General features: G+C 35.0%; 5 protein-coding genes and 1 long non-coding RNA gene across 7 annotated transcripts in view; 4 read left to right on the top strand and 2 right to left on the bottom strand.

Moving 5' to 3' along the window:
• Positions 1–22287: 22287 nt before the first annotated feature.
• LOC112732816 (bifunctional UDP-glucose 4-epimerase and UDP-xylose 4-epimerase 1) lies at positions 22288–26370 on the bottom strand. The gene is made up of 9 exons (XM_025781617.2): positions 25695–26370; positions 25542–25591; positions 25311–25446; positions 23756–23857; positions 23415–23642; positions 23132–23213; positions 22916–22998; positions 22718–22809; positions 22288–22525 (listed from the first exon to the last, which is right to left on the bottom strand). Exons 1-9 carry the CDS (start codon positions 25887–25889, stop codon positions 22441–22443), a joined length of 1053 nt encoding a protein of 350 aa, XP_025637402.1. The 5' UTR covers positions 25890–26370; the 3' UTR covers positions 22288–22440.
• A 10905-nt stretch (positions 26371–37275) lies between these two features.
• LOC112732815 (protein P21-like) lies at positions 37276–38246 on the top strand. The gene has a single exon (XM_025781616.3). It carries the CDS (start codon positions 37308–37310, stop codon positions 37983–37985), a length of 678 nt encoding a protein of 225 aa, XP_025637401.1. The 5' UTR covers positions 37276–37307; the 3' UTR covers positions 37986–38246.
• Positions 38247–40121: 1875 nt separating this feature from the next.
• Positions 40122–41316, top strand: LOC112732814 (16 kDa phloem protein 2-like). Its single transcript, XM_025781615.3, has 5 exons — positions 40122–40298; positions 40380–40445; positions 40521–40647; positions 40779–40893; positions 41024–41316. Exons 1-5 carry the CDS (start codon positions 40232–40234, stop codon positions 41087–41089), a joined length of 441 nt encoding a protein of 146 aa, XP_025637400.1. The 5' UTR covers positions 40122–40231; the 3' UTR covers positions 41090–41316.
• Positions 41317–41664: 348 nt separating this feature from the next.
• Positions 41665–47569, bottom strand: LOC112732813 (uncharacterized). Of its 2 annotated transcripts, none has more exons than XM_025781613.3 (9): positions 47232–47569; positions 46927–47007; positions 46707–46814; positions 46011–46145; positions 45037–45132; positions 44632–44751; positions 44161–44224; positions 43852–44034; positions 41665–43714 (listed from the first exon to the last, which is right to left on the bottom strand). In XM_025781613.3, the coding sequence occupies exons 2-9, from the start codon at positions 47005–47007 to the stop codon at positions 41937–41939; spliced, it is 2565 nt and encodes an 854-aa protein (XP_025637398.1). In that variant the 5' UTR covers positions 47232–47569; the 3' UTR covers positions 41665–41936. The 2 variants fall into 2 exon arrangements, with proteins under 2 accessions (XP_025637398.1, XP_025637399.1); XM_025781614.3 differs by having other exon boundaries at positions 46707–46808; positions 47232–47513.
• Positions 47570–55107: 7538 nt separating this feature from the next.
• Positions 55108–57389, top strand: LOC140177683 (protein FAR1-RELATED SEQUENCE 8-like). The gene is made up of 4 exons (XM_072210830.1): positions 55108–55649; positions 55887–56487; positions 56757–56955; positions 57208–57389. The coding sequence occupies exons 1-4, from the start codon at positions 55108–55110 to the stop codon at positions 57387–57389; spliced, it is 1524 nt and encodes a 507-aa protein (XP_072066931.1).
• A 14287-nt stretch (positions 57390–71676) lies between these two features.
• Positions 71677–72089, top strand: part of LOC112735995 (uncharacterized) — a 5043-nt gene continuing 4630 nt past the window's right edge. The window contains exons 1-2 of the long non-coding RNA XR_003812866.2: positions 71677–71817; positions 72031–72089. The exon at positions 72031–72089 is cut by the window's right edge and continues 75 nt beyond it. This is a non-coding gene — a long non-coding RNA (uncharacterized lncRNA). The remainder of the gene's footprint in view (positions 71818–72030) is intronic.

The following is a 72089-nucleotide window of genomic DNA, read 5'->3' as shown; positions in this document are numbered from 1 at the left end:
TTTTATTTTTGCTTGCTGAGTAAACGACAGAAGCAATATTTTTCCTATTGATCTTTCAAGCCTATTAACTATTTGACACATTGTGTCAACTAACCCTCTAACCACATTTTGGCATGAGTATATTCAATCTCCATTTGGACTGTTTGTGATTATGCAGATCATGGAGGAGAACCCAACAAATCCCAGTCATTGTGGGAGTAGTGTCCTCACCCCAGATGACAATGTAACCCATGAATTGAAGCATCCGCTCATCACCATGAACGAAGTTGCTCAATGGCTTGAAGCCTTCCCACAAGGAAGCATCACCAGATGGGAGGATCTAGTGAGTGAATTCCTGGCCAAGTTGAAACCACCCCAGGAAATTGGTAAGCTAAAGGCAGAAGTCAACCATCCACACAATTGAAGGGAGTGATGGAAATTGAATGTGTAAGTGCAATCATGGCCCAAAACAAGCAGATACACCAACAACTTCAGCAACAAATAGACTTGATGGTCAGAAAAATCAATGAGCTACGAACTGCTGTAGTAAATGCACACAACCTACCTCAACACTCACATGGTTGGAATCAATCTGAAAAAAAAATTTGGAGCAATTAACTATGAGCAACAAAGTCCTAAGCGATTACACTCTCCAAACAGTACCTCAAGCCTGTTCCAACACAAGTCTCAGGGTGGTGTGTACAACCTACCTTGGAGGACTCATTCCAACTCGAGGAGAAGTGAGCACCAAAATCAAGGACCAAGGGACCTCAATGACAACAACCCTAGCTTCACAAACCACTACACACCACCACAACACATATATTTCCAACCCCATTACACTTCACAATTCTCCCAAAATAACTTTCATCAACCATCCCATTTGACGCAACCACAACCAAATCCAAACTTCCAAAGAATCTCTAGTCTAGAGATAATGATGGAGAAACTCATAAAAATTCAAGAGATGGCAAGACAAGATCAGGAAGCAACAAGTAAAGATCAAGAAGCCTCAATCAGAAAACTTGAGAGGCAGATGGAACAAATAGCTAAACACATTGCAGAAATGGATGAGAAAAGGGCGAATACCATCCCCAGAGCCACTGAAGATGACCCAAAAGACAACGAAAAAGCTGCTAGGTGGGAGAAATGGAAAGCAATCATAGAGGAAAGTGAGAGGGCTATGGAAAAAGAAACAATCATCCAAGAAAAGCATCACAGAGAAGTTCCACAAGAAGAAACAGAAGAAAGGAAGCCCATAGTGAGAAGAGAAAATCAAAGGCAACATGATTTTCAACTTCCATGATCAAAGAATGGAGGATGTCAAGCTAATGACAATAAAGAAGCGCTTGTTGGGAGGCAACCCAATCTGAGGTAGTTTTCTTTCCATTCAATAAAAAGGCTAAGTAGCTTTCTCTATATTGCAAGGAGCTAAGTTTGGTGTTGCACACCAAAATAATTTAAGGGAGAATGAAGAATGCTAAGTTTGGTGTTCTACCAAAAATCTCATTTAAAAAACACATTCTCACCTTCTGCATAAAGGGTTGCTAGCTCCAAGCAATCAGAGAAACTACTTAACCAATGTCTATTTTCTAGTTTTTAGTCTTATTGCCTTTAGCAAAGAAAAAAAGTTTCACATATGGTTAATTTGATGCATGAGAACCATTGGCAAGGTACTAAGTTTGGTGTTCCCACACCAAAGTAAGTTCAAAAGCCCACAAATAATTCATGCATGCTAACCATTTCTTCTTTCAAGTGCTTGGGGAACAAGCAACTTTCAATATCATTACAGAGGTTTATCCAAGTTTTTGGGAGGACTAAGCATCATCAACTAAAGAGATAAAGAGGAATGTGAAGACCAGCGATGATGATGATGAGGAGTAAAGCACGAAAACTCCAAAAGGTTGTATTGTTAAGTGATTATTTTGCATCAGACACTGCTATGATTGGAAGTGATATTGTATTCCTGTCTGTCTGTCTGTCTAGTATAGTTTCTCTATAATTCAGTAATTGAGATGCTTGATTATTCACAACACTACACTCTTCAAACTTGCTTGCTCTCAATATTTAACAAGACATCAAAGGACAATTCTTTGAAAAGAAGGATTGAGGAATTAAAAAAAAATATTTTTTTGAGGCAAGCAAAAGATCAGGAGAAGTGGTGGTTCTAGTTGTATAATTATGCATTGAGGTTGCATGCTTATGAAAACTTGCATGGGAGCTCATAGGCAGGACATAGAGTTCAAAGAAGTATGGTGGAGATTCTCAAACATTTATTGATCCAAGAAGCAGCAAACAAAAGAAAGAAAACACAAAAAATGAAAGAACATGGCCCAAGGCTCTGAGCATCAATTACTAGGCAAAAAGAAGGAAGAAACAAAAACTTAAAGAGTTGTTATCCTAGTAAATGCTTGTGGTCAAATTGTGTCAAAGAGAGAGGCTTGAGCAAGTAAATCCTTAGGGGTGTTTTAACACCTAATACATTAAAACCAACTGGTTTAGGAGTATTGATTAAAAGCTTATCTAAAGAGCCGCTTTGAGACATGACACTTAGAGTCAAGGCCAAAACACAAAAATTATAAGCTGCTTCAAGGTGATTACCTATAGAGAGATCTCCATGATATTATTTGGATAAAAGTCCTAAGACCTAAGACTTCCAAGATGTAGGGACTAGTAAGCATTGAAGCCCTTGCATGAGCATATAATTTAGAGTTCACCCCACTGTCACTTAATCACTTCACTCACAGGACAGTACAAGTTATTCTTCAATCCACTTCTAATTGAAAGAACCTTTGAGCATAATTATTTTTTCTTGCTTGGGGACAAGCAAGGTTTAAGTTTGGTGTTGTGATGACAAGTCATCTTATCCTAGTTTTTCAAGCAATTTTTCACTTGTTTAATAGGTTTTATACACTTTCTTGAGTTACAAGTAAGCCATTTGGGTAGAAATTCATGTGTAATTGGATTCAATCAACCATGAGTAAATTGATGCATTTTCATGAGATTTTGTGCTATAATTGCTTATATGTCAAGGATGAGAAGAAGTCTCATGATTTTAGCATAGCTTTGATGCATTTTTTTATTGATGATAGGTGACCAAAAGGCTTGGAGGAAGGTTGAAGAAAGGGGATGGCAGGAATGGAAATGAAGGCAACATTAAGAAGATCACGTTTGAGTCAACGTTTGCCTCAAACATGAACTCAAACGTGGAATACAGCTACGAAGCACCTGGGAGGAAGCTAACATTTGTGCCAACGTTTGCCTCAAACATGAGGTCAAACGTTGGCTTAAAAGAACACCCTGGAGGAAGCCAACGTTTGTGCCAACGTTTGCCTCAAACGTGAGGTCAAACGTTGGCTCAATAATACACACAGGAGGAGCTAACGTTTGCGCCAACGTTTGCCTCAAAAGTGAGGTCAAACGTTGGCTCAATAACACACCCAGGAGGACTTAATGTTTGCGCCAACGTTTGCCTCAAACGTGAGGTCAAATGTTGGCTGCAAAATTGCCTTGGAGGGAGCACGTTTGAGCTCACGTTTGACCTCAAACGTGAAATCAAACATGAGTGACAGCAAAACTCCATTCTGCATAATGCTAATACAGGACATTTGAGTCAACGTTTGCCTCAAACGTTGACTCAAACGTGAATGATCCCAAAGTCCATAGTGCAAATGGATTTCTTCTCAAGACCAAGAGCAATCAACCGGGGCTATCTTCAACCCAATTCCATCAAGGCCAAGGCCCAAATTCAAGGCTTAATGATCAATAGAAGGAAGTGTATAAATAGAAGCTAGTTTGATTTAGAAAGAACTTTTACTTTGAACCTTTTACCTCTTTTAGAATTTTAACTTGTAATTTTGAGAGCTTTCATTTGGATCTTGGAGAATTGGGAGGAGAATTGAGTTCTCTTCCTCTGGGTTTTCTTATTTTCTTTTCTGCAAAGCTTTATTTGAGTCTTAAGTGTGAAGAATTGAGGAAATTCTATCTCACTCTCCTCTTAAGATCTCTTTGTTCAATTTACTGCACAATTCAAGAATTTGTGTTCTTCTTTACTGATTTTCATCTTCAATTCTCTTTAAATTGTCTTCTAGATTGGATCAAGGAAGATAGTGAGATCTAGACTTAGTTCTCTAGTCTCTTGACCCTTGAGATCTTGTATTTCCATTTAGTTCATCTGCTGAATGTTTATACAAGCAAATTTACCTTTCTGTTTGAGATCTACTTCAATTTAATTCGTCTTCTACTCGTCTGCTTGTTGCAATTTACTTGTGATTGTTTAATTTCTGCACTCCCAGTCCCCAAATCATTTTATTATTCAAGCCATTTACATTTTTTGCATTTTAAGTTTCGATTATTTACATTTCTTGCAATTTAAGTTTCTGCAATTTACATTACTTGCACTTTAAGCTTTAGCTCTTTTAATTCTTCTGCACTTTAATTTCTTGTCAATTACCCCTCTCCCTTTAAATTTCTTGCAATTTAGCTTCTGTTGGATACAAATCACTCAAATCAACTCTTGTTCGCTTGACTAAATCAACCACCTAACTAAAATTGCTCAATCCTTCAATCCCTGTGGGATCGACCTCACTCACGTGAGTTATTATTACTTGATGCGACCCAGTACACTTGCCGGTGAGTTTTGTGTTGGATCGTTTTTCACACATCACAATGTATCACAAATTTGCAGGAAACTGGCGATAAACAAGTTAGGATCTTCCTGCGAAAGTCCATGAAATTGACAATTTTGCTGCACCAGAGTGATGAGTTGAGGCTTCAACTCAAAGTTGTTGGCTCCTATAGTAGGTACAGCAATACTATTTCCATAGAAATTGGGATTAGGTGCAGTGTAGGATCCAAGTGTTCTCCTAGGTTGTGCATTGCCATTAGGAGGATTGTTGTTAGGGGGATCCATGGTGAGCTCTTCAATCTCTTCTTCAAAATTCTCCTTGAGATTTTCAGCAATTTTATAGAGTCTAGCTTGTTACAAACGCCATCTCAAGGTCCTCTCAGGCTTAGAATCAAAATCTATAAGAGGTTCCTTGTTCCTGTTCCTGCTCATAAACAAACAAAAAACAAGAAAAGTGGGAATCTCTACGTCAAAGTACAGAGAATTCCCAGTAAGGCAACCTAAGTACAAGAAATAATATAAAGTAAACTATATAAATAAAGCAATAAAAATTCAAAAATTATAAGCAAAAATTGGAACTGAATTTTGAAATTTTTAAGACAAATAAACAAGAAAATTAAGATAAAATAACTAAGGGACACTAAACTTAATTTTTGAAATTAAGTAAAAATAATTGAAGTAAAATTTGAAAATTAAATCCAAAAAATTAAATAAAATGAAATCTAAAATGCCTAATCTAAACAATCAAATAACTAGTAGTTGTCAATCACAGTTAATTCCCGTCAATGGCACCAAAAACTTGGTGTGAAATTTAAAGTCCACAAACTAACCGGCAAGTGCACCAGGTCGTACCAAGTAATACCTCTGGTGAGTGAGAGTCGATCCCATGAGGATTGATGGATCAAGCAACAATGATTGAGTAATTGGCTTAGTCAGGCAATCAGAAATTGGTGTTTTGAGAATTAATTGCATTAAATAGTAAATTTAGAGAATTCAGAAAACAAGCAGTAAACGGATTGTGAAATATATATGAGAAAACAGTTAAGGTTTCAGAGATGTTTATCTTCCGGATTAACTTTTCTTACCAACTATTTTAATCATGCAAGATTTAATTCATAGCAAACTGTATGTGACTAAACCCTAATTTTTTAGTAATTTAGTCTCATCTAACCTTTATTAACCGCCATCATCGTGGTCACTGAATTCAGATTAGAGGGTTAAGTTCAAAACTAGTTTATGGCCACAAAAATTCTAATTATCCAAAGTTAACAGAATTATATGTTACGTATCACAATTAGTTCATGTAATTAGAAATTTATAAGAAATTTACTTTTAAACTGTGTTCAGGTGAGAGACCTCTTCCAAGGGTCACAAGAATGCATCTAGAATAAGGGCCATAAAATGGAAGAATAATAGTATCAATCCATACAATAAACAGAGCTCCTAATCTTAACAATGGAGGTTTAGTTGCTCATGGAGAAAATAAACCCTAGCAGAGAAAACGTAAAAGTGCGGAAGAGAGAAGTCTCCAGAAGGGCTGAATCTTTTCCCTTTTATATCTAATCCTAATTAATGTAAAATATATTTTCTAAAACTAAATAATATCTTTTCCTATTTGTAAATAAAATAAAGTTTAATAAAAAAATATAAAAAGATCTCGTGCTGCTTGTAGAGACGTGGGGACCACTTCGAAACCTTGAACCTGGCGTCAAACTTGGCTAGTGCCACACCACCCATTTGTACACATAAAGGAGCTTCATCCTGGTGCCAAACTTGGAGAATCCCAAGTTTGGCGCCACCAAGGCAGTGTGTTTGGCGAGTTTGCAATGATCATAGCGCCAAACTTAGAGAATCCCAAGTTTGGCGCCACCAACGCCATATGCTTTGGAAAAAAAGTGTATACTATTATTATATATCGTTAGAAAGATCTTGAAGTTAGCTTTCCAATGCTACTGAAACCACATCAATAGAACCGTTGTAGCTCAAGTTATGCCCATTGGAGTGCAAGGAGGTCAGGGTTAACAACATAATCCACTTTCTTCCTTTTCTTCTACACCAAACCCTGTTAAATCCATTCGAATGCTACCTAAAATAAACCAAATTGCACACGACTCAAAGTAGCATTCATAGTGGCTCAAAAATACTTAAATCTTGGTTAAACTTAACAAATTCAAATGCAAATTCACTAGGAAAAGATAGGAAATATGCTCATACATCACAACACCAAACTTGAATTGTTGCTTGTCCTCAAGCAACCAAAACTAATATAAACTTAGGATGTGAATTTGCTAGGGGTGAGCACGGGTCGGTTTGGTTTGGATTTATGGTAAAATTAGAATCGAACCGATCAAATGTAATTGGTTCGGTCTGGTTCGGATTTGTATTTTTTTGTACATGTACCTGAACCAAACCAAACCGATTAAGAACGGATTGGTTCGGTTCGGGTAATTGGGTACCCGATGACTTTGAAATTCATAAAAAAAACCAAATTTTCATCTTAAAAATTCAACAAGTACAATAAACATGTAACATTAATAGAAATAATCCAAACATGTTAAACACCAAATACATTAAAAACTAAACTAATTAAAATCCAAACATATTAATAATGAATAATCATTGTCTAATGGAAAAACCATATATATTTTTTATTTTTTTATTTAATTAATATATGATCGGGTTCGCGGGTTGGTTCGGGTTCCGCACCCCCAAAACCGATACCCGAACCAATCACTAACAAAAGCCATCGGTTTGGTTCGGGTTGGACCCAATTACTCGTTAGTTTCAAAACCAATTTAATTGGTTTGGTTCGGATTCGGATGGGTAATCGAGTACCCGCTACCCGTGCTCACCGCTAGAATTTGCATGAGAGGTGAGTGCTCAATTAAGCTCCTGCCTATCTCAAAGTGGGGTTAACAATACTGAAGTTCTGAATAGTTTTGGCATCTCACTATCCTTTGAATCTTAGGAATGTCACTGTCATTTGGAATTAGAATTCGGATAATATTATGAATTTTCTGGCCTTTTAACTTCGGATTAATCCTTGAACACAGCAAATTTTTTAATATGTTTAGTTTAGGAGACAGAGACAAAATACATATTTTTGTACATGTCTCTTAGTCAAATTTCTGTATTAGTCTCTACTTGGGACATCTGGAGACACAGGATTTAGAGACCATTTTAATATTTTTTCCTTCTTTACCCCTAATATATTTCAAAAATACCAGAGCTTATCCTTCCTTTATCAAAACCCTAGCTTCATCTTCTCCTTCATTCTGTAACTGCGCAACCAACAAAGAAGAAGAGAAGCTCGTGCCTCTTCCTCTTCTTCTTCATTTCATTTCTAACCCTTTTCATTTCTCTCTTTTTTTTTATCTTTTCTAAGGTGAAACTTCCAACTATTTTCCATCCTAAAGCATCACATAACTACAGGTATATAGAGTTTATTGTTTGTGTTTGTTTGCTAACTCTATTATTTTTATTTTTCATTTTTCTTTGTAGATTTGGTAGCTTTAACACATTTGTCGAAAAAATTTTGCTTCAGTTAAAATGTTTTATTTTAAGTAGTATTCTATTTTTAATTTATATTGCTTCTTCATTTTTTGAATATGTAATCTTCTTTATCATGGATTCTCTTAATTTTTTCTTATGAATCAGTAATATTTTTGGATTTTAACAACCATGTAAATACAAGCATTTTAGATATATGATTCTTCTTCTCTTTTTCTGAATCAGTAATGCTTTTATCATGTTTTTCTTGTAATATTATTTGAAAAAAAATAGTTTATATCAATTCAAATTGTAAATAATTTTTTGATTTATTGATACTATTTTTTTATATTCTTGTCTTTATTTTGCTTTTCATATATTCTAATACAACTCTTATCCCTGGATTTGAGTATTTATAGGAAGAAATAGACCGTAATAAACAAATTAGATAATGTGTTAGTTATTATATTTAGATGAGGATGCAACTTGGCACAATGTTGTTGATTATTTTTTAACTCTATTTTTGCATGTAAAAAAGAAAAGTAGTGGTCGTCATTTGTTTGGATTAAGGACAAATACAATTCTATTAAGAGAAGATGCATTAGATCGGATCATTAGCGGGAGGGATAATGATATGAATTGCATGTGGGAGTTGAGAATAAGTATCAATGCATTTGTATTATTGTGTGAGTTACTTCAAGTTTAGGGTGGGTTAAATGAAGATGGATTTGTTTGTATTTCTTAACAACTAGCAATTTTTGTTACTAATTCTAGCTCATCATACTAAAAACTATAGCATTCAAATTAGATTTTATAGGTCACTATAGCATTCAAATTAGATTTTATAGGTCAGGTAAAACAATTAGTAGGTATTTTTACAAAATATTATGTTCAATTATACGTGTTCAAAGTATTTTATTTGTGAAGGCAAATCCGATCTCAGATGACTGCATAGATCCTAGATAAAAGTGGTTTAAAGTACTATGGTACTCCACGTGCATTGCCCGTAAGTTTAGATAACCACCTCAGTTGAAGGACATATTTTGGAGCCTTGAAGATAGGAAATGGATCCTCTCCAGTTTTTTCAACACTTGAGAAAATGCAGTGTAATCTCTCACCATTAATGTCATAAGTGGGGCTAAAATTAAATATGAGAGAGAGAGTAATGAAGGGTGAGAGATCACAATTGACACCATCCAGTTTTTTCTTCACCGGAGAGGATCCACTTCCTTGAAGATATGCAAAAAGCTGCCTATGTGAAAGCAATTATATATAATTAGTTGCAGGCTCTATGATATAGTATTTTTTGGGTACAATGGTACTATATTTTTGGGTATAGGCTTTAATGGATACATAATCTATTACTTTAAACTTAGAATGAATGTTATTTTGGTTTGGATTAGGTAATGTAACTGAATTATGCAGCAAGTAGTATGAATGTTATTTTGGATTGGATTATGTAATGTAACTAGTATGAGTGTTATTTTGGATTGGATTATGTAATGTAACTGGTTATGTATGCAACCATAGTATGAATGTTATCTTACATGATTTGTAGCAAAATTCTTAGGAGGTGGAGATTACATTATGCAACTAGATATTTTCATATATACAGTACACAATATATCTTTTGATTTATGCACTATTTTTTATTTTTAAAATATAATTGACAACCAAGAAGTAATAATGCAATAGTAATTTTATGAATTTGTTCGTTTAATTATTTGACTACTTTTATGAATTATTAAAACTTGATTAATGAACGTGTGAGAAATACATGATTTTGACCTTAGTTTGAGTAAGCATATTTCGTGAAATAGATTTTTCCTGAGTTGTATTATTGTTGTACCCAGATAACATGTAAGTTCTCTAATTAAAGATACTTTACTATTAGATGAGGAATATTACTTTATTCAACGTTACTATCTTGACAGCAAAGACAATGCTATTTTTCTCTTGGCATTTGGCGATGCTAGAATGTTCGGCAATATGCAAATAGAAAAATGATTAAAACCTTATGACAATACGCTTATTGAAGATAGACATGTAAAATACAATAAAAATAAAATAGACATGTGAATAATGAGAATAATGATATAACTCGGAGTAGTCAAATTGATGTCCTCTGCTTTGGACTTTCTAAGTGCATGAAATAACCTCTTTGAAAAATGGGAATAATGATAACTTAGAATTAAGTGCATGTTACAATAATTATTAAACTCGAGTATTCATAGGCATGGCAACGGGTACCCACAGGGACGGGGACATGCCTCCCGCCTCCATATTCAGTCCCTGTTCCTGTCCCTTCCCCCCACGGGTAACGAAGACCCTGTATCCGCTGGAGATCGGTGACTCCACGGATATTCGTGAATTTTTAAAATATTAAAAAAAATTAGAAAAAAATTAAAAAAAATCATATCAATCATCATGTTCCTTGTCTCCAAAGCATTAACAACAACAAAGATATTAACAACATGTTTCTTATCTCCAAAGACATTAACAACAACAAAAACATTAACATGTTCATAGTCTCCAAACACATAACAACAACAAACAATATCAAACATGTTCCTTGTCGCTCCTTCATTAGTAGTTGCGGTATCCGTTGGGAGTTCTTGAGGTTGAGATTGAGGAGCTTCTTGTGTAGTTTGAACATCAGTGCCTACAGACAGGGATGGCAATACCACCCGAATTCGCAGGTACCCACCCCGCTCCTACCCGTTCAGGGTGGGTACGGGGCGGGTTCTTGTGCAGGACGGGACGGGGCCGGGTTTAAGTACTACCCGTCCCGGTATATATATAATATATAATTTTAATATATAATATGTGTAATATATGTAAAATAATTAGTAAAATGATTGATAATATTGTATCATATGTAAATTTTACTTTAATTTATGTTATGTATGTGATGATGGTTATATAAATTTTGAAATTTAATTTTATTTATTAGATTTTAATAATTATAGGGGCGGGGCAGGTACCCGCAGGGGCGGGGCGGGTTAGGGTTCAACTTTTTACTACCCGCCGATAGGAGCGGGACAAATTTTATGCGGGTTATTGTAGAGCAGGACGGGGTCGGGTAGAGCAAAAACCCGCCCCTACCCGCCCCGTTGCCATCCCTACCTACAGATTCTTCTGATGGAGTACTTTTCTCAAGAGTATTACTCAATGCATCCGAAGAAGACATTCTATAAATCATGAAATATAAATCATGAATCAGAATCACATTAATCCAAAATATAAATCATGAATCAGAAATACATTAACCTAACTCCAGATTAACTAAAAATTGACTCAGAAATATAAATCAAAATCAGAAATCAGAATCACATCAACCTAACTCAGAAATATAAATTAAAAATTAGAAATTCAAAATCAAAATCTCATTAACCTAAATTCAGATTAACTCAAAATTGACTCAGAAATATAAATCAAAATCAGAAATCAGAATCACATCAACCTAACTCAGAAATATAAATTAAAAATTAGAAATTCATAATCAGAATATGATTAACCTAACTCAGAAATATAAATTATAATTAAATTAGAAATCAGAAATTAGAATCTAATTAACCTAACTCTAGATTAACTCAAAATTGACTCAGAAATATAAATAACAATCAGAAATCAGAATCACATCAACCTAACTCATAAATATAAATTAAAAATCTGAAATTCAGAATCAGGATCTCATTAACCTAACTCCAGATTAACCCAAAATTAACTCAGAAATATAAATCAAGAATATTCATTCAAAATCACATTAACCTAACTCAGAAATATAAATTATAAATCAGAATAAAAAATTTAGAAATTAGAATCTAATTACCCTAATTCAGAAATCTAAATTCAGAAATTCTTAAATCAGATCAACCTAATTCAGAAACATAAATTCAGAAATCACAGGGCTAACTTATCCGACGGAGAAGAGGAGCAGACTAGCGAAGACCGCCGATTTGGCGGACGAACGGCCAAGATGCAACGGTCGGCGATGAGGAGAAGACGTTGCTCTGCCGTGACGAGGAGAAGACGATGACCGGCGATGACACAACGAGGAAAAGACATTGCTCTGCCACGACGAGGAGAAGACGACGACCGGCGATGATGCGACGAGGAGAAGAAGATGACGTGGCCGCGACGGTGAGCTCGAGATGTGCAGTGAGCGACCGAGCCACTCAGGGGTGAGAGGTGGTGCTGAGGGACCTAGGGGGTAGGAGGTGGCGGTTGGCGGTCGACGGTGTTCGGGAAGGAGACAGGAGGGGCTAAGGGTTTGAACTTTGACGAGGAGAAGAGACTCTCTGTCTCTAAACTCTGAAGCAGTGAAGCATATGTTATGACTAAGGTTTTTCTCAATGGCTCGCATATATATATATATATATATATATATATATATATATATATATATATATATATATATATATATATATATATATATATATATATATATATATATCAGGGGTATTTTCATCTTTTCATATAAATGGAGATTTAACGGGTCTCTACGGGGTGTGAATTTCTACCCCTCCTGCTCCCACCCCGTTTATTATACGCGATGCCGTCCTCCGTCCCCGCGGGTAAAAATTATCCTTCATACCTGCCTCCCGGCGGGTAAATCCCCGCAGATACCCGTCCCGTCGGCAATTTTTGCCATCCCTAAGTATTCATATTTTGCTGCATAAATACATTACAAATCCTACTAGAGTAAGCATATTTTGTTGCATAATTCATATTTGTTCTTCATAAAGATACACATCCAAATAGAGTTTTCCAAAATAAAAGTATCTATTCATGAGTCTAATACAATACAAAATAACAACTCCTATTAAGTATTAATAATTCCAAGCAAACAATCACCACTATTTGACAAAGGCCTTTCTCCTCTCAATATGAAATTTTTTCTTAATTTTCATATATTTTTTATGCATTCTTCATGTGAGATGGCATGTGCAATAGAGGGATAATACACTTCTTCAACCCACCTAAAAAAACCACAGCTTTGTGACTTATTCTCCTAAATTGGACACCTCTAAAATTTTTTACCAAAAATATATGGCTTTGTAGACTCAATATTGATCATGGTTCTGAAAATTGGACTGGACCGGCCGGTTAAACTGGTTCAATCGAGAACTGACAATGAAAACGGTCCGGTCTATTGCCAATAACTACTAATTAGAGAACTGTTCAAAAATCGTTGAACCGACCGAGAACCGGTCGGTTGGATCGGACCGAAAACCAGCCGGTTCTAAAAAACAACGTCATTTTACGTTTAAAAAAAAAATCAAAACCAAGTTGAAGGCACTCGTGACCCCCCCCCCCCAATTCCCTGATCATTCATGCAAAGCAACTCCCTCTTTGAAGCAAAGCAAAGCAAAATTAAAACGGAAAAACCCTAGCCTTAGGTTCCTTGCCGCCGCCGTCCCTAGGTTCTAGGCGCCTCCGCTTCTTCTTCTTTCCCCTGACCGGAACCTAGGTAGCTCGGCACGTCATCCACTGGCTTCTCTGTTTGTGGCTTGGAGCAGCTTGCCGTTTGCCGTCGTCTCACCTCTCCCTGTCGTCTCGCCTCTCGCCGTTGTCTCGCCGGTTGCTGTCCGTGTCTCCGTCGAAGGTGAGTGATCGTGCTTTGCTTCCTTTTGATTTTGCTCTGATTACTGTGGCTCTGTTTAATTTCTAAATGCTCGATTCTTCTTCTTACTTTTAATTTCTGAATTTTTTGTTCAAATAATGTTGCTAATGTTCTTCTTCTTCTTCGCTAATGCTCTATTTAATTTAGTGTCATCACTATTGAGTCTGTTTCAATGTTTTGAATGTCTGATACTCTGATTTGTGATTTCTGAATCTGAAAATAATTAAATCATTGATTTTGTGTTGTTGAAATTATTGATTAAAATAGATTTGTTATGTGTTGTTGCCGTTTTTTAATTTTTGAATATGATGTTTCTGAATTTTTGTTGAAATAGTTATTGATTTTAGGGTTTATAGTGATTATTTGTTGCTGATATTTAAATTTTGTTGCTGCTTCTTTTTTATTTCTGGTTCTGTTAAGTTCTGTTAAGTTGCTACATTCAAACTTGTGCATTGGCCTGTTCATCTTCACTTGCAACAACAAAAAGCTTTTTATTTGATGATCTATTAACTACCTCATTTTCTAGTACCATTCCTTTTGTTATTGCTTTAGCTGAAGAAATTAGAGGGCTGGATAAGAAGACATTGATGCCTCAGAAGACACCACCACCATCACCATGTCCTTGTTACTTGAAGGTTTCTTTAGCACAATAGTTAAAATCACAATCATAATTACATAATATGTTTAAATAATTATCCCAAAAAAAAAAAGAAATTCACAAGAACATCTTGGGGTTTTGATGAATTAGACTTCGATGATAATTTCTTGCCCAGAATTAAGTTTCTACTCCACTTTCTAACATTTTGTCTTCCCATCATTCAAAAGATCAATCTGCAAGAATCATGTACTAATAAAAAACTCAATGTCTTTTAAATTAGAAAAAGGCTAAACTAAATAAAACAATCCCAATCAATATCAATTTATACCATTTCTCTATTCTTTTACTCAGCAGGGTGAAAATAAAGGTGAAGATGATCCCACTGAAGTAAATCTACATCAAGTTCTTGTGAATTTTGATAATTGATAAATCTTTATATTGGCATTTAATATTTGATATTTTTTTATACTATTTAACTTGAGTTTGTATATTAATAAGATCATATGAATTTTGACTGATGACATTTAATGTAGTGTTTTAAATTTAAAAATTATTTTAATATTTATATTAGACTATAATTATATTTTAGGATGTTTATTTATAATTTATTTATTTTATTTTAAAACAATTTTTTCGGTTGAATCAATAAACCAATAACTAAAATGATTTGATGACCGGTCCGATTTTTTAAACCTTAATATTGATTTAAAACTGCATCTAGAATAACAGCTATTTGCAGATGCATTTGATGATAAAGATGAGGACCTGAAACACAAAATTTTAAAAAAATAATCATAAAAATTAGATAAAGTAAAGTTATACAATTATCCAACTAGTATTCATTAAGGGGAACAACATAGAACATTCGTGCAAAAAAATATATGGTTGTATTAAAAATCCAATATCAAATTATGAAATGAATGAAAAAGTGCAATATTAGGTAGAATTTGATAAAAAAAAATCTATTACATTTTTTTCTAACAAAAGAGCAAGAAACATTACATTTTGCTCGATGTTATTGTAGCGTTAGCTATCAATCGAAACAAAATTTCAGTAACTCAAACTTTATTTAAGAATCAACAAATCCTAAACACAAAAAATTACTAGAATCAACAAAAATTTTAAAGAAATGTAAAAAATCAATATTTACCTTGCTGCCATGACAACCTCCTGCTAGTTGGTTATCGTCTGTGTTATCTTGGGTTCATCGTCTCCGAAGTTTACTCCCACCTATGCGTACTCGTATTGTAACTGGAGAAGCAAGAGTGAAAAAGATGAAAGGGCGAAGAAGATGAAAGAAGAGTATGAAGGGGAGTAAAGAAAATGAAGGATTAGAAAGATGAAGGAAGAGTATGAATGTGAAGTAAAAAAGATAAATATTGAACTAGTTGAAATTTGATCGAAATAGATCAAGAGGACACAGGGAAGGGAAGTGTTTTCTTTTATTACAAGACGGGATTTGATCGCAAAAATAAAATCAAAATGGTATATAATGTCTTTTGTTATGTATTTAATAAATTGTGTCTATCTTTCCAAACACAATCTATCTCTTTTTTTTTTTTTTGTGTATCTTTATCTTTATATTTTTGTCTTAGGTACAACATCCAAACATAGCCTAAGAGTCATAAAGGCTTGATCTATTTTTATGATTGGGTTATTTGAGCCTAATATTTATCTTCTTTTTTATCTACCAATACAATTTAAAATTTTCTAAAAATATTCTAAATGAAAAAGGGACTAAATGGAGTTATATATTAACATTATGATTGTTAATAATTAATTACATATTTAGATTACTTTGAGTGTGTTAGTTGTTAATAAAAATGAATGTCAAAATATGAGTTAAACCCCAAAGTGGTCCCTAAGATTCACGATTTGCACCAATTTAGTCCCTAACTTACCAATTGCACCATTTCTGTCCCTGACTTTGTTAAAATTGCACCAGGGTCGTCCCTCCCCACAACTCCGGCCAAATTGACTGCCGCCGGCAGTGACATGGCACTGAAATGCCATGCTGGGTGCCACGCTGGATCACGTTTGGCGCTAAAAGATGGAACGACGTCGTTTGATATACGATTAGAAACAAAACCCAAATAACCCATGATCACTTCATCTTCCTCTTCGTCTTCTAAAAACCAAAACAACACACCATGAAGTTCTGAGTTCTGGGCACTGTATAAAGGTTTGAAGGTTGAAAACGTTTTGTTCCGTGGAGTTCGCTGCGACTGTGATAGTTTTCTGTGATCGTTGTCGTTGACGGAAGCAGAAGGAGTTCATTGGGAGCACACGAAGGTACGTCTGAACTCGGAAAAAACAATGCTTTTCAACAAAAAAATATGTATCAATGTCTGTGTTTGTTGAAAACTTGATTTTGGGTTGATGAAAGTTTAAAGTTTTTCATTATCTGTTAGGGTTTATGTGGGTAGTCCCCTAATTTTTTTCATGCTCTGTTTTTAATGCAATTTTAGTTAGGTTAGTTGATGGGTGTTTCTGGTGTTTTGTATGTGATTGAATGTCAATTTTTGTTTTTGCATGTGTGAAATCTAATTGTTTGATTCTTGAATTTGGTTTTTTGCATAATGTAGATGGAGACTTTGATGGATATCATGTTCCATCATGGAGGGACATTTAAAAAAAATGATGATGGAATATTAGTGTACTCACCAGATAACAGAACTTGCTTAGGAGATTTAGATGAGGACATGTTGGATGTGTTCTTTGTAAGGAACTATTACAAGGAGCTTGGGTATGACAACATAATTCAGTGTTGGTGGCTGCCTCCGGGGAGGATCTTAGATGGTGGACTGAGGGCTCTTACATGTGATGGTGAGTTAAGAAAGATGTGTTTTGCTGCACAGAATAATGATAGAGTTGTTGATGTGTATTTTGAGCATGGGGTGTCTACACCAGAGGTGATTGCAGGGAAGGAAGTTGTACTATGGCTTGATGATACTTGTGAGGGAGACTTGGTGAGCAAGAAGAACACTAGTGAGGGTCCCAAAGCTGATGGCAACATTTCAAACCCAACTACAGAACCGAATCCCATCCCAAATGCAAACCCAAGTCCCAAAAACAATCCTATTCCAACCCCCCCCCCCCTGAAACCAACCCTGTCACTATTCCAAATCCCATTGATGATAACACAACCCCCAATCCAAATCCTGCTAGGGGTCATGACAAACCTATTCTAAAGCCCAATTCTGGATCAAAGCCCAAGCCAAAGTCAAAGCCCAACCCAACATCCATCTCCAAACCCAAACTGACTGAAAAGCCCATTCAGAAACCCATCCCAAGCCTGAAAACCAAGCTGAGAGAGACTACCAAGGCATGCTCCACAGCAAAAGGAAAAGACAAATAAAAAATGAAGTCCAAACCTCAGTTCTTACCTAAGAGAATTACAAGATCTCAAGCTGCTGGAACATATAGAAGGTCTGCTAATAAGGGCAAGGAAGCTCTTCATGTTGACTTAACTGTAAATGATGAATCCAGTGATGATGATAGTTCAGATGATAGTTCCTTTAAGCCAATCCAAGAAGACAGTTCTAGCAGCGAAGACAATGCAAGTATGTCCAAACTGAGAAATAGGAAACTAAAAGAAGTCAAGAGACGTGCATATGCTGCTGCTAAGACAAAAGAGAACATAATGCAACCAGATGATGCATTGGTTGAGGATGTGTCAGATGGAGAGGTAGACTTGGGGTTTGTGGGAACTCCAGGGATTGTTGATGTGTATGAAGCACTTGACCCAGGTGCAGAGTCTGATGGTGCTAATTCTTGGCACTCAGAGGAGATGAAGACTCCTCCTAATTCAGAGGATGAGCTGCAATCTGATGAGGACTCAGACGAATTCCCAATCTTTAGAAATGGTGCAAGATTCGGTGAGCTACAACTACAAGTGGGGATGAAATTCAACACCAAGTATGAGTTCAGAGAGGCTGTAAGAGAGTATACTATCCAAGAGGAGAGGAGAATTAAGTTCAAGAAAAATGACAATATTAGATGCAGGGCTGTATGCAAGGTGAAAGAGTGTGCATGGGTTGTGTATGCCTCAAGGGACTGTGATGACTCATGTTGGCAGATCAAAACTTTCAATGATGATCATACTTGTGCAAGGGAGAACACTAACAGGGTTGCTAATAGGGCTTGGCTTGCTAGTAAATTAGTGAAAAAGGTAAGAAAATACCCCAATTTCAAGCAATGTGAGGCTGCTGTGTACTTCAGGACAAAGTGTGACCTTATGCTGAATAGAAATTCCATTGCAAGGGCACTGGCAGATGCAAGGAATGTAGTATATGGGGATGAGAGGGCACAATATGCAAAGCTAAGGGACTATGCTGAAACTTTACTGAAGACGAATCCTGGATCTACGGTTCAGATCTGTGTCGAACCTCAACCAAACGGAGAGGTCATATTTGATAAGATGTACGTCTGTTTGCATGGTTGCAAGATGGGATTCAAAGCAGGTTGTCGCCCCTTGATTAGGCTTGATGGGGCATTTCTGAAGACACAATTTGGAGGTCAGATCTTGGCTGCTGTAGCACAAGATGCCAATCATCACATTTACGTGATTGCCTGGGCTATAGTTGAAATAGAGAATACGGACACTTGGAAATGGTTCTTGGAACTGCTTCATGCTGATCTTGGAGACTACAAGACTAACGGATGGTGCTTTATTTCTGATATGCAGAAGGTAATGTTACCTTTCATATGCCTTTAACAATCTATGAGACTCTGGATTTATAATGAACTGTCTTGGAATATTGGTTGTTACATATGGCTGGATTTTGTATGCATGAGGTTGCTTCTGGATAATATGCATAGTTAATTATGTAGCTATAGCAGTAAGGATGAACCGTGCATTTTACACCTAAATTAAGGGACTAAATTGTATTGAAATGCGAAAGTCAGGGACTATATTAGGGTCATTAATGTAAACTCAGGGACTATTCTGTGGCACGATAAAAGTGTGTACATCACTTTTTTTGTTCTGACACATAGTGTACCAACCATATTTTGCAGGGTTTAATTCATGCTGTCCAGGAGGTGATGCCAAGAGTTCACCACTGTTTCTACGTTTGGCACCTCTGGAGGAACTTCAACAAACAATGGAAGGACCTTGAGTTGAGGGGACTGCTTTGGGAATGTGCCAGATCAAAAACATTCCAAGATTTCATTGATAATCTAAACAAGATTAAGAGGGTGAACGAGGAAGCTTGGGCATATCTCAACAAATGGCCTAGAGAGTCATGGACAAAGTCCCAGTTCAGCCATAGGCCAAAACTGGACAACATTTGCAACAACGCCTGTGAGGTTTTCAACGCAAGAATCAAAGAGGCCAGAAGCAAACCCATCATCACATTACTTGAGGAGGTGAGAATGTTTGTGATGAGAACTATTGCGAAGAATAAGGTAAAACTGGCAAATCATGTTGGCATACTCCCCCCCTGTAATTCAAAGTCGCCTAGATAAAATCAGAAAAGAATCAAAGAACTGGATGCCTATCTGGACTGGTGATGAAGACTATGAAAAATTCGAGGTTCATGGCCATCCAACAAACATGGTAGTGGATCTTGGAAAAAGACTATGCACTTGCCAGTTTTGGATGCTGACCGGTGACCTTTATCAATCTCTTTAACTTAATTATTAATATTTGTGTACTTTGATGACTGTGATTGTCTTACTTTGCATTTGTGTTACTAACTGTAGGCATTCCTTGTGTTCATGCCTGTGCTGCCCTTGCAAGGGTAAACAAGAGGCCGGAAGACTTTTGTCACCAACTGTATACTATGGAGGCATACAACAAGACTTATGCCCATCACATTAACCCTCTTCCTGGCCAATCATTGTGGGAGAAATCTATGTACACTCATCCACAGGCCCCTAACATTAGGAGGAGGCCTGGAGCTCTGACAAAAAAAAGGAGAAAGGATGTTAATGAGGGGAACAGTGGTAACAAGAAAGCCAAACCAAGTGGAAGTTTGAAAAGGGTTTTGAAGCCATTCACATGTAGGTATTGTGAGGTAAAAGGGCATACTAAGAGAGGGTGCTCAAAGAAGAGACTTGATGAAGTTGCTGCTGCTGTTGCAGCTGCAAAGGCTGCTGCAGATAAAGCCAAATCAAAGGCTGCTTCAGAGGCTGGCCCTGAACCTCATACTGCTGCTTCTGCTACTCAGGCTGGCCCTCAACCTCAAACTGCTACTTCTGCTTCAAATCTTGGCCCTCAACCTCATACTGTTGCTGCACCAGTTGATAAACCTCCTGCTGTGGAGATTGAGATATCACAACCAAACTACGAAGGATCACAGGTAATACAGTTCTTGACATCACAACATAGCAAAATATATTTTTGTTGTTTTCTGGGCTCATGTGTTGAGCTATTTTCCTACTGTAGGACATAGCAAGATCTACTGCACCTGCACCATCAAAGCCGGAGAAGTTTCCCACCAAAAGGAGGAGCTCACCACCACCTCAATCCATTCATGTGGATCCAATGCAAGGAGCCAGTGAGGCAACATCTTCTAGATTGGCCAATTTTATGAAGTTTGTTCCAACTCCCGGTTTCAGAGCACCAAGAAAAAAGAACAATTCATGACTTTGACATCAGGATGTTTAGGACAATACTTGATTGTTTTGTTAAAAGCAGTTAATAGATAGTAGCTTTGTGTAGGTTGCTTGTCAAAACTTTTGTATTGCCAGCCTTGATATATTAGTTGTGGCACTTCTTTTGTTCCTTTAATGTAATGTTTGCTAATGTTTGCAACTCAAACATGTTAATGTTTGCAACTCAGATATGTTTATCTTTGCTACTCAGATGATCTATAATTATTTCTCTTTATGATAACTAGTCTATCAAAAACAGGGCATAATATAACTGAAGATAAAAAACCAACTCCTATTTTCATTCATCCATGAACACATTACATACAACATAACATTGTCAGAACTTCAAAGTCATAACCAATACAACAACTACAACGAACAACACCACTATGCCTAAGAATTGTATCATACATTTTTGGGTCCTCACTTCAGCTTCCAATTTTCCAATCCTCCAGGCTAAATTGACTCTCACTTGCTCATTGTCAACTACAGTTGCATCCACTCTTCCTTCATGTTCCTCTTCTTCTGCTACATCATCAGCCCAGAGAAAAAATCCACACCATGTTTTTTCCCTAGTCTGAATATGAGATATGATAAGAAGTAAAGAACAGAAAATCACTAAACAATTTTTGTCACCAAAAACTCACATTGTAATTTGGACAACCGAAGAAGGGCTTATCTGGGTTGGTATTTGTTCCGGACCAACGAAGCACAGGCCGGCAGCCGCATCCACAGCGGTCAGGCACCCGCGACGGTCTGGTCCGACTCCGCGTTCTCGTCGTCGATCGTGTAGAGCTTCCCTGACCCTGGCTCGGACGCCCAATCATGGTTTTCGTTTCACTTCCACGAGTCACAAAAAGGAAGCATGAGAAGAACGTTGCTGGGCAGAGACAAGAAGAACGTTGCTGGTAAAACTAGGTATAGGGACCAAATTGGGTCAAAAAGTTTCAATTACCACCTCAGCTAGCCGTTATCTACGCCAGCGTGGCATCTCAGCGCCGTTATCTACGCCAGCGTGGCATCTCAGTGCCATGTCACTGCCGGCGGCAGTCAATTTGGCCGGAGATGTGAGGAGGGACGACCCTGGTGCAATTTTAACAAAGTCGGGGACAGAAATGGTACAATTGGTAAGTCAGGGATTAAATTGGTGCAAATCGTGAATCTCAGGGACCACTTTGGGGTTTAACTCGTCAAAATATTGAGTTAATGAATTATGTTAATAAATTTTACATAGTCGTCCAATCACATCTGTTCTTTTAAATGACCCATTCACACAATTGTAGTTATTTTTGCTGATATGTAATTACGTAATTAGATATAAGTGTAAAAACTAGTTTATATTACCAGTGCATCAAAATTAAATTCATATTTTGAAATCAAAAGAAAAATTTTTAGATATTATTCATTTTTTTCTTGAAAAATAACAAACTTTATCCTCATGATATTGATATCGAGGGCGTAAAATATAGACAATTGAAGTTGTTGTACATATATAACTCAAATTATGTTGTCAAGTTTCATTCAAGGCTTCCCTTTGTAGCCCCACGGGTTGTTCTTTGCCCAATTCCATTGGTCCCTGCACATCTCCTCTACGCCATATTTTGCCCTGAATGTAAGAGTAAAATAATAACAAACCAAGAGCGTAAATGGAAAGGTAACTGCGAGTTGTTTAGTGCAATGATGCTAATCTTTTAAATATAATTATCTCAGCCAATAAACACAACCTGGATAGTTACCAATTTGACCATGTTTGTTACTTGTAAAAGATATAAGATAAAGATTGCAATTGACTACTTACTTCCAACCAAGTTCTTTCTCAGCCTTCGCTGTAGATGCATATACCTCAGTAGCATCTCCCGGCCTTCTTGGACACAATTTTATGGGAATTTTCTGAAAGATTAAACATCCAATGGAAAATGAGAAACCTGTGAGTGCGATCCAATGAATTCATTCATTTGAATATTCATGAATGTATGTGGGGAAGTCCCACAATTACCTTGCCAGAAGCTTTTTCAAATGCTGCAACCATTTCAAGCACAGATGTACCTTGGCCAGTTCCCAGGTTGTAAGCAGTACAGCCTGAGTACAAATTTATTTACATCAGTATACAAAAATGCAAAACAATCGATCTATAAATAACAAAACACTTGAAATGTCAACAGTACTGCAGGGAAAAACAATATGTAAGGGAAGAAAAGGGGGACAAGGTGACCTATGTTATCCGATGTGAACAGCTTTCTCAAGGCAGCAATGTGGCCATCAGCTAAGTCCATCACATGGATATAGTCCCGTACCTAAATTCGTATATGGAAAAAGAAAGAAGGGTTAAGCTTTTTCAGGGAAAATACATATATCTCTCCCATGTAATTTGGTTTTATCACTATTAATTGCTTCTATTTACGCTTGTCCAGTTTGTGAAGAAAAATTATTCTTATTCTTGTTACAATATTATAACATGAAAAAGAAGTTGCAACGTTTGTGTGAATTTTACGAACCGCAGAGCCATCCTTTGTGGGATAATCATGACCGTATACATTGAGTTCGGGCAGCCTTCCAACAGCAACTTGTTGAATGTAAGGCATGAGGTTATTTGGGATACCCCTGGGATCTTCACCCAGTCTACCACTTTCATGGGCTCCAACTGGATTGAAGTATCTCAGTAAAATGATCTTCCACTCTGGCTCAGCCTTTTGGATATCTCGAGCAATTTCTTCAAGGAAAACCTACAATTAATTTATTAAGTTCAAGAGAGCAAACAATTAGGCCTAAAACAAAAAGTACGCATTTTCAACTCAGTAGTTTATAATTAATATTATGTAGCTAATACAGTAACTACCTTGGTCCGTCCATAGGGATTCATAGCCTGTAACTTGAAATCCTCCATGCAAGGTATCTTTTCAGGTTGGCCATAAACAGTTGCAGATGATGAGAAAACCATCTGTCCAAGAGAATACACATGCTAAGTAATAATCTTTGGTACCACAAGATCCAAAGAAGATATTAAACAGAAACCATCCCAGTTATTAGGGGCCTAAACCATTTGCAATCGCTTATATTTTAATTCAAAAACGGTGAAAGATTAGAAAATAGAGATAAACAAGTGATCAAGTTGAGCGTTCAGGAGTTTATGTTAAAATATAATAAATTTAAAACCGAACAAGTAGTAACTAGTTTTGTTTGATTCCAAGAAATGATTTGAATGATCCAACTAACCAAACTAAATTCTATTAATATTTGAGTAAAGTGATAAGTAAACCCCGGATAATTTATACTTCGGAAAAATTAGTCCCTAAAGAAAAAAAAAAGTACTAATAAAGTCCTCCAGGATAGGAGATGTGAAGACACTACCTCTAAATTAGCCCCTATGATTAACGTAGAAGGTCTTAATTTTAAAATAATTTGTCTGCGTTTGCTATCGTGGAAGCCTTCATTAATACTTTTTTTTCTTTTCCTTTAGGAATTCATCTGTCTAAGATGTATTTGTCACTTTACTCTTAATTTTTTATCTTCAGCTTCGTTTGATGAATCCAATCCCGACATTCCTATAAGTTTGATATACAATTCTCAAATATTATATGCAGAAACAGGGAAGGGAAGACCACATGTTATGAACCACTATTCATTGTTTCAGTTACACTCCAGCAAACAGATTCAAGATATCTTTGGCTTACATGAGGACATGAGGTTTAAATTGTGGATAAGACCATGTTTTAACGAAAATGACAACGAAATAATTGGCTAAGAAGAGACGAGAACCTAATACTTCATCACTTGGTACAGACGTACAGTGATATATGTATATAACTATATATATCTTCAATTATTGAAATCATTTTAAAAACATATTTTATTTTATTCTTTGAGCTTCTTTATATTGTTTCAAAGAATAAAAAAAGGTAAATTATTAAATTGGTCCCCTCCATTTTGGAATAATCTTGTTTTGGTTTTTTAAAGTTTAAAGTATTCTATTTATATTCAAATAATTTTATTTAGCTTCAGTATAATCGCACCGTGAGGTCAAAATTACACCCAAACTTAGGACACCAATTTAATACTTTACCCTAAAAACATAAAAAAAAACCCTAAACGGCCCCTGACAATTACCTCTAAAGACAAAGAGACATTTTACTTTTATGGGACTGATTAGCCCATATCTTAGTTTTTTTTTTTTCCTGAACTAATCAATCCCATAAAAGTAAATTTTAGGAACTGGGTTGGTACTTTTTTGTCTTAGTCTTTTCGAGATAATTGTCACAGTCGGGTTAAGTATTCACTCAAAAAAAAATAATGCCGACTTTAATGATTCCTCTCCATCTTAATCCAAAGACTGACCTCACTTAGCTTGTATTCATTTCTATCCCAATTTGTTCCAAAGAAAATAGAAGACGCACCTTTTTGCAATTATACTTGGCCATAACTTCATATAGATTGATGGTTCCAACCAGATTGAAATCAAAATAGCGACGAGGCTTGGCAACGCTTTCTCCAACAGCTTTAAGAGCAGCAAAGTGGATAACAGCATCAAACCTGTTACATATGAAAAATGAAAAACAACGCTTCCACATATATTTTCGAAGAAAAACATCACAAAAACAGAGTCTGAATTCTAATGTTTCACTAACTTTGTTTTGGAGAAGAGTTTCTCCAAGTCATCCTTATTCCTGAGATCGCCCTGCGAAAAAGGAAGGAAAGGAAACATAAAAATTCAATTGAAGGCAACGCAGATTCAAAAAAAAGAGCGTTGCTCGAAGAAAACGATTGAAATTGGAACATACGAGGTTGAATTCGAGGTTCTGAGAGAGGTGAGGACCGACGAGCTCTCTGACCCGGTCAACAGCTTCCATGACGGAATTGTCGAGATTGTCAATGATTGAAACCCTAAAACCTCCCTTGAGGAGTTGAACCACAGTGTGAGTGCCGATGAAACCGGCACCACCGGTCACCAGTATCGTTTGATTGGACGACACCATAGTCTCTCGGAAAGAGAGAAGAAAGTGTTTTACTGTTTTGAGCGAACAGAGAGTGATTAATGAGAGCGATGGAAAAGAGAGAGAATGCGATTGAGGTGTGAGAAGGAGGAGTACGGGTTGTTTATAAAGGATAAGTAATGGGTACAGGAATCTTTAATGTGTGAAAAACAGTTTCTATTGTGTTCCCTGTATCCCTATTAATCCGTTTGATTAGTTTGGTTTGGCGCCTCTTTTTTCATCGTCTTTTCTTTTCTTTTCTGGTTTGTAATGCAATTCAGTTTAGGCTTTGCGGATTGGGTTTACACGTCAGGTCCCACTATTAAGTGCGATTCATTAATGAACTGGGACTACAATCACACTCCCATTCCCATTGGGATCGCTCAATTACAGCTGCACAACGCAAAAGCTTAGGATTACGTTAGATGTGTTGTGATAAGAATAAAAGTGGATATCTATTAAACGGTTCGATCTTTTTTATGATAAAAATCATGTTATTAAGAGAATTTTATTAAATGAGGGTTGAAAAATAAATATTTTATATATTTATAAATAGGATATGATTTGAGATTATATACACATGAATAATCAATAATAATTCCTTTTTTTTATATTGTTTATACACAATTTTTTTTTTTTTCATATGTTACTAATATAATAATAGTTAATATATAAGTTACTTTTATTATTATAGTGAGATAATTATATTGGTAAATATTAATATTAGAGTCTTTTTTTTATATCTTATTTATTTATTTATTTTACAACACGTTATCAGCACGAGACTCTGATCAAATTTTAGAAAGACTCGAGGTAATAAATTTTCATTATGTCGAAGTTCTCTCATCTTGAATTTAATGCTCTTGATATATCTAGAAACAATTATTTATCATAGATACTAGATGCTGAAATCCATTTTGATTCAATGGATCTTGAAGATACTATTAAGGCTGAAAATAATGTATTCCAAAAGGATAAAGCCAAGGCCATTGAAAAATGAATATCTTACAATAAAAGATCCTGCAGATCTATGGGAAGACCTTGAAGAAAGGTATAATCATAAAATGACGGTGATACTTCCTCAAACCTGATATGAATGGACGCACTTGCGTCAACAGGATTTTAAATCCATAAATGATAAATGAATATAATTCAGCAATGTTTCGAATCACCTCACGAATGAAATTATATGGGGAAAGGATATCTAATAATGATATGTTAGAGAAAACTTTCTCGACCTTCTATGCCTCGAATGTGCTCCTGCAGCAGCAATATCGATAAAAAGGATTTAAAAAGTATTTTGAGTTAATTTCTTGACATTTTGTTGCTCGATGAATTACTTTTAAGGAATCATGAAGTGCGTCCAGTTGGCGCCGTCCCATTTCCTGAAGCAAATGCGGCAAATCATTACCCCCGAAGAGGTATGTGGCAAGGTTTTGGTAGCAAAAAAAATTATGGAAGGAAAAAGAATTATATTCACAAGAAATGATCTCACCAGAAGTGGGATAAAGAAAGAAACAATGGACAAAAATAAATCAATTGAGGATCCTGAAGAAAATATTAGCTATTTAATCAATGATGGAATAGTTTAATACGTGAATTTGTTAAGTATTCATGTAAATAAATAATAAACTTTTTGTTAAGTTTTATTTTTATGCATCTGAATTTCAAATATGATATTTATGAATTTCAAAATTATTGAATGTGTATTTCTACTCATTTTATTATTATTTATCTTTGAAAAAAATGGCAAGGATATATAATGAGGATGTATGCCTTGTGGATAGTGCAAGTTCGCACACGATTCTTAAAAGTAATATATATTTTACCCATCTTGTGCTAAAAGAAGAATATGTTAATACTATTATTGGCTCAGGCAATGTGATAGAAGGCTCCAGAAGAGCTATAATTTTGTTTCCTGGAGGAACAAAATTCATAATAAATAATGCATTATTGTCTACTAAGTCTCTAAGAAACTTATTGAGTTTCAAAGATATTCGTAGAAATGGATATCATATTGAGACAATGAATGAGGAAAATTATGAGTACTTGTATATCACAACCCATGATTCAAATAAAAATGTTATATTAGAAAAGTTACCCTCACTTTCATCTGAGTTGTATTATACTAGAATTAGTACAATAAAATTAGTTATCCTCAATTAGGTTTTTTCTCATTGGGTTCTTTTTGACAAGGTTTTTAATGAGTCAGTTCCCAAAGGATATTCTACTCTTTTTCCTTCACTAGAGTTTTTTTCCATTGGTTTTTCTTTAGTAAGGTTTTAACGAGGCAATAATCCTAAACGGACATCCAAGAGGGAGTGTTGTGATAAGAACAAAAGTGGATGTCCATTGAACGGATCAACCTTTTCCATGATAAAAATTATGTTACCAAGAGAATCTCATTAAATGAAGGTTGAAAAATAAGCACTTCATGCATGTATAAATAAGACATAATCTGACGCCATATACACATGAACAATCAACTCTCTCTCTCTCACACACAAAACTTTTCTCTTCTCTCTTTTATACGTTACTAATATAATAGTAGTAAATATATAAGCTACTTCTATTATCATAATGAGATAATTATATTGGTGAATATTAATATTAGAGTTTTCTTCTTATATCTTATTTATTTATTTATTTTACAACAAGATGCGCAATTATTGAAAAATATATAAAACTAAAAATAAGTTTTTATTATCACATAAAGGATAAATAAATAAATTTGATTTAGATAAATCTTTTTTATAGAATATTCTCTTTTTAATTTTATTCTTAGATAAATTTTAAAATTGAGACACTTTATTATACAGAATAAAGTTATATAAAAAGAAAATATAAATTTTTTTATAGTTATTTTTTATTATATTATTATTATTATTCAAAGTATGACCCTAGTTTCTCAAGTAATATTTCATTCCATAAGAAGAAAGATTTATAAATTTACATCTTTATCTTATAATTATTATTTATAATAAGAAAAAATATATTATTTATTCGTTGGATTAATTGTGATGTTAGTTGATTCTGGTGATAGTGTTGATTTTGTTTGCGTTATTAGAAATTATAATCACTACAACATTTTGGGTCTATGGCCATGGTTTTTTTTGTCACGGTAAAAAACCGTGACCATAGACCCTCTATAGTCACGGTTTTTTACCGTAACAAAAAAAAAGCTATGGTCATGGTTTTTAGGAAAAAGGTGACTATATAGTACCTATGGTCACAGTTTTTTAAAACAAGGTGGCCTAAAGGAGTCTATGGTCACGATTTTAGGGGGTGACCTAAAGGGGTCTATGGTCACGGTTTTGGAGGGTGACCTAAAAGGGTTTATGGTCACGGTTTTGGGGTGACCTAAAAAGATCTATGGTCACGGTTTTTCAAAAAATGATGACCTAAAACGGTCTATGATCACGATTTTGGGGTGACCTAAAGGGGTCTATGGTCACGGTTTTAGGGATGATCTAAAGGGGTCTATAGTCACAGTTTTTCGAAAGAATGACCTAAAAAGGACTATAGTCACAGTTTTGGGGGTGACCTAAAAGGGTCTATGGTCACGGTTTTGGGAGGTAACCTAAAAGGGTCTATAGTCACAGTTTTGGGAGGTGGCCTAAAGAGGTCTATGGTCACAGTTTTTGGGGGTGACCTAAAAGGGGTCTATGGTCACGATTTTTTGAAAGGGTGACCTAAAAGGGGGTATGGTCACGGTTTTTATATATTTTTTATAATTTTAAATATTTTATATATTAAAATTTTTAAACTAATAAAAATTTTATATGATTTACTTTAAATATTAAAATTTTAAATCTAATTTAATAAATAAAAAATTAAGTTGAATACTATTAATTTTAAATTAAAAATTATTTAAGACTTAAAACTAATTATTAAATTGACAAATAAATATTATATTTTTATAATAATTTAAATAAATTATGGTTAATTTTTAATTACTATTCTACCTTCTAATTTTATTAAAATTTCTAAACTACTCTAGTCCTAACCCTAATTCTAATTACTATTCAAAAATATTTTTGTAACTAAATCAGATTTTGATCATCTAAATATAAATTAATTAAGATTCTTATATATATATTTTTATAATTTTGGGTATTTTATATATTTAAAATTTAAAAATTTTAATAATTAAAAACTAATGATAATTTATATGATTTATTTTAAAATATTTTTAGTGGAGTATATTTAATTTAAAATTATTATTCTATCCATCAATTTTATCAAAATATCTATTCTATCCAAATTTTTTTATAAAATTCTTAATTTCTAACTCTAATTCCCAAATTAAAAATCACAAACCCTAACCCTAAACCCCCAAACCCCTAATTTCCCAAAATACAAATCCTCAACCCCCCTCTTCACGGTAACACACGCACACACCCATGGAAACGCAGAGAGAGAGAGGGGGAAAACGGAGAAGGAAAGAGAGGGAGGAGGAATGAGATGGCACCGACGGAGCTGGCAGCCGCCGTCGCAATCAATGCTCGCAAGAAAGAGAGGGAGAGTGAGGGCAATCGAGCTGAGAAGAAGCAGAGAGTGAGAAGACACGAAGAGGAGGAGCCATCCCGCACCGCCACTGCGTCGTCGTCACTATCACGTGATGGAGGAGGAAGCCGTTGTCGTCGCCATCGAGTACGAGGGAAAGAGAGAGGTTGGCAGTGGAGTGAGAGGGAGATAGAGACAGGCGTGATCGAGAAGGAAGCTCGCGACAGAGATGAGAGGGATCGTCGCCATCACCGCTGGTGTGGTCGGAGTTGCCGTCATCCTCGATTGAAGGTGTCGTCGTCGTAGTGGAAGAAACCCAAAGAGAGAGATGAACAAGGCCCGAAGAGAGTGAGCGTCGCTCCTCCGCTGTTTCTGCTCAGCGTCGCTACCGCCGGAGTTCATCTCTGCCGCCACCATTGGAGATAAACCCAGTTGTTCTCTTACTGCCGGAGGTATTGTTGTCACTGTTCTGCCTCAATTATGTATTGTTACTGTTGTTGGCTCAAGTACTTTGGTAATATATACAACTATCTCTTCAAGTACTTTATATTGTTTTATGTGTCATATACTATGATGTGGATGTGTGTTGTATAGTGTGTACTAGCTATTATATGTGTGATGTATATATGTTTTAATGATATGTTTTATTTTTCCTAAGTTGAAGAAGAATAAATGTAGGTGTTTTTGTCTAATGTGACTTTACTTTGCATGTTAATGAAGCAGATGCTGAGCTTTCAAATGTTTAAGTGGCTGAAACAAAAGTTCTCGAGCATTGAGAAGAAAGAATAGCAATACCAGAAACAATCTATCCTGGCAAAGTCTAAATTGTATTGCTCTCACGCCTGTGGAACAATTTTGTTAATAGTGTCTACTTAGTGTTAGTGTATATATCATTGTATAAAACTAAGATTGAGACAAATGTATTTACTCAACTATATTGATATATTAGCTGGTTACTTTAATCACAACTTATCTTAATTGTTGATTATCATTTATTTTTAAATTTATTTTGTGATCATCATCATTTTGGGATGTGATTATGCTTTAAAAAAAAATTAAATCTCATAAAACAAAATAGGTTTTGGTCACGGTAAAAGCCGTGACCATAGATAAGGCTATGGTCACGGTTTTGTGGGGTGACCATAGATAAGCTATAGTCACGGTTTTAAGGTGGGGGTGATCATAGAAGCTATGGTCACAGTTTTAAGGAGGGGTGACCATAGAGGCTATGGTCACGGTTTTAAGGTGGGATCTATGGTCACAGTTTTAAGGAGGGATGACCATAGAATCTATGGTCATGGCAAAAACCATGATTATAGATAAGGTTATGGTCACAGTTTTAAGGAGGGGTGACCATAGAGGCTATGGTCATGGTGAATAGATAAGACTATAGTCACGGTGAAAAAACGTGGCCTAAAGTATCAGAATTTGAAAATTGAAACCGTGACCATAAAAATCGCGACCTTAGATAAAAAAACCGTGACCATAGACCTATGGCCACAAGAGAATAGGCCACGGTAAAAAACTGTGATCATAGGTCCAAAACTGTGACCATAGATCTATGGTCACGATTTTTTACCGTGACTATAGGCCTTTTTTTTGTAGTGTAATGGGAGTTAGCAAATAAGTGTGTGTTTGGATTACAGTTTGTAAACGAGAGTTTGCATAGAATTGATTTTGCAAACTTGATTTTGATGAAAAGTAAGTTTGTGTTAACGTGATTTATGTTTGGCAATCTTTATATTAAAATGGATTATAGTAAAATAAATGTTGTTTGGATTTTGCTACTCAAAATCACTTTTAGGAAAAAAATTACTAAAAGAGACATCAATTTAAATAATATTTTATATTATTCTATCATTTTATTTTAGATATTTGAATAGATCTTAATAATTTATTTTATAATAAAAATATTTATTATATAAATAAACATTATTATTTTATAATAATAAAATAATATCTATCTTTTGAGAAAAAAATATAATAAAAAATAAAATTATAAAAGAGAGTACGTACTATACATTCTATAATGTCAAACAAAAAGAAAATGTTCTATAATCTTTTTAGTATTTTATTACTCTTTAATTTATATCATTTTGGAATATACATTTTTATTATTTATAACTCTTTTGTTACTTATATTTAGTATATAATAAAAATAAAATAAAATACAATAAAAAATACAATAAAAAAAATTTTCATATCAAACATAGTATATAATAATTACAACCAACAACATGTATCATATGAACAAAAAAATTACAATAAGAAGTAAATAAAATTGATATGAATAAAACAAAATAAAATAAAAAATTTATACACAACATAAATATAGTACAATAAAGGATAGAAAAAAAGGAATTTATATAAATAAAAAATAATAAAAATTAATAAAAATAAGAATTTATATCAACAATAGTTGTCATATGAATAAAAAATTACAATAAAAATATAATAAAGCACTAAAAAAATAACATCAAAATACTAAAAAAATAACATAAAAAATATTTATCGTATAAATAAAAAAATACAATAAAAAATATAAAAATCAAAATATGAAAGAGAGTACTAAAAATAATAAAAAATAATTAAATTTTTTACCTTAGTAGTGATTGAAACAGATCTGAAAATTTTTAATAGAAAAAAAAAATTCAGAACAAAGAACATACACAACAAATGAACGAAGAACTACTGTGAAAGTTATGGTTACTTGCATCCTTTTTATAGAAGAGAATAGAGGGTAGGATTGGTAGAAAAGGAATAAATTTTTCACTTAATTCCTCCAACGGTAATCAACTTTCTCAACGTGAACGCAGAAGTAAGAAATTTTAGCTTCACGTGAACGTACGTTAAGAGGTGAAAGCACTTCTGAGTTTAGAGTTCTAACAAATTGCCAAGCATAAAAGTGGGACGTTCAAGACACTCAAACGGGCTTCTTTCTTCTCCAACGTGAACCCCAAACACACCCTAAAATGTTTGGGAATGATTGGGAGTAATAGTATTTTTCAATAGAAATTTTTGCTAAGGATATCTTTTAGCTTGAAATGTGGGTTAACGAGATGTTATTTGTGAGATGAATTGTATAGAAGCGATTAATCTTGTTACTATCACCAAGATAATTTTAAATTTATTGATCCATTAATGCTCAAAAATAAAGAATATCATGCATTAGAATTAATATGTTAACTTTGGTTTGATTATGAGAGATACAAATATAGTGACAAATACCATAACAAAAATAGTGATGAGATTATAATTTTATCATGTGAAGTTTTTTTTAAAATTTAAAAATAATTTTAAATAAAATTATCTTCTATTTAAATAATTTTTTTATTTAACTTATTTAAGTCACAAAAAATATTCGTTGGTGATGGGTTAAAAATTTTAATTGCTGACAAAACTGTTATTATATGATTGTGATCCGATGAAATCATGAAAAGAGAAGGGAGTCAGCGCAAAACAAAATAACAGAAGAACATGGGCATACATAATGAGTTGAGCAATTGACCGGCACAGCTGAATCCTTGCTGAAGATTCGAATATGAATATGTACGAGGTGACGTAATACGGCCAGCAAATGATATGGATAGGATAATCAATAGAAAGAAAATGGAACGGATAAACATTTTAATTAAATAAATACATATATTATTGGAATTAGTATAGACATAAAGATAATGGCATATCTGTAATGTGTCCCTACATGTGTTTTTAGCTTAGAAATGATGCGTATCGAATATCGGTTACCTTAGCCTATTCCCAAATCCCAAGAGATATTGTTCCGTGAACGAAAGCCTTTTCCCTTTGGAGAAAAACAATAACATCTAAGAAAACTTTGTATCTGTCTGCACTGTGTTTTCAGAGGTAAAAATAGGGCAACAAAGTAATTTACGTGATTTATAAGCATATAATAGGCTAACAGCGACTCCTATCAAAGCATGTATCTGATCTTGCAACGCTATATGAGACGACAAACCATGACATGTGAGGAAATAGGCCATATATACAGCATCTAATTATCCTCAGAAGAGGTGAACATGGCGCTAATTGGTAGGGACCATATTATTTGGTGAACATCACAGTGCTTTTTTGGTCAGGAACATCACAATGCTTGAGATAGGAAAGGAGAGGAACTTTTATGATTTTTTTTTTGGTCTGGACTTTAGCTGATTATTGCATTTGGTGGATTTATCTTAACCTTATTAACGGCCCATTTTCATAGAGAAGAATATTTTCTTTATCTGAATACAGAAGAATTCAACCTATGATGGAAGTTTTTTTTTTCCCTAAAGTCTATTCGGCTTAGCCCAAATGAATTTGATTATATATGATTTAGAAGAAAAAACGTTCTGACCAACAAAAAAGAAAAGAAAGGGTTTTTTTTGTTGGATTTAGGCATTGTCCAAAACCAACTCCCCACCCAACCCAATACTACAAATATTTCATCCTCAACTCCAATACATATTCCAAGAGGAGAAAGTATGAGGAGTTAATGGAATATAAGACTCATAGAATAGTATCTTCAGCCACTAATTTTTTTTTTAAATCGTTCTTACAAATTCGACTCTAAACAAGGAGAAAAACAAAGAATTTGTAATTCTTACAAAATTCACGAGTTTTTAGCCACAACAATTATAACTCAAAATACACCAAACATACACACTAAAATAATCCACACCAACCATGCAACACATCATTAAGATCATAAGAAAAGCATTGTACACAATTATTTATAACAAAAAAAAACTATTGAAATTATGGAGCGCTGCCAATGCAATCAAAATGAACACCACCATATTGCCATGAGCTTATTAGATTTAAGCATACCATTCACCTATGACATGCATGTCTCGGTCTAGCTATAGCCACTGCACCCAATTGTTATTATTGTCTCACTAGAAGGAAAAGAAGTTTGATGATGTAATTGGGGCTGCTTGGCCTCCTAGAGTTGTTTCTTCTGTGTAGTCTCTTTGTTTGGGCCTCTGTCCCCTCTGTTTAGAAAAAAAATAGATCAAACAAACAAGAAAGACTATGAAGGTGAGACTATTCTAAGTCATAGTTTACACTTTACACGGCATTGGATAGTGAATTAAACGAACGAAACTTCCCTGTCCAAAAAAAACGAATGAAACTTCCAAGCAATCTTTAATTCTAGAAGAGCTCGATGAAAAGGCATTGCGTCTCTATACTTTTATCCACTTTACTTGTTTTCAATTGAACAAGATATTTTACGTTTTATCTGTCCAAAATTATTTTTTTTTTTTGAGAATAATTTTTAGCTAGATATCTTTTCTTTTTTTTTCTTTCTTTAAAACAAATTAAAAAACCTCGTCTCGTGCGTCTATATTTTGAAGGGAAAACAAACTCGCATTGTGAAGACTGGCGTTTACATTTGTCATATTAATCATGCATATTTTGACTGATTACTTAGTGTGTGTTTGGATTTCAGTTTGTAAACGATAGTTTGTGTAAAATTGATTTTGCAAACTTGATTTTGATAAAAAAGTAAGTTTGTATTAAAGTGATTTATGTTTGGTAATCTTTATATCAAAATGGATTATAGTAAAGTAAATATTTGTTTAGATTACACTACTCAAAATTATTTTTAGATAAAAAATTACTAAAATAGACATCAACTTAAATAAACTTTTTATATTATTCTATCATTTTAATTTAGATATTTAAATAGATATTATTATTTAATTTTATAATAAAATTAATATTTACTTACTAAAATAAAAATAATATATAAAAATTGACAAAATATATTTTTATATCAAAAACAAAAATAATATATGAAAAATATATCAAATATATTTTATTAAATTATATTACTTATAATTCTTTTAATACTTTTGGTACTCTTTTATTTAATACTATTTTAAATTATAAATTTTAATTATTTATGATTTTATTCTTAGTTATAATTAGTTTTTATTTACTTTGTTCTTTTTAATGGAATCAATAATTTATATTATAATAAAATTATAATAATAAATTAATATACAAGAATTACACTTACAAATTTTAATAAAGTCAAATAAAAATATATTTTTTATACAAAATTAAAAGTAAAAATTTAATAAAAAAATATAGTTATATATTTGAAATATTTGAATACTAAAGAGACTACAAGCAAGGAAGTAAAGGATAGAATTGGTAAAACAAAATAAATTCAATCCTAAACGTTATTTTTTTAACGCAGAAGCTACAATTTCCAACTTCTTATGAACGTACGTTACGAACCTGAAATCACGTTGGCGGCCTTGGCGCGTTTAAAAAAAAAAAAGACATCCAAACAAAAAGAAGAAACGTTAAATGCACTCAAACGTGCTTCTCTTCCTTCTAACGCAAAACCAAATACAGTACTATTTGTTCATTTATACGTGTTGAGCGCACATGATTTGACCACGTCTGAAAATGTGTGTGTTTAGACTTTAGCCGTGTGCAGATTTTCCACATATAGTTGATCGTATCGCCGGTGAATAATTTGGTTGATTAATATTGCCATCTCTTCTTTTTTCAACGGTAATGCTGGAAAAATTAATAATAATATCACCATCCAAGATTCATTATAGAGCAACAATAAAATGTTCAACACACGAATTTCTCAGCCTTGGCTTTGGCTAAATTAAATAGTTTGCGATAATCACGGCAAAACTCCTTTCGTAAATATATAAATTCAACAGTTGATTAAATATGTATTTTATTATTGGAAATTAAAGTGAAGTACATTTTTATACACTAACTATGGTGGCCTATATGTTGAACTTTCCAATTACATTGCTTGTTGACTAGTCTATGATTTCATCATATTATCTTTCAAGAACACGGCATCGATCGTCACAAAAAAAAAATCCTATATATAAAGCACAACCCTCTTGCACTCAACTGAAACCAAACTCAACAATAATAATGGCCATAACCAAAACCCTCTCCATCTTCCTCGTCCTCGCCACCACATACCTCACTGCCGCCAGGGCAGCACAGTTTGACATAATCAACAAATGCTCCTACACCGTCTGGGGCGCCGCGGTGCCCACCGGAGGCGGCCGGCAGCTTAACTCTGGCGAAACATGGACCATTCAGGTTGCCGCCGGCACGACCGCAGCACGCATTTGGGCCCGAACAGGGTGCAGCTTCGACGGTTCAGGAAACGGACACTGCAACACCGGCGACTGCGGCGGTCGGCTCCAGTGCAGCGCATACGGCCAACCACCAAACACGCTGGCAGAATTCGCCCTAAACCAATACAACAACCTGGACTTCTACGACATATCCTTGGTGGATGGTTTCAACGTTCCGATGCAGTTCAGCCCCACCTCAAACGGGTGCACGCGCTCTATTAGCTGCACTGCCGACATCATTGGACAGTGCCCTAGCCAGCTGAAGACTAATGGCGGCTGCAACAACCCTTGCACTGTTTTCAAGACGGATCAGTATTGTTGCAATTCTGGTAGCTGCAGCGCCACTGATTATTCAAAATATTTTAAGACTAGGTGCCCTGACGCATACAGTTACCCTAAGGATGACCAGACAAGCACGTTTACTTGCCCCGGAGGAACCAACTACAAGGTTGTCTTTTGCCCTTAAAACCTCACCTACACCGCCGCTAATTAATTATGTTAATTAGCACCTCCAAATAAAGGGCCCACTTTGTACGTCTTGGGCGTATATAAATCTCTGTCATTAACATAATAATTAACACATGGAGTGTTCTTAATAAATTATTCATGGTGACAATAAAAGATTAAGGCTGTCAGGCTGTGTGTACATTTTCATTGTCATTACAGTTAGTGTTATTGGCATCCTTCAGATAATTAATTTAAATTGGTCTAATAGTTAACTTTTTAATCCGTTTTAAGTAAGTGTTAGTTCGAATTATACAGTCCTTAAGCTAAGGACAAGCTCTTAAATGGATACTTTCTAATAAAATCGAAAGAATATATAAAGAGTATGCAAGGATAATAAAATTCTAAAAGAATAAGAAAAAAAGATAAGAAGAATATTATACTTTATATTTTTTTATTGATTGAATTGTATTATGAAGATAAAACTAAATATATATAGAGCATTGATCTAAGAAAGATAAAAGCAAGTAAAGATAAGATAATAACAACTAAAGATAAGATAAGATAAAATAATAAAAGACTAAAATTATAACTAAATTTATGTATTCTTTTGGGCTAAATTTGTGGGTGACTTCTTTATTGTTGTGATGGGCTAAGGTAAAAGAGCAGTTTAATACGCCCCCGCAAGCTGAATCCATAGCTTGGATAAATTCTGATGAAATTGTTGAGGAAGACGACGCGTCTGACGTGGTGACGCAGAGGGAGATGCATGCGGCGGAACTACAGCTGCCGACGGCAAAAATATAAAAGGAGATGCTGTGCTTGAGCAGCGATATTCAAAAGAAAAAAGAAAAAATAAGCGCGTAGAGCGCAATAAGATTGATCTTTAAAGGACGCGTATGGCGCAATAAGAGTGGTCTTCAAAGGATGCGTAGAGCGCGATAAAAAAAGAGGGCACATGGAGCGCAATAAGAGTGCATATAGAACTGCTAAAACAGATGCAGATTGAACTGCTGAAACAGAACGCAGACGCTGGAAGAAGGTGCAGGAAGAAGGCGCAGATAGGTCATAGTAACTATTCCATGAATGATAGTTGTTTCCTATTAGAACAGGTGTAACCAAGACTGATGTTGGATTTTTACTTGGATGGACGTAATAGAAAATGGTTGAATTTTGAGCTAAATTAAAAGATTGATTATTCATCGTGGGAGGAGGTTGAAAAAGAAGTAGGGTGATTTTTCACCGAAAAGATGATAGCTTATGTATCTTCTTCAAGGAGGATATCAAGGCTCTGATATGCCATAATAAAACGGAAAGAGTACATAAAAAGTATGCAAGGATAATAAATTGTAACTGAATATTCTGTTGGCCTAAATTTATGGACCACGAGACTTCTTTATTGTTGTCATAGGCTAATATTGATTATTTATCGTGGGAGGAGGTTAAAAAAGGAGTAGGGTGATTTTTCATCGGAAAGATGATAGTATATGTATCCTCTTCAAGGAGGATATAAGACTATGATGCCATAATAAAACGGAAATAGTACATAAAGAGTATGCAAGGATAATAAAATTGTAACTAAATTTATGTATTTTGTTGGACTGAATTTGTGGCCATGAGACTTTTTTTTTTTTGTAATTCAATTTCATGGAATATATCGAGAGTAGTGATGGGTGCATGCGTGGAGTCCACTAATAATGAGGAATTCTTTCTATATATGACTAGAAGTGATACTGTAAGGGCTGCCATGGAAAATTATGTTGGATATAGTGGAGTGAGTGATAACATTTTCCATAGAGAGAGAAAGGAAGAAACAATAAAAGCTTTATTGAAGGCGACGATAATAAGTTATGCATTCTTGATGGATGTGCGAAATCCTCTTTGTTAGTACTTGGTGCTTTATTGAAATAATGAGGTTAAAGCAAGCTTGCCGTCAACGTTGCTTAGCTTGAATGCTTTGCATCCGGATGGATCGGAAATTCGGAATCGATAGTCCAGAGCCATCAATTATGAGTAGGAAAAATCATAATGCTATTTGTTGAATTAAACGTTAATGGACGTGAATGTCCCAAATTTTAACTAAAGAATTAAATGGCAAATATGGAAAAGCAAATAATAGAGCCTCGTTCGTTCTCATTAGCATCACATGATGATTCCTAATCACTCGCCTTGGAAACCGCTTAATGTGTTGTTAGCAGGCATAAAATAAATAATAATTTCCGCCATTTTATCTTCCCAGATGATAGTCTCTCTCCCCGTAAGCCCATAATGCCGCAAGGAACCCTTGAAGTCCTTCTTGTTAGTGCCAAGAAACTTGAGAATACTGATTTTCTTTGTAAGTTCATCATGCACAAACATACATATACAATTATTACATTTATTATTTTTACCCATATATGAAATAATGATGGAGCAGGTAAAATGGACCCCTTCGTGATCCTCACATGCCGTACTCAGACGCAGCAAAGCAGTGTTGCATCAAGTATGTATGCATGTGTCTACTACTTGTTAATTAGTTCGTTTTTCATTCTAATTACTTACATTATTGATCATGCAGACCAGGGAACGAATCCAGAATGGAATGAGACGTTTGTGTTCACCGTGTCTGAAGGCGTTAAAGATATCCATTTGAAGATCATGGACCAAGATCTCGGCACACGTGATGACTTTGTTGGAGAACTTACGTGAGTATATATTGCATGCAATAACATACATTTTCTTTTCTTTTCTTTTAGATAATTGTTAGTGGGATTATTGATTCAAACAACATCCCTGTTATTACAAGTTTAATTCTAGTTTTGATAATTTTTTATAGCATTCCACTGGCTTCGGTGTTTGCTGAAGGAAGAGTTCCACCCCATTCATACACCGTTGTCAAGAATGACCACTATTGTGGGGAGATTAGACTTGGCCTGAAATTTACGCCCGATGTATATTCTTTATTCAGCTTTCTCTCTCATATCAACCACAAGAAAATTTCAATTTAAAACATCGTAAAAACAAACCCTTTGTTACTTGATTATTCTTCTTCTATTAACTTACATTTGTTCACTAATGCAGCAAAACCGTAATCGGGGTATGGACGAAAGTTTTGGTGGATGGAAGGAGTCTGCTGCTTATTACTGAGACCAAATATTTTTGAATTCTTTATTAACATTAACATTAACATAATTTAATTTCTAAACTTGTACCACATGAGGATCTTGATATTAGTTGGCCATTGTAGGAACTTTATTTTGAGTAGAATTAGTACTATACGCGCTAAATTAGTTATAATTTGGTGGCTTCATGTATGTAAATCTCTATATCACCAATGAAGTTATAATTTTGAAAATGCATGCATCCATTCTAAATGAGGCCATGCCTATCATTGCATATTTGCATTTGACTTTTTATGTAATAATCGAGATTACATCAGTGGACATACCGAGACAGGTAACTTAAATCTGCAATGCAAAACGACATTGCGATTTGGGAGGCACGATAAGACCTAATGTGAGTTTGATTTGAAAGAGGGAGGAGAGGTTTGAAATATAAAGGTTATACTTAATTTCATTTTAATCTTTCCCATCTCTCTCTAACACAGTAACACTCCAATAAAACCTCACAACATACCCTTAGATAAGAAAGTGGCAGTAACACTCTAAACAAGCAGAGTGAGATCTTAGGATGGAGGCAATAAGCTTAAGGATTTGACAGCATTTGGTAGGAGAAGTAAACAATACTACACAATACAACATAGATACAATAGTTAGATAGCTTAGCGAAGGATGACAAGATCGGAACCTGCCTGCTTTACCTACCTACCTGCCTAGACATTTTCCAGAAACAATGCAGAGCACCAACCAAACTAGGTCTTATGTTCATAATGTATTCACAAATGTCACCATCAAAACTAAGAAAATATGGTGACAATCTATAAAGTACAATCAGTAGCAATATTTCTGGGGCATGCATCAAATCTTTTACTAGTTTACCTTGGAAAATGATTCTGGAACTGAGAATATTGATTTTGAGGATCAACTTCAGGATAACCTCGCTGGCTCGCCTTTTCTAAGGGTGGAATTGGATTGCTACGTGATGATTGTTGCCCCGGCATGGAATTCACTCCTATGTCATGGTAAAATGAGAAATTACTCTGAGAAAAGCTGGAAGATCCAAAGTCAGGAAACAATGAGCCACCATCGATCTGGTTATGGAAATTTGGAGGTTGCTGTAAATTATTGTCCGCTGATGTCGCACCTGTAAGAGTCTTAAATGCAAATTCAAGGCATGGATCAGACCAAGAATTTGCAAAGGAGGCACAGAACTGTGACTTAGAGTTATCATGGTTTACAGTTCCAGTTTCAACCAGAGGTGGCCCGATTATAATGGATTCACCCTTATGAACCTGTGCACCTTCCTTCAATGGCTCTTGGTGTATCACTGTATGATGCATGAGTGGCATTACGTTTCCAACTTCACTATGTAAAGATTCTCCAGCTAAATTCCTTGTGTAGCCTTCATCACCATAAGGTTCACTAGTTGTAAATTTAGGAGCATTCTCTAGTTGCCTTGGGAATGGTTCTGCGGGATTAACCATATTAAGCTCTTTCTTGCTCTGGGGTTGGTTTGAGTTATCATGAGCTTCTTCACTGGTTATCATCACCCCATGCAATTCAGTATTTGGTAGGTAATTAAGATCGGGAGTTATAACAGGCAAAATGTCAGTGGCAGGATGAAATAGCACATCGTCAGTAAGAGTCTTGAATGCAAATTCTAGGCATGGATCTGACCAAGAGTCCCCGAATGGCACTGGAAGCTGTAGCTCTGATCTCTCATCACCGGTATTTTCAGCTTCAATAACTTTCTGCAATTGTTCCTTGGGAACAGTTGGGGCATCGCATGACTTCTCACTCTGGTTTGATGATTCTCTTAGTACTTCTGTTTTCAAACTATGAGATGCATGACATGTAAGCTTGGTTTCTTCCTCAAGGTTAAGATGGTCAGATGCCCCATCAATTGAAATTTCAGTAGCAGTTGCAGGTGGTGGTTCTTTTCTTGATTTTCTAGTGGCATATTCAAGAGCTCTTCCGGAAGGCTGTACCTCAGGTTCAAGGCCAGCAAGTCGCTTTGATACTCGCATAGGCACTTTAAGCTCTTTCTTCTTTTTGGATTTATTTGAACGTACCTGTGGGTTTCCATCCCCGCTTCTTCCAGTAACACTGTCAACCGATTTCTTTTGAATATCAGTTTGAAGAACTGTAGTGATTCCAGTAGTATTAGGTCCATTCTCAACTAGTAACATACTCTGCAGATTATTAGTTGCATTTTCTAAGCTTGGGTCAGACGAAGTGTAGTTGAATGCCGACGACACTTGGGGTTCTGATTTCTCATCATACATTTCTTTACCTCTCAGTTTCTCCAGTTGATCACCTGTAATAGGTGGGGTTTTATAAGATTTCCGTCTTTTATTTGCTGACTCTCTTTTTGGCGGTGCACAATCTGCAAGCTCTGCAGCTGACACACCCTCACGTTGTTGCAAGTCTGCACTGATATCAACTTTTGACCTTTTGCGACCTTGTTTGGGGGTCTTTTCACAGGATATGGAATTATTCGTCTTCATGTCATCATCAAATCCACCAAGTTGCTTCAAAACCTGGGAAGGACTGTGCAGCTCTCTCATATTATGGAGTTGTGGTGAAGATTGGCGATGCACATTGAACTCCCCCTCTCTCATCCTATTCCCAACATGCTCCTCTTGCATATCATCTGCAGAAATTCAGTCCAACTTCAGCAAGGAGCAAAGTTTATGATTCTTTTGAGAATTCATTTTCTTTTTTTTTAATCTTTCTTTTTCTTTTTAGAAAAATGCATCAAAAAATATAAAAGAAGCAATGATGAGCTACCTGGATCAGACATTTTTTCAATTTCAGAAAGGTCTTCAGCACTATCATCCTCTAGTGAATGCATCTTTACAACAGAAATAGGAGCAACCATCATCATTCCAGATTGGATGTTCACATCTTGTCCTTTTCTTGAGCTGTTGTCATCTATCAGTTCTAAGCTGCTTTTATCAAATGTTGCTCCACCTGAAGTTAGAAATGTATACAAGTGGGTTTCATATGTGAATGACATAATTCTCCACCCTATTAGCATTATGAATTTGTTGAGCAATTGATCAAGAAATCCAAATATATGCATGCATGACTTCTTACCAGCAGAAAGCTGTTGTTCAGGTGCAGACTCATTCAGTTTGTGTCTTTTACCAGCAGGTGATGGCTAGATCCAATGAAAGCAGAGAAATAACTAAGAATTATTTTCAACTTGATTTCTCACATGCAAAAGTCAAACAATAAAATAACTGATTGGAAGACCAACGTTATATAGCATGCTTAGATTTTAGACAATTAACGGCAAAGGACATATCTGGAACATACATATGCAAAAGGGAAACACTTCATGAAAGAAAACATCATTGTTATCTAACACTAGAGACGTAAATTTATCATTAAAATGTCAATATGGTTGAACTCTTGCAATATGTCACAAGTCTGACATGATTGAAGAACCCTTATATTCTTTTTAATCTTTTAGCAGTTCAGAGTTGGCACCAATAGAAAACGGGAATCCTAATAACAGAAATAATAGTAAGGTGGTACTCATAGTGATTAGCCAAAAAGCCTTACAGTTAACTTGTCTCCATCCTGGATTCTTTTTCTAGAAGGCCTAATATACCCAGATGCAAGATAACGCTGTACATCCCTCTTGGAACGGAATGCATGGCCACTTACTGGATCTTTATATACCTGTTGGAAGTATAAGTATAATGTATTCATAATTTATATAAGCAACACAATTTTGGAATATTATCCAATCATAATTTACATAATACATGGGACTTATTGCAGCCCACCTCTTCAAATGGGAAAGGAGATAGCTTTTTAAGGGGAAGAAAAACCTTGATTTGAAGCAAAAAAAAGAATGTGGTTGTACGAATATCCTAGCTTGTATATACTTAAATAAGATGTCTTTAGGGCAGAGGGGGACAATGAATCTTGAATCTCTACCAATCATTGAATGAAATGTCATACCGGATCTTTCCTGATGCCGTTGTGGTTTTTTCTAATTGTTACTTCTTTTATCCACCCAGGTGGTAGATCCTCTGCAATGGATTTCTCAATCGCAACCTAAAAACAAAGCAAAACTATGAAACTATATTTTTTAAAAAGAATTTTACAGATACAAGTACACATCTTATTTCTTCTAACAGTAATCACTGGATTAAATCGAGGTCATTCAGTAATCAATATCAAGAAACTTACTGTGCCTTTTGTCTAAGACACGTGCACCAGACGGCACCAACGGCAGATACCCCAAGTGAAGAAGAGTAACAAAATCACACAAAATGTGATGCAATTTTAGAGGCAAATACCAACCAGGGGCTAATTGTCTTACAGTTCATAATATATAACACATAATCTTAAGGCCTAAAGCTGATGCAGCCATTTCCAGTAACAGAATAGCTTTTCATTATGTGTTGTACATTCTTCCATGATTTAAATTTCCTTGATTATGGTTGTATGTTCATGTTATTTATCATGTCCTGGCACAAAGCCCAAGTAAAGAAGAATCAACAAAACACTAAAACTTATGCAACTTTAGGGGATAATTCATAGCATGAAACATACAATTGTAATTTGTAAGGCTTCAAGTGGTTGTGGCCATTCTCATTATCCGACTAGCTCTTTCACTATGGGTTCTGCATTCTTTCATGGTTTATTAATGTATAACTTTGTCTTTATTTTGGTTGTACTTTTATGTTATTTACAATGCCATAGTCCTTTGTACAGAGTTAGACACACACAAGAAGAAGAAGAAAAAGAGATTCTGTTAAGTGTACTTGACACTGGCTCCATTGGTTCATGAATAGTTCTTAATTATGAAAATTATAACTCGTGTGTCTCACAGCAACATAATGAATGCTGATAAGAAAGAAAATATGATAAATTGACGGTAGAATAATAGAATTCACCCGAAACCAAACTAAGGATATAGGGATACTAACGATGCTTGGGGACCCTGTGGCCGGGGATTTCGCTTTCTTCTTCTTCGGAATGCATGTATTGTCCTTAGGTTCCAGATATCGTAATACAGCAGGTTTGGAGTAGAATGTGTATCCATTTAATGGTTCAATGTAACACTGCAACAAGAAAACAGTTTAATAGTGAACAATAAGATGCACTACTGATGTTGACAGGTACATAACACATTCATTCAGAGACTTCATTAGCAATTTCAAAGAATAATTAATAGATGGGAACAGAATAAGTACAATATGAAGGATAATACTGCATTATAGAATTAATCTATCTAAGCATTAATTGTTAGTCCAACAAGGCAACAACAAAACAACAGAAAATAGATTACCACCATTTGCAAATAATTAGGATATTAATGTCAAAAGATGTCTCTAAATCCAGCACAGCAATTTAGGATGACTATTTGAAGGCAACACTTCAGAATAATCAGATTTCAGAAATTATTCTACTATTATGAAACTTAGTCACGTTTCAAGGCCAGAAACCTAAGTCCTGTCTCCTGTGTAAATAAGAGTTAGTGGCAATGTTTACCTTCTCAAGACGGTCCAGAAAACAAGTATAAAGAAAAAAAAATAAAGAAGACGGTCTAGAAGTTGCTAAAGTTCCAGAAGATCTCTGAAAAGAATATCCAAACAAGTAATTTTGGAGAATATATGTACCACCTTATATCCAGATCCCGTAAGCGAACCAGTTTTGCGAGTTCTGATATCCACAGTCCACCCATCAGGTAACCACTCAGGGCGATCAATAGCTTTGTCTACAATCTGAAGCTGTCATGCATCAAGCAAGTGAAAAGTGATAAAAGGCTAAAAAGCTTAGCTGATTGGGGGAATATATTACTTAAAGAAACAATCCAAATTCAAATTCAAAATATATACTAACTTGTTGTTCAGGTGTGCATTCTGCGTTACTGCTTATCTGGGTATTTGTTTGTTCAGGCGTTTCGGTATCAGGTTCGGCCATCTTCAGAAGGCAAGTTGGATCACCAAAGATTAATTGATATACAACTATTCTATCATCCCAACAAATTAATTCAAGATAACACCAACAGTCAAAGGTAAAAGTCGCCTATATGAATTTTTTTTCTTCTTCAGTTAAGAAAAAGTGTTGATGAAAACTGAAAAACATTGAAGCAAGTGATAATTAAAATTGAAAAGACAAGCGGTGAGGGTTAGCGGTGAACTTACGGTGCCGTAGTTTAGGGAATTAGGAATTGGAGGATCTGCAACTGCATGTGAACCTGTTTGTGCGTCTGAAACCAAAAGAGCTTTCAGTTCAAAGGATGTGTCTTCAATCTCTTAGTTGAGTATTGATGCCAAATGCCACTAGTACAATTACAATAATATATCTATCAATTTTAATTTTAATTTAATATTTAATATAATTTTAGTCCAGCCCACGTGTTCCTCTCAATCAAAGATTGAGGTGCAACTTCCTTCGCACCTCTTTTCTACTTTCCGCTTTCAACCATCTTAATTGATTCAATTAAATTAATAAAAACTCGTGTAGTTGAGTTTCAAAGTCTAGGAGTGAGCTGGTCCACGGTGCGTTTTAGTCACAGTTAATTGTTCCCGAAAAAGGAGATTCTTTTGGATAATTTGCATCAATTACAGCTGAATGTGTTAATTTTATGAATTAATATTCGTTCTTGTTACGTTAAATTAAAGAATTACTCTACTTGCAATATTTTTCCCCTTTTTCATATTTCAGTTAATAAGTTCTGCATATGTTGAAGACTTGAAGTGTTTTTCACTTTTTAAAGTCCAAAATCGTTGAGTGTAATAAAAATGTAAACTTGTTTTCATCAAATTATTTTGTTTTCACCGCCAATAAGTTCTCAGTGTGGGCCTTCCACGGTCCTTATTGGGTGTGATGGAATTTTGTTTTTGTTTTCGTAATTCTGGACCCTCATTGCAGTCTTAGGCTTGAGAATTGGTTTAGGGGTGGCAAAAATAGTTCTTCTTCGCAACGAAGTAGTCTTCCTCTTGTTAGGGTAAAGAATATTGTAAACAATTAAAAAAAAAATCGAAATACGGGGATCTTTGCAGATATTGCTTCAAATGGGATTCAAAAATAGAATTTTTTTTCTGCAGAAATAGAAATAGGAGATGAAATTCTTTCAAGACAACTGCGAGACTCCGAACCGAATAATACGAATTTATTTAATTATCCTTAATATCTTAGGTATTACTATAAGTATTTTAATAATCTCATGTATTATATATATTTTTTGTATCAAGACTTATTTTAATTTTTTATATTATGTTGTGTTATATTATTTTTTGGATTTAGAGGTTGAATTTTAATTAATTTAATATTTTAAAATTAAAAAAAGATATATTTATATATTGTTTTAATGTATTATATGTTTTTTCTATTTTTAAAAAGTTTTTGGTTAAAAATTTTTACAAGAATATGAAGAGATGAAATCACACTTTTGGACCAAAAATATAAAATAAAAAATACCTGCTTAAATGAATTTTGACTCGATGATGATTGATGAATTATTCTTAGACTAGAAGTTAATGTAAAAAAAATTTACTTGTGTTTTTTTTTAAATAATTAAAATAGAATATAATTATTATGTATTATTATTCTTTTCATCTTGAAATTGTTTTAGCGAACATTTCATCTAATTTATAAGAAATAAAATTAAAATAAAAAGCTTACAAAGTTTAATAAATTAAAAGAAAAAGTGTATTTTATAAATTTTTTAAATAAATAATATAATTATTTTATTATTGACATAATTTTTTATACTACAAATCATATGATGCAAATTAATAAATATACTATAAATTATATGTTTTGGTAAATAAAATAATTAAATTATTTATTTAAAAAATCCTATTTTATAAGAACAAGTAAATTAACTAAAAACTAAAATAAAAAATAATTACTTTTGTCCACCGTTTAAAATTACTTATTTATTGCATTTTGAAGATGGTGGTAAGCTTAGCAATATAAAATTTAGGATTCATCAGTTGAGAACAATGATTTATATAATTATTTTATTACTTCATATATTTGTGGCCTTTTCAATTCATACGAATATATTTCTCATAAGTTATGATTTTAATTTTTAGTTATTCCTGAATTTTTTATTTGCCTTTACGGTGATTAGTTTAGCGATGAAAATTCAAGGGTTCACCATTTGAAAAAAAGAGTTTGTATCATATTTTTATTACTTTTTATATAATTTAAAATATGACCATAAATAATTAGTCTTTTTATTTTAGAATATATGATTTAATATACTAAGTGTAACACCCTAACTTTTAGTATTTCATGATCGCACTAAAAGCAAGGCGTTACTAACCTAATACATTTTATTATCTATGTAATATTGAGCCTTTACGCGTAAATCTGTCGATGGTTTTTACTAAAATTTATAACATTTCCAACAAGAACAAACAACACATATTCACATACTTAATATTGATAATACATTGTAGTATTACATACAAAAGCAATTACAAAATCTACCCTTCTGAATAAAACTCTAACTAACGAGTTGAGGGGAAAACAAATTCTAACAACTCAACTCGTAAACATATTCTTCTGTGCTATCGCCGCTTCGCACCTGTAGCTGAAAGGGGGTGGAGATAGGGGGTAAGAATTGGGGAGTTCTTAGTAGGGTTGGGGTGTATAGTTATATCCATTTTATATATACTTGGTTAGCAACAACAGTCAACAAAGTACGAGCCAATTCAGCAATTATAGAACACAGAATCCAATCACAAGCACACACAATCATAGAAAACACACTCACAAACAAATATGCGCAAACAAGTATGATGCATGTCTATCCCTAGTGCAGGTAATGAGCTCATCTGTCGGCTTCAACTCGCTCCCGACGTAACTCAGCAACCTTTGTCTGAGTTTGGTTTCCAGTGTCATAACCTCTATAAGCAACATCTGTCTTATAGGTGCGACTCTCTTGAGCCGATGTATGCAAACATAACCTCTGTAAGCAACCTCTGTCTTACAGGTGAGGCTCTCTCTGGCCAATGTATGTATCGATAACCTCTGTAAGCAACATTTGTCTTACAGGTGCGACCATCCCCTGAATTGGCCAATGTATCTTTGGAAAGCAAATCTCAGTGGACTCACCACCATATCTCTGCTCATTTTCAGCAGGTACACAATCATTTCAACTCATTCTTTCTTTCGTTTCTTTTATTCCTGCTCTCTGTTCTCCTGTGACAGAGGTTCTTTTTACTTAAAATATCCTTTTTTTCTGTGCTTCTTTTTTTCTTTTATTCTCTTTCTCATCTTTCTCTTTTATTTTTCTTACTTCTTTTCTTTCTATCTTCTTTTCTTCAATCTTTTAACTCCTTATCATAACCCAACTTCATAATCTTCCCTCGCCTTTCCCTAACTGTCTTATGGAAAAGAATTATAAAGTACTTTAATTAAGTCTGCGTTCTCTAAAGCTTTTAAGATCACTCTGTTTACTCTTCCCTGACTTATAATACTATTAATAATATCTTTACTATATAATATTCTTAATAAAATAATAATAACAATAAAATAAGATATTTTAAATGGTAAATAAATAATATTTATATCTATTCTTAAAAACTTAGTTTCGTAAAACTTTTATTCTTCAACTCTTGCTATCTATGTTTTAAACCTCAAACTCTTAAATATTTTATTTTTAACTCAACATCTTTATAAAACTATGTTTGAAGCTTCACTTATCTCAATATTTATAAAAGTAACCCTGAATTTTTATAAAATACCCATTTCTATCCATGAACTTTATTTATTACCTAAAATACCCGAAAAACTTATATAATTATAATATTAAACTCAATCTTTTCATAAAAATACAAGTATATTTTCTCAAAAATAATTCTTCTTGGTTGATTCTTCTCTTCACCAAAAATGAAACCCTCCTTATTTTCTTTTTAAAATATACATTTAAATCTTAATCCGTTTTTAAGTTTTACGGTTACCGATTTTTCACAACTTTTAATTTAATTTCTCGGCCATTGAACCTCATCTACTTTATTCAAAAACTAACACAATGACAGTCCCAAATCAGCCTCATTATCATAGTTTGGGCAGCACAAACATGACCAAATCACAAGCTTAATCACATATAATAATATATCAACAAAATTCAATATAAAGTCAATAAAACTCCATCAATAATCCATCATAACAACCATTCACTTATCCAATACAAATTTAATCGGTGAGAATTTACCAAAACCCTACCTCCGTAAAAAATGAAAATACTCGAGGCTAAGGAGAAGCTTTCTGATCGAGCTGTTGAAGAAAAAAATGTCAGAAATCATCTGTGCCTCCTAAAACTCCAGTTGGTCGAACTCAAAGGGTAGGGGAGCTACGTCACTGTCAACTTTCACGATCAAATCTGGCACTAATGTGTAGAGAAAGAGGATACGAACACTTTTATCGGATTAAATTTTTTTATTGAAGTTACGGATCTCAAGAATTCGAAACTGGAAGTTTTTGGAAAGTTCACTGTTTCTTTCTTTTCTCTCTCGGTGCTATCTCTCTTGTACCACCCAAAAATGAAGCATGCAATGCTAATTAGGTGCTAATGATCATGATTTATGAAAAAGGTTACACATAAGAGGGTTTAGGTATCATAAGTATATATATATATATATATATATATATATATATATATATATATATATATATATATATATGGCAAGTTCTATGGTATAGATATTAATTTAGTATATATATATATATGACAAGTTCTATGGTATAGATATTAATTTAGTATCTACATGCGTAGATAATTGGTGGTAAGCTGTGGTGATGACAGGTGGTATAGGTAGGGGACAAATTGTTCGGGGTTTCAGAGAGGTTGCAGGAAATGTTTATAAAATCACGTGAGGGGAGTCATAATTAGATTGTATAACTAAATGTGATAATGAGTAATTAATTTTGGGTGTTTAGGGGCCAAGCCTTGGCCCTTTTTTTCGTTCTTGGACAAAAATATTTTCTTTTTGGTGTCATAGGCCTTTACAGTAAATACCCAAAAGAAATGGATCCAGGTCATTCCCAACCCCCCCTCGTGACCCAACCCCCCCCCTCGTGACCCAATCATTCATTCATTCATGTAATGGAGAACACAGAATCAAAGAAACCCTTGTCGCAGCCCTCCGCCTAGCCCTCCATGGTTGCCGCCTAACCCAGGTCCTCAGCATCGCCGCTGTCCTAGGTCCTCAGCTCTGCCGCCATCCCAGGTCCTCAACACTGCCGCTTCTTCCTCTATCGTCGCCGCCTAACCGAGGTCCTCCATCGTCACCGCCTGACCCAGTAACTCGGCAGGTCCTCTTCGGCTCTTCATCTTCGTTGGCTTCTCGGCACGGACCCAGGTTAGTGGCTTCTCGTCTTCATCTTCACTGAGGGTTTGGTCTTCTTCTTCAAATTTTGTTCCATTTTTCTTCAAGTTTGCTTCGGTCTTGCTTTGCATTTTGGTTCTGAAGTTTGGTTCTTCAATTCTTCTTCTTCGGTCTTTGGTCTTGATTTGAAGTTTGATTCTGTCTTGTATTTGCAAATTTGTATGTATGGTTCTGAATGCTCTGTTACTCTGTGAAAATTTGTATGTATGGTTGCTAATGATAGAAACTTACTTTGCTTCTAATGGTGAAAATTTGTATATTGTTGAATGCTGTAAAAAGAATTTGAATGTCTCTGAAGTACTTGGATTATTGAATTTGAATGTCTCTGAAGTCTGAAGTAGTGATTTGTGATTTTGAATATCTCTGATTACTTGATTATTGATTTGTGTTTTAAATCTGAAAATTTGTGATAAATGATAACTGATTTGTTCTGCTGCTTTTGCCGTTTTTTTTTTCTCAGTAAACTCATAAGCATTGAACTGTGCCGTTTTCCCTCAAATTAATTTTGGTTCATGTGATTTAATTGGTGTTTAGGGTACAAAGTGAAAAGCTGTTTTTAATTGGATTTGCAAAGTGATTTTTGGTTGACTTTTTATTTAACTTGGTAATAGTGTTTATGATAGGGCTGAATGATGGTTGTTCTTTCTTGCCTCTGTTTAGTAATGTTTATTGAAAATTTGTACATTTTCAATGAATATTTGTACATTTTCATTGCTATTATACTTGTTCAATAAGTATCTGATTAATTATTATTCGAATGTTGTGGTTAAAATTTTTATCTAGTTGATGATTTCTTTACCCATTTTCTTTACTTGAATTTGTTAAGTTGATAGTGTGTTAAATTGGTTTGCTGCTGCCGTTTTAAGTTGCAAAATTTTTTACGGTTTTGCAATTTCAATTTCCGGATTATCTATTCAGGTGTTGTGGTTGTTTATTTGTTAAATTGTTGTTGTGTGTACCTATTGTTGTGTATAATCATTGAGTTGCCATTTTCTTCTCAAATGACTAATTTGCTGATTTGGTAAATTGTTGTTATTGTGATATTTGAGATTGTGGTTGGCTATTACTGGGTTGCTGAGTTTTTCTACGAAGGTCTTATTCTTGTTAAATTGTTCTTGTTTCCATGCATAACTTGTCCTTGTGGTCTATAGTTTCATTAGGTTTGGTTTTGAGATAGCTTTGATGTATTTTGGTAATTGTGATGTCTTTTAATGAGATGCGGCCCAGAGTAGCCTTTGATTTGGTTTATATATGGTTGACGGCTTAGAACTTGCTTGTACTATTCAGATTCTGCTAACCCTACTCAGATTGAAAAAACATTCTCAGTTTCTATGTTTGTAGGAAAAATTATACATTTACTTTCTATTATACCTGTTCCATAATTATTCGATTAATGATTATTCAAATGTTGTGTTTTAAATTTTCGAATGAATGATGATTTGGTTATTGATTTCCTGGTCTTGAATTTGTTAACTTGATAGTTTCTTAAGTTGGTTGGCTGCTTCTGTTTTAAGTTGTTAAATTTTTACGGTTGTTGCAGTTTGTTAATTCCTGGATTTTCTATTCAGGTCTTGTGGTTGTTTATTTGTTAGGGTGTTGTTGTTTGTACCTGTTGTTCTCAAATTATTACTTTGGTAATTTGGTACTTTGTTGTTATCGTGATATTTGAGATTGAGATAGGCTATTATTGGGTTGCTGAGTTGTTGAATGAAGGTATTCTTTTGTTTAAATTGTTCTTGTTTCCATGCATAACTTGTCCGTGTGGTCAAAAGTTTTATTATGTTCGGGTTTGAGATAGCTTGGATGCATTTTTTGGTAATTGTGATGTCATATAATGAGATCTAGCCCTTAGTAGCCTTTGATTTGGTATATATATGTTTGATGGCATGAAACTTGGTAGAGGTTAAGGCGTGTAATTTTATAGCAGAATTAGTTATTATTTTGAAAACCAACTTTTACAACTTAATAGATGGAGTCCTATGGTGGGATGGGCAAGGCAAAAGGTTTGTCTCCGGATGGAAGTGAAAATGAGTTATGCCTTTCAAACAACGACGTTGTTGACGAGGATGACTTAAGAAAGGTTAAGTTTTTGTCAGATGAAGATGGTCGTGAATATGGAGACGTGACTGGGTTGAGTGCAGAGGATATAATGAAAAAGGTGTTTCGAAGTGAAGAGCGTGCATATGAGTTTTATTGTTGGGTAGGAAAATGCAACGGATTTGGGGTTCGTAAAGGAGACTATGCAAAGGATGAAGATGGGACTGTAGTGAGAATGAGGTTCTTCTGTAATAGGGCTGGCCTAAGGGATGGAAAACACTACAACAGACTAGACAGGAAGAGATTCCATAGGCCTGAGACACGCACGAATTGCCAGGCCCTGATGTCTGTATACCTTGATAAGGGTATCTCGGTTTGGAAGGTTCGAAAAGTAACCCTCGAGCATAACCACGAATTGATACCGAGGGGAATGGTTCACATGATCCGAAGTTTCTGGGTGATATTGGGTTCCGCAAAGGCCCACATCGATGGAATGCATGCGTATAGGTTGCCGACGTCTAAGATACTGGGGTACATGGCTGGGATTGTGGGTGGTTATTCTTCTTTGGGTTTTACCAAGAAAGACGCATAAAACTATATTGATCGGTCAAAGCGTGCAAAGGTGGTTGATGGAGACATGAATGCTGCTATAGTATACTTGGAAGGCAAGGCAGCTGCTGATCCCATGTCTATGGCCCGGTACAATTTGACTGAAGAAGGTATGTTGGAAAACATGTTTTGGGTAGATGGTCCTAGCAGGGTTCATTTTCAACACTTTGGAGACGTCGTTGCATTTGATTCGACGTATAAGAAGAACAAGTACAACAGACCCCTTGTCATATTCTCAGGTTCAAACAACCACAAGCAAACAACGATTTTTGGGTTCGGTTTGGTTTTAGATGAGACAATCGGTTCATACAAGTGGATGTTGGAGAACTTGTTAGAAGTCATGTGTGGGAAGCTGCCCTCTGTTGTTGTGACTGACGGGGATGAATCAATGATCGCTGCAGTTAGGGAAGTGTTGCCCCGGGCAACCCATAGGTTGTGTGCATGGCATCTACATAAGAATGTGACCTCGAACACCAACGAGCAGATGTTCCGTGATGTCTTTGCCAAGTGGTTGTATGCCAACATGGAGGTTGAAGAGTTTGAGGGTGAATGGGCACAGGTTGCTGAACAGTATGGGTTACTCAATAAGTATTGGGCGTTATAACTGTATGAAAAGAGGAAGATGTGGACAAATGCGTACTTGCGTTGCAAGTTTTGCGCTGGGTTTCGCACGACGTCTCGGTGTGAGGGCATCAATTCCCATCTAAAAAAATTTTTGTCGTCGAGGCACACTATTCTAGAGCTTGTGCAAAATCTAGAACTACTAGTACGGGAGTACTAGAACAATGAGCTGGTTGCACAGTTCAGTTCAATGTACGGTGTTCCCGTTATGACGACCTGTCTTGATCCCGTGGAACAGTTTGCTGCATCGGTGTACACGAAGGTCATATTCACGCAAGTCAAAAAGGAGATTGATTCTATCTCGGTCGTTAACTTCGTAATCAAACGACGGGTCTCAACAACCATGGTGTACATGGTTGAGGAGTATGGATTCCCCGGTCAAAATGTGGTGGCATTGTACGATCCAAAAAGAGGGAGGTTGGTCTGTCGATGTGGATTTTGGGAGAAAGAAGGTTTTCCTTGCAGGCATATGTTTTTTGTCATGAAGCACGAGCACCTAAAAAGAATTCCCGAGCGGTTGATTTTGAGTCGATGGAGGAAGGATGTGAAGACAGTCAACGAATACACTGAGAAGACGGTACTAGCTGATGAGCAGGGTTTCTTGTTGAGACATGGAGCCCTGCATGCTGCTTCGCAGTGGATTTTGTTCGTCGGATCTAAAAACGACAATCTGTACAAGAAATGCATGAGCAGAATCAGGCAGATATGCTGTGATCTACAAGTACGCAGCGACAATGACACGATGGATAAGAGTCCGAATGCCGCCTGCGATGTTCGAGATCCAACCGTTGTGCGCACCAAAGGGGGACCCAGCACACGTGGACACAAAGGTAGAAAAAGGAAGTGCACGAGATGCAGGAAAATTGGGCACACAAAGAGGAGGTGCACTGAGCCACAAAAAATCTCAACCTCGACAAAATATAAACAGTGTCCCACCAAGGAAATGACACTAAGCAAAGTTGAGGTACACAGTTGTTTGCAGTATCTCTATTCACTAGTTAAATAGTTTTACCTCATTGCATCAGCAACATTATGCTCAATTTTGTTGTGATATAGGCTGTTTTGCCGAACTTTAACCTGCACGCTGATCAAGACAAATGGTTAGAAGAGGGAGACGATTGTGGCATGAAGCAGGATGCCGGAGCTTACGAGGGATGGGACCATGTAATAGGCACAGCGCAAAGCCAAACCAGGAACATCGGCGGAGTGGGTAACACCGTGGACTGGAATATAGAGGTAATCAACTTGTGGCTTGGTAATCTCACTTTCGATTGTTACTCGTAATCTAATTTAAAATTTGCATAGAACACGCTTTATGGAAGGGATTGTGTTTGGAAAGTTGTTGATGCTATTTCATGGAGCTTTTTGTATTAGGATTTTATTGTTATGGAACATGCAAATTAGCTCTATGTACTTGATTTTGTTATGCTAATTGTTGAGCAGAAGTAGTTACTGTGTTTCATTTACCTTGAGTGAGTTTGGATTAATGTGAGGTTCTTCGTTGTAGGTGTTGGAGATATTGCGGTTGTTACAAGATCGCTGCTGAAAGTATTGACCACACGGTGTTCTTTGATGAAGGAAAATTTTTTATACGTTACCAAGTGTATAAGGGTCCTAAATTTCCTTGGTTTGTATTTCGTTAATCTGGCTGATGCTCGGAATCGTGCAGCTGCATCCAAGTTAGCATGAAAAGTAAATTTTCTCGTTGTTATACCTCCATATATTGGATGAAATAGTTTTGCAGTTGAAGGCAAATTCAAAGACAGCAACAGACCTATTTGTTATCCATGCAATTTATAAATTTAGTTCCATTTACCTGTTCCAACTTTTGCTTGCATTTTAACGATAAAGAAATATCAGATGATATAGAATCTCTCGGGTCTATGAATTTGTATCTCCAGGGAATGCATTGCAACTTAACGCGTTGAGAGAAATAAAAGTTTTCACAGATTTGTTATTAACCACGAACACGCAAGCACTGATTTTGACGTCGCCCACTTGGAATATTAAAATTTGCCTTTCATATCTTTATCCTTTCTTCTTGTAATAGTAAACATTTCTCGACTATACATTCATTCCATTTATAAGGTTCACGTTTACAACCGCCTAGTAATTGTGCTTATGCCTTCAGGCTGATTGAAATTTCTATAACATGTACTGTGTTAGTTATGGTTTATAGGGACATTCCATTTTTTACATATCTCGACTATAATTTCTTTCCATTAGTTACATGTGTTTTTTAATTATGGTTTACATGATATTTTTAATTATATAACAAGATCTTTGTATATATAAAAAATGTTATAGATAATTCAATTTTTTTATTAATTAAAAAATATTGACAATTTCAAATTTTAAGTTTTTTAGTTACATATTGTCTAGAAAGAGAATTAGTTAATTTTAATATTTGTAATATATAACATATATAACTAAAAGTTTAAGGATAATACAAAACTCTAATAAATCTATAAAGACTAACATAATTAGCGCTTAACTAAATTAGAAAAGTATCCTGGCTAGACTTCAAGGGATTTAGTGCAACAGGTTTCATTGATGTTAGATAAAGCAGGTAACTTAAAATCCAATACAAATTATGAACCCTTCTAACGGGTTTAGGCCATCACTTTGGCACGTCTACCCATTTTAATTACCAATGGCGGTAGCACAAAATACAAAATGCTATACTGCATGCAACATAATAATAACAAAAGGTTGTATTCAATGGGAGAAGGAATGTTTGGAATGACATTAACACGTCAGGAAAATGAAGTTCGTCATCACCAACGAGCAGGGTTCAAAAAAATAAACATCCTCTAATATGTTACTTAGATGGTCAGGCTTTGGCTGCTCATGCTGCCGGCTGTTGCATCCTCTAGCCCGCCATCCTTGGTGTGACACCCATCGGTGTCGAAGTAGCTCTTCACTAAGTTATCCCAGAAATATCCTGCCTTCTGACATACCTCCTCCCTCTTAGGGTTCGACTTCGACATAACCAGATCCACAGCCAATCTTATCCGAGTTTCATTGTCAACCCTCTATAAACAATAAAATTAGCAATTGAGTTACTTCTACACAGGTTCATGGGTTTAGGGATTTTCCAAAACATTTTGCATCACACAATTACTCGTAAGTCACAAATTCACATACACATACGTAATAGAAACCAGGAAGCAACATGCGGTCGGGTTAGGGGAACACTTATGCATACCTCCAAGTCAAAGAATCCCCATAGATATGACAGCTCCATCCATTGAGCAACACAGATGCCACAATCATTGGACATTGGTGCTTGTTACCTGTCACAGGCTTTGAAAATTTGAAATCCGTGACTTGTGGTGGTTTGCTTTCTGACCTATCATAGAACTTTCCTTCTCGCAGCAATTGTTGGATGTACCTAGCCTGCAATGCCAAATGGACATCATACTCAGGTATAGTAAATTTAAATAATGGCACTCATCTTTATTTAGTAGAACACAAGGGATTGTCACGTGGTGAAACTACCACAAAATACATCTGCTTGATCCTGCCGTCACGCATATTTTGAGACTTCAGAGAGTCCAGATAAATCAGGGATTCATTCTGGATATCGATGATCATTAGGTACCAATGATGATTTAAGTGCATCGGTACATAGATCTGGGAAAAAAACTAGTTTAACATTTGGCAGGGACATATATAGATGGATCAAACCGCAAATCCATTGTCCTGTGGAATACAGGGGTGTACCTTCGTGAGATCATCAGCCCGGCCCATGTAGTGTTGCCAGATGTAGATAATGTCTCCTGGCAGAATGCGACAGGATTCAGGGCCACTTGCTGCATTATCGATATGATCTGTTAGTTTCCAATATGGCACTCGTGCTTACAATATACATAACAGAAGTTGGAGTAGTTGTTAAACAGTTGCTAAAACACCGTTTAAACACTTAATCTAGTCTAGCATGGTGAAATTAAAATTAGCAGACAAACGACATCATTCGGGGTTTAGGCGACATACTGCGAATGTCGTCGGAAGCCACCAGATGTGCCTATCTACTCGCTCATCAGTCAGCATAGTAGCTAGCAGAGTCAGCACCTGCACGAAGCGTCACAGTTGATTTCTAATTGTTAAAACAAAGCTTATCAATACAAACGATTAAACTAAGACAAGTAACAGTGAGTGGACTAAATGTTAGTTCAAACAACTTTACATTATCCACAACTTCGTCTCCCAGTCGCAACGTCCACAAAGCTTGCCTGTCTCCCTAGCAGTGTTCGTTGGGGATCAGCACCTCCCTGCAAGGGTTGATCAATCGAAATTAGAAGTTGTTAGAAAAAAATTATAGCAAAGAATAGTTGGAAAAAATAGCAGCATAGTAAAGGTGAAGAAATTCACTGGGACTTCAGCGTAAAACTAACAATATGTGAAATATGAGGAAGGAGTCATAATTAAACTAGCAGATGGGAGGAATGCGGCAGATGTACGCAGAAAATTGATTATACCATACTTTAATCCTGGGCCGAAGCCCAAGAAGGCCCCAAAAGGTTCAGAGGAAATTTGAAGGTCAAAGCATGGACGTTTTGCAAAGTGTTTACTCCTTATTTCATTAATATTTAACAAGAATTCAACTATGTTATTATCATATATCAACTAGGCTGTGAGATTCAACGATATTTAAGAAATACATTACAAGAAATTGTTCATTGTGGTTATTTATAATGCATCATTTTAGTAATAATTATATAGCTTACAGTTTTCCAAGGGACTTAATGAACCTTTTTATCTTTATGGACTTAGATATTTAAATGGAATGGATCACCTAAATTCCTAATGTTTTTGGGATGTAGTAATTGCAAACCGAACCATGGGCCTAAGGCCCAAATTTAAATAGCCCATTTCTTAACCAAATGGATTTTTTGGTGGCCAAAAAATGCATGCTTCTTTGACTTTGCCAAAAACTGAAAAATAAGGGAGGGGGGGAGCAGTTGTACTAAACTTTGGGAGATTGACCAAAAAACAAAAAAATTTGGGGAAGAGCCATGCACCAAATTAACGTTGTTACTACCTAATAACTCCTTTAAGTAATGAGCTAATAAGAAATACACAATGCTACACGGATGGCTTATTGTGATCCTTCATGAAAGAGTCTGGTTAAAAATGTCTAATGAGAAATGAGAACACAAATCTAAGATGCATATGGTGATGGAAGTTTTGGTTTACTAAAGCACCTTTACGAACCACCAGGACATGCAAGTAAGAACTGAAAAAATCAAACTATTAAAGTAAATTGACGAATGAGGGGGACGTACTTCATCGAGAGCCTCCGACCGAATACGTACGTAGCGACCGCTAACTCAACAGCCATAAAGTTGACACTAGCGGGGGGACGGAACACAACGTCAATACACTGCACAGTTGTCCGGCATGATATTTTATTTCTCCAACTCATAAAGATCATGTAAACTCCACAAAGGCGGGAACTAAGGAAGGTTATAGTACTTACGTGTGGGAGGTCTCCACCATCCATGAATCCCGATGCACCCACTCGGTAAAAGAGAGGGACTTTGTTACCACCGTGGGCACGAATGGTGTATCGACTGGAATCATTACCAGAAATGAACTCTAGCCGCCATTAAAAAAATTTGTCAAATGAATCCGGAAAACAAAGAAGCATTAGCTCGTGATAAAAAAATCTATAGATGTAAAAAACCTCGAAATAAAACAGTGTTCCAGTGAGAGACCAATAGTGAGTCCTTGCAGCATTGCTACCTTGAGTGGTTATTGCTTAACAGTGCTAGAATGTGATGCAGGCATTGTACCCTTTTTGTAGTCAGAATTTTTTGCATGGTCGAGGTTTGTGTTTACAGCATTCATCCCAGCGCCGATCTTGGCTATAATAGCATCGACGTCGTTAGTAACAGCCACCGTGTCGACATCCTCACAGGCCAGCTTCGACTTTCGGTGAGACTCCTTCTTTTGCTTCTTTGTGTCGTGCACAGCAATACCTTTAGTTGAACCATACTTCTCCTGGTGCGTTAGTGGCCTTTCTTGTCCTTTTGCATATTCTGACCACAGTATCTCCAGTAGGGTTCCGTGACCATCGACCGTACACTTAAGCTTCTTAATCTCCTCTGCCTGAGTTTCAACAATAGATCTAGTTGCTCCATCAGATCCAAGCAAAATCTGGAAACCCAAAGAAAACAAGTATCAACTAAAAATATAGACACACATTTGAAAGATAAAATCAACTAAAGAGATCCATTTGGAAATGATCATTAAGCAACCAACCTCACGCACTTTGTTGAACACGTCGATGATAGGATCATCCGAGGTGGAAAATACCTCCTCAGTCACAGTCGGCATCTGCTTTGCCTCTTCCACACCGGATTCATCTTTCGAGGTCATATGAGGACCACCAACATTCAGCAAAGTAGCCTTCCCCTTGTTTTTCATGTCTGCCTCCAACAATGTAGAGCAGAGAAGATTGCACCAACGTAATTGGCGCCAAGTTCACACGGGCCAACTAAAGAGATTGCGGGATGCAGTATGATGGAGATATGCCTTACCTCATATTGAAAAAGTTGAGGTAATGGGCTTGTAGATGTTAAGGCCCAAGTGTTGTAGGTTCATGAGAAGAAAGGCTTGGAGTTCTACAGAATAAACGGTCTCAAAGAAGCATAATTTTGGATTAGACAGCAAAAAGCACTAAAAGAGGTGCATTTTAGAGAGATAAGGTTTGAAATCTCGGATTTTTGCTTTGCACACATTTCGAGGTATTGATTATCTGATGTTGCTTCCAAAACACCCTTTCCTACTGAAACACTCTTTTCGAGTAGAGACTAATTCATTGGATGCAAAAGTCATCCATGAGGCCCAACTTGCAGGGCTGACTGAAAACCTATATTTGCATCAGCTTGCCACTACATGTATTGCCATTCCATTATCAATTTTTGATCCGTTAGTTTTTCTATAAACTAGTTAGCAGAACCACAACCTTATGGCACGGTGATTTTCACCCTCTGAATTTAACAGTTTGCTAATTATGGAACGTCATTCTAGCTAAATTGTATACACTGATCATGTAGACATTAACATAATTTAGTTTCGTAAAAATGTTGGGGATGAAGCAGCATATTAGAAAATACTAATTTCTTTTGACCAAAAACTTTGAATTAGTGTACCACCATGAAACAGAGTTCCCTCGTTAACATGGAATAAATTGTTATTAGGCAAAAATTAAGAGACTGTCTTGTGTTCCATTAATTTAGATATTACTTGTGCAAGGAGTTGGATACTCGTGCAGTTTAGAAGCAACTTAAATTGTCATATTAACACCTGTATCTAACCCCAAAATAAAATGGCATAACATTAACGACTAGATTAAATTTAAGCCATTACACAAATCATGAGCAACATAGCAGCAATAATATCAGTTTCAATCGGATATTTGCCAGCCACCCAAGTAGTCTAGCCCGAAAGAAAAAATTAACAAGTACAGCCAAATTACTAGTTCTAAATTACACTAACATAGAAATTCCAAAGCCTGGCATACCTCCATCCGAACCATGCATTACATGATCAGGCATGCACCCTATTCCTCTAACATCTCCCTAAACATTTCAATTTGTCCAGAAAGTTTCTTATTTTCTTTTTTCTAGTATATAGATTCTCTCACTCAATCTACCTACTTCGTCATCCCTCGACTGATTCAAACGTTCTTTGAGGCGGCCCAAGATGCGATCGTTGTAATCATGAATGGAATAACCAATAGCCCCAAGAATTTTATCAAGCATTGTGAATGAAACTTCTTGACGAGCAACACGTTTCTCATAGCACAAAGGACCATGAGCCACAAGATCTATACCTCTGCTATTATAAGGCAGAACCACCGTGAATCCAAATAGCACACGCTCATCATTCATGTTGATTTCCTGAGGAACAAAAAGGGGAGAACCAATTTTAAAAAATGAGCATGCCTACATCAACATCAACTCCATGTCTTCCACATACACGAAATGATCTTCTGTCCCTGTATCCGTAACTGTACGAGCCAAACCAAGTTATTGTTTCAGAATAATGCACATCTACAACATCACCATTACTCTGCCTTTACAGGAGTGCTACAAGAAAAATACTTATTCAAGATTAAAAATAATATAAATGATATTCCTGCTCACCAGTCACTCCAGTAGGGTTGCTGCCACCACTACCATCTCCAAAGTCCAAATTGTCAACTGCCATGAGGACGGAAGAAACTTTCTGACTCGAAGGGAGTGAACAGAAAGTACCTTCTAACAATCTTGACGGTCTTCTTCTCACCGGTTGAGCATGTGGTGTTGGCCGACGAGCGGGAGGAGATGCTGCACTACGCAGCCAAGCCAAGGCTTCCGACAGATCATGGAAGCCACGGTGTTCATTGTTCCGGAACCCGTTCACCTGATGCTCGCATTCCTCCCATGACCTGTAAATGCCTGGGACACGACCTCTTCGAACGGCATAGAAGGAAAAACGACCAGCTTCGGTCGTCATGACCATTAACACATGCAACTGTGGATGTATCTTCAAAGAATACAGGAAAAACGAAGAGTGTTGACACCACTATGAAAAGTATGAGGAAAGGATTTTATGATTTATGGATATATCCTTTAACACCCCCTCCCACCGGCCCAACCAAAATCCACGTGACTCTGATTTCACATTCACCCTAAACTAATTTTACTCACATAAAGATGGTAAAAACAACTTTTTTTAGTTGTTTGTTTAGCCACATTTAAAAATATGCTCTATGAAATATAAATTAGTAACAAAATATTACTTATAAATACGATTGAATCAGCAAATAAATTAAAATATAATTTTATAAATTTTAAAGAAAAGTTTTAAAATTTTAAAAATTTTAAATAAATACTGAACTCGTGAAAATTTATTAAATTCTCAAATTAAAAAAGTATTAAATGATAATGGCATAAAAACAAAAACATAACATTATAAAATTTATAAATAATAATAAAAAGTAAAATAATATAAACAAAAACAGATAGATTAGTATTTTTATGTTTGTATAGTTTAGTTATAGTTAAATAACAAAAAGGTAATTAGAATTAAACAAAAAAAAATTAACCTAAAGTTGATCCGCCTATAGAGATCCAAATCATAACAAAACAAATCTCATTCCAAATAATAACAATGATAATATAATACGTTGTTATCATAACACAAAAAATAAATATATGAAAGTTTTTATTTTTACTTGCATTTCATTAAAATCATGTTCATTTTTTTAGAGTAATATTTAACTCTTTGCATTGATTTTTTGGCCTTTTCTATTTTTCGATAAATATGACTTCTCTCAAAAATTCTCAAGCAATTACAGCAAAAACATTTGGCTAATATTTTATGTGGTAAAGTCATACAAAAAATACTAGACAGTGAACACCTCATGTAATTTTTACTAGTTTTTAATGTAATTTGGGTACATGATGCAACTACTACTCAATTGAATAGGAAAACAGGATCTTTGCTTTCATTTTTTTTCAAATTCTTTTTTTTTCTTAATAAAAAACCAATATAAATGAATCAAAAACTAATTCAAAGGGCATGATAACAAGATGTTACTTTTTGGACACGGTAACTAAAAAAATTAAAAATCCTCAACTTTATTCATTAGGTAGGTAATCATTATATGTAATAGATTACATTCCCAACACATTTCAATCTCAAAATAAATATACATAATGTTCACTGAAAACACTTAGGACCACTGCTAACCCGTCCTTTTTTTAGTTTCACTGTGATTCGTGCAATTGGAAAGCTCATCAAGTCCTCATCGACTCTTCCGTAACCCACCCTAATCTCCTCTACTTTTTTTTTGTGACCTAATCTCATCTACTTGAACCCAGAATATATGCTACATGCATCATTATGACAACACCAAACCTCCCACTAATAATAATAAATAATTGATATTCTAATAATTTCACCATAACATATACAGTTTATTATTTTAATTAATTTATATTTATAAATTACTATTTATTTTAGATCATTTTTATAGGTAAAATCATTTTATATAATTCATTTAGATTTTATGTTTTTAAAAATTTGTAATAAGAATACCAAATGTTTAATATCTTCGCCTTTTCATGGATAACTTGCTAAAAAATGTTATTAAATAATAATGTGAGGTTATCAAAAATATATTTATTCTTTTTTATATCTGTTTTTTACAATTTTTATATAGTATTTTGTTTAGTACTCTATTTAAGCATAATTATTATTTATTGTTATAACATCAAGTTAATATTTTTTCAATAAATTAATAATAACCATAGTTTTAGAAGTGAACTGCTGTTTGAACTACTTGGATTATTAAGTTACTGAGTCTCTAGTCCAACTACAAGTCAATGATTGAACCGGTTCACCCGTTCATATATAGATAAAAAATAAAAAAAATACTCAAACATTTATAATTAATATTTAAAATACATATTTTAACTAATTTTTTAAAAATTTCTAACTCTACTAAAATTAAATAGTACATAATGAATAAGTATTTTGTTAATCTCACTGTATCATGTTTGTCGTTGTTTTCTTCTAATATTAAAATAACTACTGTTTTCATTTTTTAATAATTTATTAAGTAGTTCATATACATTATACTACTATATACTACAACTATTTTAATAAAAACAATCATAAAAGATATTGTATACTTAAGAAAAGAAAAACTAGCTAACATTATAATTATCACCTTTATAAAAATAAGCTTAATCTAAGAATGAGTGACTTCAAAACTTAAATTAAAACAAACTAGATAGGAGTAAACTATTTTATGAAAGATATTTACATGTATTAACACTTGCAAGAATGTTAACAACAAGGTCAACGACAAACCTAAGGAAACTTTGGTGAAAACAAATGATTGCTAAATACTTCTTGCGTACGGTCTAAGGCCTTCGAACATGTCATCGTGTTCTCTCCTCTGGGCAACTGGAAAAATGATATGGAAAGAGGAAATATTCTTATCGGAGCCTGCTACCGACTTTAACGAAACTCATTCGCTGACCTTCTACAACAATAGAATGCATACTGTTGTCGGAGTTGCCTTGACCCAGTTGACTCAATATATAAACATTGCAACTTGTAGACAGTGGACCCTAAACCTAACAACAACTAACCAACACACATCTCTAAAATGAAAAAATAAAATTTACAACTAACCAAGATAAGATAGCAATAATAACAACTCAAATAAACAACAATAAACATAAATAACCTCAAATTGTATTAAAGAAAAATGGAAACTCAACTCGTGTTCCTAAACTAAAAATAGTAAAAAAATAAAACAATACACTAACAAAAAAAACCAGGTAATCTTAGATGGTAGGAGCTGATAATATAAACAATACTCAACTAAAACGGGATCAAAAACTAAAATTAGAGGGAAGTTAAATTAACACACCCGAAAACCCTAAAACAGGATGAAAACTTACTTGATCCGTGCTTCGAATGCTTCAGAAATTATTTTGTTCGGACCTAAAATGAGATTGAAATCGCCAAAAAAGTGTTCGTTCAGGCGAGTCACATGCCAGGGGTCATGCGTATGCGCCTATGATGCGTACGCACGGATTGAGGATGAAGCGTACGCACCAGTTGGAGAATTTACAGTATTTATTTTGTCATGAATCATCCATATTTGCATATTTTTTCTCTAACTTCCTAAGCCATCATAACCTTCTAATACTTATATCACTTAAACAAACATATCAATGTATCGAATGGAATAAAAGTGAATTAAATTTGTCAATTTTAAGCATGAAACGTATTTTCTTTTTAAAAAATTAGCCACAATTAGAAGGCAATTTACAAAAGCATGCAATCTTAATGAATAAGTGCAACGTAAGTTGTTAAAATTTCCTCTTCTCAGATAAAAATTCATCATAGAATTACGGATTTACAAGCATGTTCTTAGTCTCAGCCACTCAGGCCAGTTCATGATGAACCCATTGTGTTTTGTTTTCTTTAGAGTAGTTTTTCAAAATGGAATGCTCGTGATCTCTAATTTTTCATATATTTCTGTTGTTAAACATTAGTTTACTTTTCAACTAACTACAGTGCAAAATATTGTATACAGTCATGCAATCACATCTGTTCTTTTAAATGACATTCACGTGATCACTTTAAAAATTAGTTTTTTCCTCCGGTAGTACTACGTAATTAATTGCACGTGCAAAACAACTATATACAGATCAAAATTAGCTTCTATTAAATATATCATAAAAATTTTGTATGAATATGCCTTTTAATTTCAAATATGCCTAAAAGAATTTTTTATTATTCTATATCCAAACTTCTCCATTCGAGCATGTACTATAATAACAATTTTAGGCTACAAACATAAATACTGTAATTATTACTCTATCATTACAATTTTTTGTCTACGTTAACATTTGGTAGCAATAAATATTTTTTTATTACAATTTTTTAGTAACTTCTTTGTCTTTAAATTTTTGGTTGGGTATAGTGTATAGATATTTTTAAATAAATTTTTTTATAAATCAAAATTTTATAAAAAATAAATTAATATTCATAATTTAAATTATGTAACCAAATTCATCAAGATAATGTTTAAGCATACACATTTAGTATTTATTCATACATACATGATTTTTCATTTATATTATATCTTAACAACAGTATATTTTTATAATACTGTGCATAATAATGTGTTCATATAATATTTAATAAAATATATCATTTGCAATTTTATAAGACAAGAATCATTTTTTGTGGACGTATTATATATTTTGGTGTTTTTAGATATCCAAATAAATATAAAACAAATCAAACTTTATTATTTGATTCACTTTTATAGTATTTTTATTTTAATTTAAAATGATTCATTAAATTCTGCATATGGATTATGCTAATTGGATGAAAGCCCAAACTTAGAAAGGATTAGTAGAGGCAGCGAGGTCCTATTTTATTTTTTCTGTGAATAATTATAATTGGAGTGATGTTTGGGTTTCTTGGATATTGAATAAAAATAATGTTAATATATGCTATATTTTTTGGCCTATGACAAAAAAAATACGTTTTTGTCCAACAACGAAAAAAGGGCCAAGGCTTGGGCCCTTAATTACCCAAAATTAATTACTCATTATAACATTTAGTTATACAACCTAATTATAACTCTTCTCACGTGATTCTATAAATTTTTCCTGCAATCTCTCTAAAACCCTGAACAATTTGTCCCCTACCTATACCTCCTGGCACCTGTCATCACCATAGCTTGCCACCAATTATCTACACATGTAAATACTAAATTAATATCTATACTACTTGCCTATATATATATATATAGAAAGCATGTAAACCACATTCGGGTTGCTTTCTTTCCTTATTTATATATGTGTGTGTATATATATATATATAATGGTATCCTAAATTAATATTCTAATTTCCGATTTTAACAGGACACGTGTCACAACTCCCGCTCATGTTAGGTTAGTGAATTCTTTTTTTCAACGTCCGTATTTCATTCTCAATTTTCAACTCCGGTATTTTACCGGTCTTAAATTTCATGAATCCATCTACCCAATTCATCCTTTTGAGTGTTGACAATTCAATGATTTTTGCTGCTGCCATTTATTGCCGACATCAGTCCATTTCTTAGTTGTTGTCCATATTCTTGCTCTCATGGTATCCATTAGTAAGTGTCGAAGAGTTTATACAATTTTTTATTTGTTAGCAAACTAATAAACTATGAAGCACAATAAAATTTATCTACTAATGTATAATGTATATCCATTAATGTATTGGGTATTACATGTCTATTACATGTTATATTATTAGCTATTACATATCTTTATGTATTTATTTATATTTATACTGGTATTTATTTTCTATTGTCTTTGAATGTATTAATCTATGTATGTATCTATGTATTAAGCTACCTATCTGTACTGTATAACTATGTCTTTATGCATCTATTTATTAATTATTTATTTATTCATTAATTTATTTATGTATTTGCTGATTTTTTATTTATATATTATCTATTGTTTATGCATTTGTTTCTGCATTTAAGGAGAGCAACACCCACGGTGTAGAAAATCACACCAACTAACGAAATCATTATCCTGTTTACAGAGCATTTCCTCATTCCTCGCTAGCATAGAATCTCAGCACCGATTTGGAATGTCCCGAGCAACAGTTAAGGAGGCTGATCATGCCTTCCGCGGTGGACATTGCAGGGATGAAGTCAATTTGAACATCTCTGCACTGCCAACGGATCTGATTTTGAAGATATTTCTTCGTTCTGACGGAAAAATCATAGGAAGAGGGAGGTGTATGTCGCGTGATTAGTACAATATATTGAACCGGACGGATAATATGGTAACTCATTTCAAATCGGCCGGGGGGGGGGAAGGCGGTGGTTCTTCACTTGGACAACCCCCTAAAAGAGGCTGACTGTGGGCGACTTTCTATGTTCGTGCTTGAAACTCATGTCGCCGTTCCGATTGCTGCTCCTCTTGACTGGACGTGGTTTTCCATGGTGGGTACAGACGCTGCCAAGGTATGTGCAAGATACTCAATGGATGGTCGTTCGAGTTCATTGATCACTTGGAACTCGTTCGGTTCCTAGAGGTCTGTTATTCCTGATCCGGGGTCTGACGGTTACCACTTCAACCACCGTGATGAATGGTCTGCTTATGCCTTTCTCAGCATGGTGGGTTGTGATGATTACAAGATTCTCAGCCTCACGAAGCATCACTTGACAACTCCTGGTTACGACATGCAGATGTATCTCTCGAGTGCGGGTTAGTGGAGTCCCGTTGCGCGGACCCCGCCAATGATTGATAGACTAAGCAGTGGGTATGCCGTGGCCAACAACTGTGTGTTTTGGGTCAATAGTGAAGGTAGATTAAGGAAGAAACCGGTCTCTATGGTTCAGTACGCAACGGTGGAGTCTGCGTGGGATGAGATAGAAATAAACGCAACCGCATGTGTTGATCATCCCACGTTGATTTCCCACCACGATCATGTGGATTTCGTTACCTATGAGCAGTCCGCTTTAAGGTTCGGAGTACATGTGATGACCATCAACCTTGGACCTGTAGGCACAATGGAGTGGGGTTGGCATCTCTTTATTGGCGATCCTAACCTTACCGAAACACCGTCTGTTAAGTTTGGTCGCGACCTCCTCCGGATCAGCCATTCTATCTGTGATTTCGACACTGTTCAGTTGTCGCTTGATGCGGTCATTTCGGAGGCCCAGTTCCACTCTATTGGTCTGACTGACGGCGTTGCGAGGTTCATTGGGCGCGTGACAAGGCCTGGAGTTGTTTGCATCAAGGGGTGCATGGGGTTTTCTCTAGAAGTCTGAATATTGCTGAATAACGTGTTGTTGTTTCCGCGTTGTATTTTGCGCTTTGCTTTGTTAAGATTTCTGTATGCACTTTGTGAACAAATTAATGGTTTCCCATTTGTAATATTTAATTGTGGCCCCTGATTTGATTGCATGCTATCCTCGGGGGCTGATTAGTTCGCTATGATTCTGATCTTCATCTCCATGTCTTTGGATCTATCAATGTTTAATGTGTTATTTATATTTTATAAACCCCACTGTATATCCCGCGATTATTATGTAATGTATTGTGTAGTTTATATTAGTGAGGCCGAATCTGGATTTGGTGATAACGAAAATGGCTGGTTTGGCCAGGCAGCTTGTGTTGCGGTTCATTTTTTCCTCTCTTTGCAACTTATCATATTTTAGTCCCAGCCGGGCTATGTTGCTTTGGACTAGCATTTTGTTCTGGCCATTCTATTAGGAAGATATTAATTCATGCATCATTTTATTTTCAAGCATTGCCGGCCTTTTATCCTGACATGGGCCCAATCTGTTCTCTTTGTAACTATGGATTAGGTGAGCATTGGCCCACTGTGATGTTTTGACCTTATCCTCGTGCATCCATCCTTCTTTCCCCTCCAAACCCTTGATTCCGCCGTCACTCCCTTCACTTAGGCGGGCACAGCAAGGCATGTGAGGGATCGTTTTGCCGGTCCTTCTTTTAGCCGTTATTGTGGATCTTGCTCCTCACCATGTCCAGCACGCTATCTGTTCCATATTACCTCGGTAATTCGTTATTCATCTATTCTTTTTGTTATGTACTTTATGTTTTTTTTATCACAATGATTTCACAAATAAAACCTCCTCAGATGCTTATCATGCTATGATGTACCATAAAGTGCGTCCTCCAACCTTATGTATGTAACATTGTTTTGTATTAACTTTTCCAAGACGATCCCATTCGTTGAATCTGAATAATTTCTTTGACCACAAGTTTAGACACCCTTGGCTTTTGAGCTACCTGTGGTCCGCTGCAGCTCCGACATTTATGCGGCAAG

The sequence above is a fragment of the Arachis hypogaea genome, chromosome 13 (assembly GCF_003086295.3).
Source record: "Arachis hypogaea cultivar Tifrunner chromosome 13, arahy.Tifrunner.gnm2.J5K5, whole genome shotgun sequence".
NCBI classification, from domain to species: Eukaryota; Viridiplantae; Streptophyta; class Magnoliopsida; order Fabales; family Fabaceae; genus Arachis; species Arachis hypogaea.
This window is presented reverse-complemented; position numbering and strand designations above follow the sequence as displayed.

Coding starts and splice junctions, on each gene's coding strand:
- LOC112732816 (XM_025781617.2), bottom strand. CDS start 25,889: ATGGTGTCGTCCAATCAAACGATACTGGTGACCGGTGGTGCCGGTTTC. Junction 23,643..23,755: donor ATCCCTATGGACGGACCAAG/GTAGTTACTGTA, acceptor AATTAATTGTAG/GTTTTCCTTGAAGAAATTGC. Junction 22,810..22,915: donor TTGAAAAAGCTTCTGGCAAG/GTAATTGTGGGA, acceptor TTAATCTTTCAG/AAAATTCCCATAAAATTGTG.
- LOC112732815 (XM_025781616.3), top strand. CDS start 37,308: ATGGCCATAACCAAAACCCTCTCCATCTTCCTCGTCCTCGCCACCACA.
- LOC112732814 (XM_025781615.3), top strand. CDS start 40,232: ATGCCGCAAGGAACCCTTGAAGTCCTTCTTGTTAGTGCCAAGAAACTT. Junction 40,446..40,520: donor GCAAAGCAGTGTTGCATCAA/GTATGTATGCAT, acceptor TTGATCATGCAG/ACCAGGGAACGAATCCAGAA. Junction 40,894..41,023: donor GCCTGAAATTTACGCCCGAT/GTATATTCTTTA, acceptor TCACTAATGCAG/CAAAACCGTAATCGGGGTAT.
- LOC112732813 (XM_025781613.3), bottom strand. CDS start 47,007: ATGGCCGAACCTGATACCGAAACGCCTGAACAAACAAATACCCAGATA. Junction 45,133..46,010: donor CCACAGGGTCCCCAAGCATC/GTTAGTATCCCT, acceptor CTTTGTTTTTAG/GTTGCGATTGAGAAATCCAT. Junction 44,225..44,631: donor AGGATGGAGACAAGTTAACT/GTAAGGCTTTTT, acceptor CATTGGATCTAG/CCATCACCTGCTGGTAAAAG.
- LOC140177683 (XM_072210830.1), top strand. CDS start 55,108: ATGAATGCTGCTATAGTATACTTGGAAGGCAAGGCAGCTGCTGATCCC. Junction 56,488..56,756: donor GCGATGTTCGAGATCCAACC/GTTGTGCGCACC, acceptor GTTGTGATATAG/GCTGTTTTGCCGAACTTTAA. Junction 56,956..57,207: donor GGTAATCAACTTGTGGCTTG/GTAATCTCACTT, acceptor TCTTCGTTGTAG/GTGTTGGAGATATTGCGGTT.